At 35.9% G+C, this 72089-nt stretch overlaps 1 pseudogene; it reads right to left on the bottom strand.

Moving 5' to 3' along the window:
• Positions 1-53368: 53368 nt before the first annotated feature.
• LOC143651406 (calcineurin subunit B type 1-like) lies at positions 53369-58286 on the bottom strand (annotated as a pseudogene).
• Positions 58287-72089: the final 13803 nt, after the last annotated feature.

The raw sequence follows: 72089 nt of genomic DNA, 5'->3' as shown, positions 1-72089 counted from the left end.
TCAATGTTTGGTAGAATTCACCCATAAAGCCGTGTGAGCCTGGACTCATTTGCAGGAACTATGTTTGTAGCAAGCATTTTCTGCTTTTCTCTTGTGGTTGCCCAATTGTTTATTTTCAGCATTGTCCTGGTTTAAAAGGAAGTATGCCCCTAGAAAAGCCATGTTTTAATCAAAATCCCATTTTATAAAGGTAGAATAGTCCCTATTCAATACTGCATGTTTGAAACTGTAATCAGATCATCTCCCTGGATGATGTGATTTAGTCAAGAGTGGTTGTTAAGCTGGATTAAGTGACAACATGTCTCCGATCATATGGATGGCTGTTGATTGGTTTATTGGGGTTCTATAAAAGAGGAAACATTTTGGAAAATAAGAAATTCAGAGAGAGCAGAGAATGCTGCAGCACCTCGAAGCAGAGAGTCCACCAGCCAGAGACCTTTGGAGATGAAGAAGGAAAATGTCCCCAGGGAGTTTCATGAAACCAGAAGCCAAGAGAGAAAGCTAGCAGATGACACCATGTCCACCATGTGCCCTTCCAGCAGAGAGAGAAACCCTGACTGAGTTTGCCATGTGCCTTCTCACTTGAGAGAGAAGCCCTGAACTTCATCAGCCTCCTTTAACCAAAGTATCTTTCCCTAGATGGATGCCTCAGATTGGACATTTCTATAGACTTGCTTTGATTGATACATTTTCTTGGCCTTGGAACTGTAAACTAGCAACTCATTAAATTCCCCTTTTTAAAAGCCATCCCATTTCTGGTATATTGCATTCCGGCAACTAGCAAACTAGAACAAGCATAGTCAAGTGTAGTTAAGATTTACTTTCAGGCAATTACAATGACCTAGAGAAGAGCTACCATTTTTTTTAGATATTTTTATTGACAAAACAACATACAAACACAAACATTCTTAACATACGAATATTCCATACTTGATGTACAATCAATGGCTCACAACAGCAGAGAAGAATCATCTCTTGATGTTTTTATTTTCCATAAGTTGCATTATTTCTTAAAGGAGAAATTAAGATATTAAAATAACTATCTTATAGGGGTGGAAATTTAGTTTATTTATTTCCATAAAAGAGAAGACAGAAGGTAAAAAATTGAAATATTATACCTCAATTAATTTCTCTTTCAAATTTTATGTGGTTTGGGATCATTTGGTGAGAATCTATTAAAAAATTTGGAAGAAGAAAATAGCTTATACAACTAGTTGTTAGACATTTGACTACAGTTCTTCTAACCAAAGAGAGAGAGAGAGACAGAAAGAGATCCAGTACTAAAATATTTAGCAATATGTTAATAAGTTTGAATCAAGTTCTTATGTTATTGTAAATTGTTTCCTGAATTATTCAGCCATTCAATTTTATTCTCAAGTTTGCTCTCAGGAATTTTTATTCTATTTGCCATCCAAAGATTCTTTCAGTCTGTCCTAAAAACATAGCATTATATTGTGCTTAATATTCTGGTGATTTTCCTACTTATATCTTGTTCTTTATATATATGTATGGGCATGCGTTCATGTGTGTGTGTGTATTCATGCATACCAATATGTATTAAAATATAAGGGCATGTAATCATAGGCCAGTTAAAAGTTCTAATTTTAGAAGAAAATTTTGCACTGTTTTGTTATTTAATATTAAGTGCCTTTCTAGTTCAAGTTACAGTAATAAGGCCAGCCAAGTGAATTAGGGGAAGATTAGTAGGGTTTGAGATAAAAGCAGCAAATTGGTACCAAGCCATTTAGTGCTGTAAGTCATAATAAAGAATTTATTTTTACTCTGAGATCATAGGCTTTGGAGCAGATGAGTGATAGGATCATGCTGACAGGATCATTCGGTTGCTATGTGGAAATGGTTGGAAGATACAAAGGCGAAGGCTATGTCAATTGTCCAGGAGTTGAGATGATGCTCGTTTGACCAGAACGAAGATAGACGTGATCATGAGAAGTAGTCATATGTGGGATGCTTTCTAAAGATAGAACAATGGAACTTGCAAATGTGTCACGTGAGAGCTGGAAGTCTTTTGCCTTTTGTTGATTTTTTTTTAGTCTAAACACTTTTATCAATTTCTTATGAATCTTTTCAGTATCATCACACAACTATAAGTAGAAATACTTCATTTCTCCATTATTTTACAAAGCAATTCATACCATGTATTTTGTTGTGAATATTTATTTATTTGTTTCACTTAAGAAGATATTTGGAGTCCTTCTCTTGTCTACATATAGAAGGCAAAATATCAATTAGTTCCTAATACTCGAACTTTGGACTCTCTTCAGTCCTTTGCTAATAAACCCAAGGTTTCTGTGATTAATACACATGAATTTCTTCTGCATTTGTGCAGGTCTATTTCTTAGATAAATTCCCTGAAGTAGGGTTATAGGATCAAGTTGTAAAGACATTAGTAATTTTTTTTTAGTTCAATATTTGGGAAAGCTTTCTTTAAAGCAGCCTTTTGTTTGTTTTTGTTTGTTTTCATTTGTCCCAATAATATCTATGTAGCTGGTCATTTTTTGTTTGGTTGATTTGCAGATCTGTTTCATCTGAAGTGATTTGGAGCAAAATACTTAGGAATTCAACTTCAGAAATGTATTCATCTTTATAGGTAGATGGTTCTATATTGATCTTTTCCATGGTTTTATATTGATATTTTCCTTGTCTTTATTCTTACTTCCATAATATTTTTAATCTTGCTCTGATAAAAGTTTGTATACATTTTTCTGGTGAGAAATAAAAATGATACAGCTGCTATGGAAGACAGTTTGGCAGTTCCTCAGAAACTTAAGTATGGAATTTCCACATGACCTAGAAACCCCAATTCTAAGAATCCCAATAACAAAAGAATTGAAAATGGGCACCTGAATAAAGCATTTATCACAATTGCCAAAAGATGATAGCAACCCAAATGTTCATCATCCATGAATGGAAAAGAAAAATGTAGTATCTACACACGACGGAATATTATTCAGCATACAAAGGAGTGAAGTTCTGAATCATGCTACAACATGGATGCGTCTTGAAGACATCATGTTGAGTGAAATAAGCCAGACACAAAAGGACAAATACCATATGATCTCACTCATATAAAATAATTAGAATAAGCAAACTCACAGAGTCAGAATCTAGAATGGAGGTTACCAGGGGACAGGGTGGGGGCAAGGAATGGAGGTTTAAGGCTTAAAATGTATGCAGTTTTTAAATGCAATGATGGAAATGTTTTGTAATGGATGGTGGCAATGGTAGCACAACGCTGTGAACACAATTAACAACACTGAAATACATATGTCCCAATGTGGTTAAAATGAGAAATGTTAGAGTGTACATATAGCATTAAAATAAAAATTAAAAAATAAATCCATGAAAACAGACAACACAAAATGCAAACTCTAAGATAATCCATGGACTAAAGTAAACAGTACAATTATAAAAATATTCTTTCATTAATTGTAGCAAATATACCATAATAATGCAAGGTGTTAATAATAGGGTGGGATATGTGAATATTAAACATTTTGCATCATTTTTCTGTAAGCCAAAAACTTCTCTAATTAAAAAAAAATTAAAAGCTTGTATAACAAGATGGCCATGGAGATTCTAAGTGTCAGCCAGCCTGGGTGTGAATCTTAGCTCCATTTCTCAGTGAACTTGGACATTTTCTCAGCTTCTCTGTGACCTCAATTCCTCATTGATAAAATATGGTTAATTGCAGTCCTTTCTCATTGGGTTGTTATGAGGTTAAGTAGTTTAATATATGTCAAAGCACTAAGAAGAATATTTGACAGAAAATAAACACCATTCAAGTACTGGACAGTATTAGAAGTCATCTCATCAATTTTGTGAAGAGATGTAAACAGAATAATAATAATAATATTACTTTGCTTATATATATTCAGTTTTCATCCAGACTGGCCTACAGATTGAATACAAATAAAGTAATCTTTAATTAATTCAGTTTATTTTATTTTACTTACATGTAACTTCCTCATATGCATTCTAAAAAAAATCAAGTTAAGCGATAGAAGCGTTTTTGGAAGATATAGGAACTCTAAACAGCTAGGTAATAACTTCTTTGAGATATGTGGTTGCAGCCTAATGAAGGCTTGAAGAATTTAAAAGGATAAAATTGCATTGGGTGCACAATATAAAGTTTCAAATGTGGGATTTTCATGTTTGTAAATTAAATTTATCAAATGGGTTTGACTTTATTAAGGGCTGGATGATGTAAACATTTCTAAATATTATGAAAAACCCTAAGGTTACTGCTGGATATTTAAGAAAGTTGACAGAATCAGTTGAATCTTTAAAAAAAGAGAGAGAAAGGCATAGAAAGAGAACAACCCTTCCTCCAAAAATTATTTAACAAATCCACCTTATTTCAAAAATAAAAATCAAAGGGATCTGGACAGTCAGCAGTCAAGATGATGGAAACTGTATGTGGTGTTGAATGGGGCATAAAGAGCTTCTGGGCTGTTGCTGCGCCTTCCTGATTTGACTCCAGAGTCCATGGGCATCTTCAGTTTTTTAAAATCTTTGTATCCATATCCTCATGATATTTGATGTTAAAAATATCCTTTATGGACAGATTAAAAGAAGGAACTTAGCAGATAACCATCCATGTTCACCAGATAGATAAAAGTTCTTCAGAGGGGCTTCAAGCATCACAGTGTGTGGCGAACCAGGAAGATTTCAGGTGGTGATTTCTAGTCCCTATCTTTCACTAGGGCAATTCTCTATAATTGTGTAATAGTTAGGGGACGTGAAAACATTTTTTTTACACTAAAGGTATGTAAAGATAAACAGTGGCTTTGGTATAATTGAGTGCACCTGGCTCTGTGTTCTGTTCCCAGTGACAAACAAATCTGCCTTATAATGTGGTAGACTGAGGGGCATCAGCTGTCTCTTTCTGCCTTCCCCAGAACAAATGTTCAGCCACATTCAGGCTCCTCTAACTTGGGATGGTGTACTGAAACGCTTCCTGGAAAGTGATGATAGACTGATAGTTTGTCCTTTCTTCCTACCAACCCTTCTCTGTAGAATGATCATCTTAGAACCCCTGTTTAGGAACACAACTGGGCTTGATTTTCTAGACCCTGAACTCCACCCCTAAACTCTCAGAAATTGATGGTTTCCCCACAGCAAGATGAGCCAAATGTTTTGCTAGCTCGACTTGAGAAGAGCTGGTTGAGTGACACATATGATATTTATGTGTAAATCAACAGCTTTCTCCCCTTCGCTCCTCACCCCTTAGTGTGATTTAATATTTCAACCATGTACAAAGGATTGTGGATTTCATTTCATCTTGAACTACATAAGTCATTTTCATATATTAGATCACAAATGATTGGAAAACATTCTAATTGACAGGTAGCCATTTATGCTTAATCTAGAGGTTAGTGTTAAGCTCTGACACATTCCCCTTGAAGAAGCTTTTGAGATAAAATTAAAATTCATCATTTGGAGTTGAATGTTTTATGCTGCTGGGACCTAATTACCACATGCATCTCAGAAGTGTGTGCTTATCTGTTTTCCAAGCCACTTGTTTTAACCTGTAGGCCCTCAATTCTACAATTTGTACTAAATCCTTCAGTTGTCAAATGGGATAAGTGTTATTTGCATAAACTGTATTCCTGGGAGACTCTAGTTTGATCCAGGTGAGTGGAAAAGGCTGCACCTGCTCATTGTCAACCCTGACAGGATCCGTTTACACTGAGTGTCATTAGAGGCTGTCAATCCAGAGATCTGCCTGGAAGAAAAGTGCAACGTATTACCAAACTAAACATAAAAAAAAAAAAAGGCGAACTAGTGTGATCAAAAAATGATCATAATTGGTCATTGCTTGGCTGGAGTCAAATTTCCAGTCAAGCTAGTTGGGAAATATTAAGATGGACCTGGCAAAGCCCCACTCTCTCCCCAAATTCTCCCCCTCTGCTTAGTTTACCCTGGTATCTCTTAGCTTAGACATGTCATGGAGTTGTTGCTTTGGCTCTCGAGCCTGAGGTGGGCATACTGTCTTAGTTATCAAAGAACTTTCCTGTGAAAAAGTCACATGTCAGCTCCCTGAAATACTTGGCTCTGCTTCTTTGTTCCTAGAGAGAGCCTGTTTGCTGACTGATTGACTGCACTTCAACTATCCTCTTAGTACCAGTGTTCTGGGTTTCATCTTTCCATCAAGGATCTGGGCCATTTTTTTTTGCTTTGCTTTATGGTAACCCTTGATGTGGCCTTGCTCGTGGCTTTTATTTCTTGATCTGACTGGCCTTCATGCTGCTTTCATATCTATTCTAAACTATTTACATGCGTCCATTTTCCTACTGGTTTTGAAGCTATTCTCTTATTATTCTGATTTCTTAGTCCAAGAAAGCTGAATATTTGGGGCTTATGACACAACTCCTATACCTCATGCATCACAGACATAACTCATCTGTTACCACATCGTTCCTTTCTGACCTGACCTTGGCCATAGAATCTTTATTAATGCATTCCTTCAGGCAACACTGCCAATTTATCAGAGTTGGCACTTGAGATTGAGCAGTTTGCTGCCCCTGTCCTGTCTGGGCTTGTTGCCAGGTTCAAGTCCTCACCCTGGGTCCATAAACATTTGACCTTGAATGGGTAAATGTTCAATAAATATTGGTTAAATGAGTAAAAGAATGAACAAATGAAAAACTGCCAGAATTCCTCAAAAAGCCCAGTAAACTACACTGCAAGAATCCAAAGTGAAGTTCCACTCCTGACTGCTGTATGACCTGGAGAAATTTACTAATTCTTTTGGACTCTATCTACAAAAGAGGATAATGATAATAGTATTCATTATATAGTGTTATTGTAAGTTCAAAACTAAATGATTTCTGTAAAGCACACAGCCTGGCATATCATGATGTGCTTAATACATGTTAGTTCATTTTACTGTTACTTTCATCAATTAATGGCAACATTTACTAAATGCCCAATTTTATAGGATTTATTTACACTTTAAATCTGATTTATATATATAAATTTATATTATATAAATATAATATTTATTATATTATTATATTTATAATATTATATATTATTTATATATATATATAAATCAGATTTACAGTATAAATCTATATTTTGGCATGAGCAGGCTCTGGAAATCGAACCCGGGTCTCCAGCATGGCAGGTGAGAATTCTGCCACTGAGCCACCATTGCATCACTCTGTAAATCTAAATTATTTTTAACACTTAAATACCACCCCCTTAAATGCTTAGAAGTGATGAGCTTATCAAGCACACAGTTAGTCTCATAATACAGGGATAAGTTGGTGATATCTTTTAAACATCTAGCAGAGAAGAAAACCTCCCAGTTAAGAAATTTGGTTTGGTTTGGTTTTCCATTTCAAATGAACTTGGACTTGTCTAGGACAGTGTTCATCTATTGATATTTTCAAATGAAAACTTGTATCAATGCTACATATTCATTTGAAAGTACTTGATGTTGGGGATACTTAGATATATATATTCATGATACAAACGCATTTTGTGATCCATGGTTAGAAACAGGGCTTACTTTGCTCTTTGATATTAATTATCCAAGTGGTCCTTCATTTTTACAGTATAAGTACGAAGTGGATGGTTCATACTGTTACGCCTACTTTTTATTTCACTTATTTAATTGTCCCAAGGAGTCAGACCTATGCATAGAATCCTGAGTCGAGCCATACTTTGCTAAGACAATGGAGTTGTATTTGCTGACCAATCAATTGGCAGTTGTATGTGAAAATTAAATGGCTACATAAATAAAAAAAGTAGATGCTGTATCAGAGAGAAAGCATATACAGCCAAATTGAGGTCCTTTGCTTTCCAAATGTATTGGCTACCAACATGATGACTGATTCAATTATTTAGAAACTTCCTGGGAGATTCATGGTAACATGTCAAGAGAGTGTCATTTATGATTCTAAAGATGGGTTTTACCTAAATTGTTTGTCTTATGGATCATTTATACTTCTAAGTAAACAGACAAATAAAATCCTTGAATTTTATATATCTTTGGTAAGGAATATGTGGTGATTATTATTATTTTTATTATTATTATATCTACAATATTAATCTATATTTAATTCTATCCTGCTTTTCATAGGGTTTAAAAGCTTGGAAAAGGATAAGCCAATGGATGCTTTCTTATAAAGCAACTTTCTGTTAACACCAATTTTTATTCCAAATGTTCACCAGTTTTTTGGATTTGCTTAATGGGCCTTTCACTATTTTCCTTGGGTAGTTACAGATAATTTAAGTTTTTTATGCTAATTTTCCCCTCAAACTTTGGTCTATGGATGGACATTTGAAGAATAAGATCATTGTTCCTATTTATACTACCCCTTCCCTGCAACACATACAGTTCACCAGATTGAATATTTATTTTTCCTTTATGCAGATGCCACAAGACAAATATTGCATTTACACTTCTAAATCTGGGGACACATTCTTTTTGAAGGAAAATTGCTCTTAGGTACTAATTGCAAATAAATGAATTGACAAAAATCTATCTGGAGAAATAAAGGAATGATTTTAATGTCCTGAAAATTTGTGCTCAGTTAAAAGTTTCTATACAGTGAAAATAAAGAAAGAATTGTGTTCTGTAGGAAATATTTCAGCACTAAATACAGGAGTAAGTAGAATGATGATAAACATAACAAGATGCTGATAGAAACATACATCCTGCAAGGTCACCATTATGACATCACCATCATCAGTTCAATTACATGGTTTATAGCTACACTGTATTCCATATAAGCCAAACAGGACTGATTAAACATATTTGTGGGTGTATGAATATTAAGTAGAGCTAAAATTCAAAAAATAAGCTTTCTCTTGCGTGAAGTAAATATTTTTGCCTTTCACAAGGCAAATTTGAACAATTTTGCAGACGCCATATGAAAATAATCATATTTGAAAATTCTTGGAAAATTGGCTATTTTTCTAGTTGTTCTCCAAGGTTGACAAAACCTAAATACTTAGTTGGTAGTCTTAGATCAATGACTTTATTTAACCCAGCTGGGTTCTCTATCTCTAGTCAATGAGAATGTAACTGGTGAATGTGTTTCTATTTCCCTTGACCTGAATAGTTATGGATTTGTGCATTGAAACAAAATGTTCCACCTTGATGACAGACTAAAGACATTATTTTATTGGCTGATTAATTTCATAAAAATCTCACTTAATATAACTGTTCAGACAACATGGAAAAGCTTGGTATCCTCCTACAAGCCACATCCTAGATGAATTTGAATAAAAACAAAATGATTGGGCAGGCCACGGTGGCTCAGCAGGCAGAGTTCTCACCTGCCACTCTGGAGACCTGGGTTCAATTCCTGGTGCCTGACCAGGACAAAAGAAAAAGATGCTGAAATTATTTAATGGACATTTTAGCATTGGAATTGAGCAAATGTAATGTTAAGACTCTAAATTCAACAGAACTGCCGTAACTACCATCCCCCCCCCAAAAAAAACTTTACTGATTAGCCAGGTTAAATAGATCTTCCCACCTGAGCCTAAACATACTAACCAAAGCCCATTAAGGAGCAATATTCATAAATAATGAAATATTCTCTAGTACATCTAGGCATTTCTGTTCTTGCTATTAGGTTGTATACTTACCAAGTGGCATTTATTTATTTAGCTAATACTTATTGCACAAACTATGTGCCAGAAACTATTCTAGGTTCTGAAAATACAGCAGTTAATAAACAAAACAAGCAAGCAAACAAAGAAGAGTTCCCTGTGATGCATTCCATTTGAAGGAAAGAAGCATCAATTTATAGATAATAAACTTTATAGAAATTTGGATGATGATATCAATCTTTTTTTGCCTTACAGAAAATCATGCCAAGCTTAGTTACTTAAAAAAAAACGCCATATATTTACATAACATTCTGTAGATTAGCAGTTTGGATTAGCTCATCTGGGAGGTTCTTCTGTGGACCTTCCTGAAGTCAGTCACACAGCTTTAGCCATCTGGTGGTTATTCTGGCGTTGGGTAGTCTAAGATGGCCTTGCTTCTTAGATGTCATGCATCTGATACAGGCTATTAGCTTCTTGATCTAGCGGGCCTTAGCATGGAAAATCTGTCTGTTCTCCACAAGACCTCTCATCCACCAATAGGCTAAAGTGGGCTCCTTCACATGGTGACCCCTGGCAGTGTGCTAAGAGAGCAAAAGTAGACTTGTGTAGTTTCTTGAGGCCAAGGTTTGTCATTCCCACCATGTCACTTCGGTTACATTCCACTGTTCCAAGAAATCATAACATTAGCCCAGATTCAAGGGATAGAGAAATTGACAATTCCTTTTGATGATGAAAAATGCCAAAGCGTCACGGCAAAGGGAAATGCTTACAAAGATGGTACAGACCATTACGGCCATTTTTACAAGCAACTTACCATAGATGGTAAGAAATATTTTGGAGAAAAATAAAGCCGGGGAGAAGATGGGGAGTGCCAGCATTATGCAAGGATATCCCAGAAATGATTTAGAAATAACTGACATATGTTCAAACACTTGAAAGAAATAAAGGATCAATCCATATGGATAGTTGGAGAAAAATATTCCAAGAAAAGGAAATAGAAAGTTCAAAGGCCCCAAATGAAACACATCTTTAAACTGTTCACTGGCCAATGAGATGGCCAGTGTAGTTGAAGTAGAAAGCAGTTGAGGATGAGGTCAAAGTTGTCAAGGCTTTTGACTTTTACTGAGAGATGGGAAGATATTTCAGAGTTTTCAGGAGAGGAGTGAAACCAATTACTAAAATTTTAAAATGATCACCTTGTCTGCTGTATTGAAACAAGATTGCTAGGAGTAAAAAAAGAAACAGGGATATTAATTAAGGGGCTGTTGCATTAAACCAGACAGGAGATTATTGTTTGCAGACCAGGCTCGTAATATTGCATGGGGTGAAAGGTGATTATATTCTGAATATATTTTAAACATAGAGCCAAGAAGACAGAATGGCAGTGTGGATGTAAGCTAGAACAGAGAGAAAAGATAAAAAATGACTCCAAAGTTTTTTGTCCTAAACAATGGGAAGGCTGGAGTTGCTACTTGCTGAAATAGAGAAGACTTAGGAAGTGGGGGTTTGAATTGATATTTGGAATTACTTGAATATTAGTTGAGGCTCTCTAGAAGAAAAACTTTAGGTCAATGACTTAAATGCAAGTAATTTTTGAGATATGTTTCAACTCTTGAAACAGGGGGAGATAAGAGAAAGATCCAACACATTATTGGATTGGTTACCACTAAGGGGGCTTATTTTTTGATCTGAGATGTAACCTGAAACATATCTCAAGATTGGCTGGTCTTGGGAAGAAAAATTAAGCATGTAACTCTTGATTTCCATTATCTTCTGGCCTTGTTGTATTAAATTCCCTGGGTTTTTGAGCTTCTAAATGTGACTATTTGAATGCTGAATGTATTTCCACAGAAGTCTTGTTGTTGAATGGGGAAAGTGAATTACTCGCTGTGCCACTTAAGATTGTTTTGTGTCCTCCATAAATTCTAGTCTGCATCAGAGACCTCTTCAAGGTGGTGGCCAGCCACAATACCAGCAAAGATTTAATACAAGAGAGTTAGTGAAGAATGTCTTTCCCTTGATGTAGCTGATCCTGAAGCTAAAATTGATATTCATCATCCATACGCCTTGCCTTTGTAGGTTCTTTCACCCTAGATCAGTACTTCGTCTGATATGGTTTCTATCCTGAAAAACTGATTCACTTCTGCCTCAAGTGGGACTAATCCTCAGTTGCTTGGCCTCTGTTGGCCCATGGGCCATGTAACTGCCTATTCACATTTACTGGGAATAAAAATAAAAATGCCTGTGAATTATCTTGTTTTTGGACCTCGTTCTACTTGGCCCCATATGAACAGCCACACTATCTCCTCTGGTTATCAGAACTGATCACTCCTAGCACCATAAATATACCCTTTTGTGCAAGACAGTCCCCTGGAAAGAGAACACAAAATGGTCATATGTAGTTTTAGATTCAAGTTCACTGAAAAATTTACGATATCCTATGATGGAAACATTTCATCAGAATGCATTCATCCTGCCCACATGAGCCTCAGGTGGGAAGCAAAAGCACAAATTCTTTTATTTTTGCAGTCATTCCATTGGGATTGATGGTTTATAAGGTCAGTTTTACATCCTTCTCTTGCTTCCTGGACCTGAGGATTCTGGCAATGGGGTATAAGCATCATTTAGCAGCTACAGGTGCGGTGTCTATATGCATTGTGAAGGATAGTGCACAATCCCCATAGGATATTGGCCCTCAGCTAATGCCTTTCACAGACCATTTTACTCTTATGTTGATCTATATATTTCTGGATGATGGGACAGAAGGTAAAGCCAGTGCATACCATGGAAGAGATGGAAAGTTTTGTATTTTATCCATGGGGACTTTCTAAAATTACCTAAAATCTATTACTGGGACATATTCTGTGGTAAGCTGGAAGAGCTCTGCATAATCTTGAGCAAGCAACTGCATCTCTATTCTAAGAGTCTTCATGTATAAACTGAAGAGTTTGGGCATGAAGTCACTGAAGTTTCTTCCAACCATAGCATTTGATGATTCTATATTCAGCAAACACTGTCTAAACAAATATAATTGCACATGTACAATATCCCAGAGATTAAGATGAAGGCTTTGCATGCATTTTCTCATTTAACTCAAAAGTCTTTGAGGTAGATAGTATTATTAGTTTACAGATAAGAACAGCAAATGTTCAATAACATGTCCAGGCCACAGAACTAAAAAATTGTTGAACCAGGATTTGAGTGCAGAATTAGCTCCTGAACTTTTATTTTTAATTCCAGTAATAAACTAACAAGACTGTTGAGCAATTCTGTTGCTAAATCCCAAAATGATGTTCATTTGGACGTGAAAGGAACTGCTTAATAATGTACTAGACTATACACACATCTGAGGAAAAAAATCTCAAAAGTTTGTAGTTTAAAAAAAAACACAACAACTTGCCAATTGGAAATTAGGTTGCTATTTTTTTGTTCTTAGACTTCCAGAGAAGTTAATTTATATGTCTTAATGAGACCACCTATTTTTATGACCTTTTAAGGCCTCAATTTATCATAAATATGGTTATGGAAATACAGTTATGTCTCTGTGACACTTTCTTCTTCTAGCAGGCCATAATTTTCTCCTTGAGTACAAAAGATTGTTCTTAAAACTTGTGTTTTCACTTTATCTACCTGGCATGAATTTGTGCATGCATTATACAGAAGAAAAGATTCCAGAAGATAAATTTGATACTCCTCTCAATTGCTTTCAGTAGTTTCCAACACAAACAATAGGCCTACATGAACCCAGAAAATTATTTCATTTCTTATTAATACCCAAAAGGTCTCAATTCCCTCTTTGGGCCATATAGAAACAGCCCTGCTCGCATGTCCAATGAATACATTTTCTTATACTCAGGCTCCAAGGCAGTTCCAGTTATTCTTTCATTGATGCCCTCTACTTTGGTTATTTAACAAATCAATCATATGATATACTATTTTGAATTAGTGTCCCTAGATGCCATTTTGTCATTTCTTTCATGTTTCTAACTTTTTCATAGCCATTTCTGTAAGATATTTTTCTGATTTGACTTATGTTCAGCCTCTCCAAATTTAAAGTTATCAAAAAATTTCATTAACATGCTGTCTGCACCCTCTTACAGATCATTAGCACCAAACCTGAAGGAGTCCACTCGATATTTCCCCCAGAAGGCTCTGATGCCTATTAATCATTATCCTTCACTTATGAGCTTTAAGTTCATTTTTAATTCAAGTGAGTGCATTATTCCCTGGGCCAATCTGAACTGAATTTACAAGGAAGTCTGCAGGATCTTTGCCTCCCAAGGTTCTAAAAGATATTTTTAAAGTAATCATTACAAAGATCTTATACTGTGCATAAATATCACCTGGCAGTTCCATTATAAACTCCATGGCATGTCATTAAAAGTACCCTAGAACTGACTATTTTATTTACTTTCATTTTTGTGGTATTTATATTTTCACATAAGATTTATCAATGACCCAATATAGTCACTTTTCTTATCCAATAGCAGAATCTCTGACAATCCCCTCACATGATGTCTCACTCTGCAAATTGCTTTGGCTAATTTTTCTCACCTGGAAGGTGCTCTTCAGTACTCTCAGTCAGTTCTCTTTCTCCCACTTTTTTCATTTGTATGGTCTTATTAGTTATTTACCCTTTATCTTAGTTTTTTAGAGCTGCTGTAACAAACTACGGAAATCTGGATGACTTGAAAAAAAAACAACAACAACAAATTTATTATATCACAGTTATGGAGGCGAGTTGTCTAAAACCTGTAGAGGAAAATCCTTGGCCTTCAGCCTCTGCCTCTGTGGTCCTTTGGCCTTCTCCCTGTGTCTTTTTGGGTCTCTTCTTTATTTCTAATAAGGACACCAGTAATATTGGATCTGGGCATACACTAATCCAGTATGACCAACTTAAACTTGACTAGCTTCATCTGTAATGATCCTGTTTCCAACATTTCACATTCTAAGGTACTGGGGATTAGGATTTCAACATCTCTTTTTGGAATTCAACCCATGACACCCTTCCATTTTCAGATCTCTACAAAATGACTCATGGAATTATCATGAAGATCAATTGAGGTATCAATACAGAACCTGTTTGCTTTAACAGCATGGTCAATATCACCTAATATTTTCCTCTTTTCAAGCATAACCAACTCTGACATCACCATTCATTTTCTGGGCCTGCCTTGAACCATGGGCCACCCTTTATACTCCTAGATGTCTTTCATATCTTACCAGTATTTTAAACTTCAGGCAAACCTGGATTTTAATTCTTAGTATGCCATTTTCTATTTGTGTTTTGGGACAAATAGCTTTTCACACTACAGTTTCATCACCTAAAATAGGAAGAATACTAAGAACACTCCTCTCAAAGGGTGGCAGTTGGGCATAAAGGAAAAAGAAGCCACAAATGTGTTGCATTGTCTGGAACAGAACAGGAATTCAATAAATATCAGGACCCTTCACTGGGGTCATGGGATTGAGAAAGGAGATCTTTCATAGACCTTGGCTGCAATTCACTATTCAATTTCCTTCTCCTTCCCACTGAGTTTTGATTTTCCCTTACAGCAGGACAAAGCCCAACTGGATTGGCTGTTTTTGTTTTTCTACGACAATGTTGAGCCATGCATCACTTTAACCACCGGTAATTTTGAAGAAAAATGTAATTCACACTTGATGAGTGTGAGACTCTCCCCAAGAGTCAATCAACTTTAGTCCCTCCTCTTCACCACCCCCACTGCCCTCCCTCACCCCCATCCTGGTGCTTTATTTTCTCTTGGACAATTTAAACTGAGAGTAAATGCTGGTGGATATTCTTAAAACCACTCTGTCTACCATTTACCTTAACTTAATCGAAAAATGATTTATAATTTTCAGGTAAGTAAACTTACTAAAACCAAATTAAGACGGTTTTTCAAAAAAAATTTTTTTCCAACGAAGTGTTGGGATACTATGGAAAACCAGATTCATCCTTTCAAAAGTCATTATTTTAATTATTTAAACTTAGGTCATTTTCTCTTGTCTGCCATCCACTTGGTCTTTTTGCATTATTTTGTTCTTTATAAAGTGATTCATCTATCTGCTGTAATCCAGACAATATTAAAATAACAAATAAGTGGGGAATTCTCATTTTTATTTTGTGAGAGTCTAAGATTGGATTATTACAAATTGCAGATAATTCAAAACATGGGGCACATATTTGATAATGTTTAGAACAGCAGATTGTCATTCTGTTTAAATCCTTCTTAACATAAAGACTAAATAAATAGATAATCACAATAACTAAGGAACTCAGTGAAACCCCACAGTGTGCTGGCACATTAACAAATAATTTGATCTATAAACATTTGTAAATATGCAGAAATGTGTCTAGTAAGACAAGCAGGAAAGTTTCCCAAGTGTTAGTTCTGTTTTGATTCATAAGTTTTATAAAGTAACTTGTGTGAGTCCAGCAGTGTATTAGGATAATGGATGCACAGCTGTTCCCTGGCCATGAGCAAATTACAATTTTGTTTTCAGTTTACTTATTACTTTGTCAGTCAATCTCCCAATATTGAGAGTTTGACAGCTACAGTTGTAGATGAATCTGTGGCTTGCGCTGGTAAAAAACAGCATACGTGGTGATCCCTTAAATGTGAATGCTGAATATTTATGACACAATAGCATAGGGACTGCATGCAGGTAGGAAGCATTTGCTGTCTATATCCATGACTGCTTTGTAAGATAGAGGGCATCTTGAATCCTTGAAAATGAATGTCCTTTGTTTTTTTTTGAGCCTTTGGGAATTACATTCTGGGTTTAATTTCACAGGAACCATAATAGAAAGGGCAAATTCCTCCAAATAATAGACTGAGAAGAATGTCTTTCACTGAGACAGTCAGGGAGGAAGAAAATGAGCGTGCCAGAAATGGAAGGATGACATCAGGACTAAATGGCCGAGTACTACTTGACGTAAACTCTCTCTGTGATTCCATGAAATTCTTCAATGAATGCTATGAACGCCACAAACATATGGTGGGATTGAGTATGGTTGGAAAGAGACTTAAAGCTGAGTTTAGCATTTAAGATGATGCACAGCACAAATTAGACCACTGAGGTTCAAGACCAAAAGAAAGAGATCCATGGATGAGCATATATCTGAGGAAGAGATTATTGATTTCCAGAGGCCAAATTATTGGGATTTGAGTCAAGATTAATTTTATCTATCTGGCTAAAGATCAAGCTCCCCTTCTTGGAGATTATGTATATATGTATTGTGTATACAAATATATATAAATAGAGAGTATAATATGTTGTATCTATTATATTGTTTACATTCTATATGTATATTATATATGTACTCTAAAGCAGAATTTATTATATGATGAATGATGTATCAGGAAAGGCTTCCCTGAGGTGGCCTTAAAGAAAAGAATGAATAAGAGTTGGCCATGTGGGATTTCTAGAAAGGGTATTCTAAGATAGAATGAACAAAGGCTAGAGTTTTCGTTTCTCCCTGTGAGAAATCATTTTGAAATTTAACTAGAGTAAGCACATCTTGCTTCCATGAGTGTCTTGCCTTGGTTTCATATTACTATTTGCATATTAGGTCCATATATCCTATTTACCATACTCCATTCTCTTCAACAATTTCAAGATTAGAAGAATTTTAGGACTAGGATATGATTGAACAGCCATCTGTTTCAGCTGCTTGCATGGAAAGTATCTGGACTTAACTAAAGCTTAACTCAATGCTGGGTCATCTAAGTGACAATAATTTTATATCATTCAGAGAACACCCAAACTTCAGTATATTTCATCTCTAGCTCTTACATTTATTATCCCCCACCAATCAGGGATAGGATAAACAAAGTTGAGATGATGAGAACTTGATGACTAATAGGTAACCAAAACAACTGCATTCTTGTGAGGCCGTGTAACAAAATGATTTGACATTATCATCTTCATCATATTTTTCACTAGTTTCTATACAAAGTTAATGAACTCTCAAACTGTGGATAAAACCTTATACTAATGAGTGTGCTCACCACTTGCATTAATTGAAAATATAAACAGATTAATAAAGTATTAAAAATTCTTATTGATCAGAAATTGTTTATTAAGTGAAATTATTCTTCTTTGGAATATGTTTCCAACTTTTGAAAATAATAAAACAGACCAATACTGACTGAATAGTTAACATGTAAGTGATATTGTGCTAAGCATTTTATATTATCATAATGACTCAATTCTAAAATCTTAGCCCAATTTTAATTAAGGCCAGAAGGACAAAATATTAAAATAATACTATTCATATTAGTGGAAACAATTTTTACTATATATACAGTAAAACAGATGCTCTGCTAAGCACTTTGCAGGCATTTCATTATTTATTTTTTGCAGTAGCTCTAGGAGTTAGGTTTTATTATTATCTCTTTAAAGTTTAGTAAATAAAAATAAAAAGGCTAAGTAATTTGCTTTGGATTACCTATATAGTAGGTGGTGGAACAGAATTGGAAATTAGGCCAATTGATTTTGGAAGCCATATTTTGGCAAACTTTCTGTACAGTGTTAGGTAGTAAATATTTTCAGCTTTGCACTATATAAAGTGTGTATTTCAACAACTCACCTCTGCTGTTGTATTATGAAAGCAACTGTAGAGAAATAGTAAATGGATGGATGTGACTGAGTTCCAATAAAACTTTACTTACAAAAACAAGTGGTGGGCCAATTTTAGCCTGAGAGACATAGTTTGCCATTCCCAGTTTTCAGAGAGTACTAGTACTTACTGATGCACATATCCTTCTAATATAGACACTAATTTGTACTGCAGAACTCTAATGAAATAGTTATTATGATACAAGGCCAATGTGATCGCTTCTCAAATATTATACTCTGTTACACCTACCATGTTTGCTTATGAAACATATTTTAGATTCGTCACCTGTATGTTCAAAATATTCTATGTGTTTGCTGAATAGATGCTAATCGATTAATTCAAGACACATTAATTGAGGACATAATAACTACTGTGGTATCTATTGAGTATTGATGTTGAAAAATAAATGGCTTTACTTTTAAGGAGTTAAAGATTGATGGAGAAGAAAGCAACCTAAATTCAGCAGGATAACTTCAGTAATGAATGTAAGATCACGGAGATTTTAAAGATGGAGAAAATAGACTGAATGCATGGAGCTTCAGAGTTTATTTTCGTTTTGATTTTTTTTGCTTTTGATTAAATGAGGTACATTTAATTTGAATGCGTTGTAGACCATAACACAATAGACATGCGTTTCATTTTATAATTGAACATTTGTTTTCACAATCGCAGAACCCAAGAGACAAGTACAATTATGGTTGCTACTTGGTGGTTAACATTTGTGCATTATGAATATCTTCAAACTCATTATTAATCTTCCTAGTATATAGCATTATACTAAGATGATTCTGGGGTCAGCTTCTTTGCAAGTCATAGGCCACGGCATTGCTTTACTTTCAAAACCACTCTGGGCCTTCTCTGCTTTTCTAATCATCTGTAATCTGCAGGCTCTCAGTGATAATCATTTTACAGATTTAGGATGACATTTTCATATTATCCATTCTTAACAGATCACTCACTCTAGCAGAATAATCATTTCATATCTGTTAATAATCCCTTTTCGTGGTTTGTATAGACACGTCAGTGCATATCATGTCTGCGATGTGTAAATATCTATTGTTTTTAAGCGTAAGAAGCTTGTCCAAAAGAATCAAGGAAAGCACAAAAACACAATGTGTCATACAAATGGTACAAGTTAACATCAAGAAATATAATTGCCTTGCAATTTTGATCCATCATATATATATATATATATATAGATGATATGCTTCTCTAATGTGAGTACAGAGTTATTTTGGAAATCAGATGCTTCCTGCTACCATGTGGGATATGTCTGTATGTGTTCAAGTTTGGCTTCTTTGTGCCAGCCAAGATAAATAAAGCATATCCATCTCCTGAAAAGCACTGGCAGAATATCTGCAAACCATTAATCTTCATCCATCCTCATTTTGTGGGCAGTATAGGTGCCACCTTCGACACTGACTTAGGTACCTTCTTTCCAACATTTTTTCCTCTTCTTTTTCTAACCTGGCTCAAATTTGTCCTGCCTTAAATCATTCTGTTTGACAGACAAAATAATTCTCTCCACAACAGGTTCAAAGTTGTCAATATCAGTTAATATTTCACCTTATTGAACAGGTAACTATATATTATAAATGCAGTATGTGATAGGGCCCTCTTGACTAGTTATTAGTAGTCATCATTTTACTTACCTTTTTTTCTTTTTCTTGACTATTTGGCTCTCTTCCTTTCCAGGGCATTCTTCATTTGTACTTCTCTCTCATAGTTCTCAAATTTATTTATTTATCACTTATAGATTTAGTCTTATATGTCTATATCATTTTAATTCTCTCTCCTTAGTTTTACATATCATGTGCTTATACATACACAATTCTGAAAAAAATCAGAGCAATAGCATTTAGAGAAAATTGTTTTACTTGCATATGTGTGAAGAAGATAAATTATTCACTTTTGAGCGAGTTATTTTGAGCTATAGAAACACACTTGCTTTTCCCTCAGGGAAGGGAGCAAGGAAAATGACATGTCTCCCAAACTCCTGACTCTTTCACATAATCAGCTTTTGCTTCAAGTTTAAAATTTCTTCACTGTATCCTTTTCCTAAGTGGCCTCCTGATTCTAAGCTTAAGGTATGAGAGCTTACCTAAATTAGATGGCTCAGAACCCTAAATCTGACAGTAAAATATATTGCTGATTTTCAGAATCTGTTTAGAAGTTGCTAAGAGTGATTCAGATGTTCTGATAAATTGCAGAACAGCTTCTCCTATGTATATGATCCTTTGGAACTCATCCACTAGTGAAGTAATTGCTCTTAAAAACAGACCGTGTTAAAGCAATCAAAACTATAACATGTAGAATTAAGAGACATTTTAAGCCACCCAAAACCCCCAGACTTTATGTTATTTTTCTAACTGGTTCTTCAATGGGCAATAACAAGAAGTATGAAATTACTTTTGACATTGAACATGCAGAAGGAGAGGCATGTGAGTATTCTTTTTGTCTTTTACTTTTTTCTTTCTTGAACCATTTTATAGTTTAGAAATTCTACTATAGGGTTTAATTTTCCAGTGTGTTGTTGTTCCAGTAGTTTTGTTTTGGGGCAGTATTTAGACATTAAAAGGCTATCAAATACAGAATTGTAAAATGTCCACTTCACCTAAGCAATTAGGGACAGAGGTCTCAGTTATTTGACCAAACAGATCTTACTTTAGATGAATTCAAAAATAAAGAAAATACAACCCAGATTGTGTAGGGTTTAAGTTTTTGCTTTAGTGAGACAAAATGGTGAAACTGGCTCTACTAGAATGGCAAAATTTAAGTGGGCGACTATTGCATTGGAAAATTTATGTAGCTTTTTACTTAGAATCTTTACCTGATTGAAAATATACTCCCTTAAATATCCATAACAATCTAACACTAGGTCTTCATCCTCTTAAAATTGTCTTGTCTTTATCATACTTCTGCCCACCAATCCAACCTTATGAATGGAAAATATGAATCCATATTTTTATTTATCATCCATTTAAAATCTATTATTCACTAAGCATATGAATAATATTTACTGAAAAATGTTTTGGTCCCTTCATTTTCAGAAGTTATACCAATACTGCTGTAGCCTTCTCAGAGAGAAATTATGGTCATTTCCTCTCTCATTCATTTCTTCCATGGAATCTAGCCCCAAGTTTGTATTTCCCACCCACCCCCCCCAAAAAAACAATAAATTTCACCAGTTACGTCTCTCCATTCCTTAGTACTAACCTTCTTTAGGCTCTCATCTCAAGTATTTTGTGTACTACTATCTGCATTTTATAAATAGGAAACTGAGGCACAGAGACAATCAATAAAAGTATTCCCAGGAAGAGGAACTAATAAGCAGAGTCCCTCAGACATGTGCAGGGAATTATTTGCACTTATATTTGAAACCCAATAGCTAATGTGATGTTGAAAGTCATGTGATTGTGAAGGAGACAGAAAATTCTTTGTTACTTTATTATGGCTGCTCAGCTGACCCTAACCAAAACAAATGCTATGCCACAGTCTAGAGAAACAGTGGCTGGAATATTTTAAGAGCACAAAATATAATTGCCTCCATCATTATTTCCATAAAACTAAACTGCAACCATTTTTCAAGGATAGCGACATGTTTTTTCATTATTCAGTTATCTCTATGCCCCTATGAAAAAATAATATTCCTATTTCATAACTGTAATAATACTTTATCTGTTATTAAAAGTACTTTAATTTTAAATGTGTATTACATGTATTTTTGTCTATATTTATCACATTATTAGAACTTACATTTCCACACAGAAAGCGGTCATGTCTCATTGTTTCTCGTATCCTCCGTAATTCTTACGACAATGATGATTGCATATTGGTCACTTAATCAGAATTGAGAGAAACATATTGATAACTATGATTTAAGTCTTCATGGACAATGAAGAGATGCTTCTGCCATTTTGGTTTGTGCTTCCTAGGCTGTGGATCAGCAAACTGCAATTAAAGGGAATGCTATACTTTTTGTTTTATGGGAGTGGGAAGGCAAATTACCATTGAGAATGCGGGACTTTGGGGGAAATATACAATATACATGACTCATAGCTGTCCAGCAACTGCAAGAGCTATCATTTCAAATTTGTACCTCAAAATGGCCAAATCCTATAAATTATAGACTTTGGGGGGTACTTTATATAGCTGAAACACAGATATGAAGTCTGAAAATGCCACTGATCCATTGTGACTGTTATTACTTTTATCAGGACAAGTGTCCCCTCTGTATTTAGTGCAAAACCTGGTAACCAGAGAAGTTAGGTCTTAGACAAATGTACCTAACCACATTCTCTTCAGATTTACTTCATGCCTTGCCAAAACCCATCATTCTAACCCCCAGCTTATGCTTGGACTAGAGATCCAAATCAAATTCTTCAGAAACATCTGTTCAGCCAGCTGTTCACTATTCTTACATTCAATGTTCTTTCAAGGTGAAACTGAACTATCACCTTGCTCCTATGATTTCAAATGTGCTGCCTATGGCTTCATAATCCCCAGTGATTCCTCCCATTTAGCTACCTATTCATTCATTCATAAGTCACTTATGCATTCATTTGATTGTTAATTCAATCCATTATTATTAAGCCCCAAAGATCGGTATTGTGCTATGAACCAGATAAGACTGATGAACAAAATGGACTATTGTCCCTGCCCTCTTAAGAACTTTCTGAAGCCCTCTTCAGAGGGGAGTCTAGTTGAAGGAGACCCCTTTAGATGGGGTCACTTGTTACTTCGTAAAAGTGCAGATGTCTATTATAGATAGCAACTTTGGTAAGTGTTCCATTTCCCGCTAGCTCTGGCAACCTAGAATTAATGCATAGCACATATTACCTTGAGAGGTTAGCATGAAGTTATTCATAAACTTTCGTCATAAGGTATCCAGACTTGGATGGAGCTTTATTTTCTATGGGTACTAGCAAGTGTTCTCACACTGTTGGTGCTTTTGGTTCCTCAGTCATCTGGATTTCTATTTTACTTCTGAAGACTCACTGGCCATGGAAAATTCTCATGCCTACTTTCTGCATCTCTTTTTTGTATTTTTTCCCCTATTATTCATTCTTTTTGTTCTCAGCTGTGTCATTTTTTATTGGTGCTCCTTCATATCTATTGTGCAGCTTCAATAGAGCCTATAGTCTGTAGCCACTTCTACCACTCAGTCCACCTTTGACTGAAATTTCAAAGGTAAGAAATTTTACCTTTGAAGGTAAGAAATGATTAGCACGTAATCATTTGGCTTTTTCAAACAGGGTCATAGCTAACCGGAGAGTTAAAGTGGAGGATAAGCTGTGATTCAGCTAATGTAGATCTCCAAATATGTTTTTACATCTATTACTGTGCTGGTTTGAAAGGACGTATGTTCCCTAGAAAAGCCATGTTTTAATCTAAATCCCATTTCATAAAGGCAGAATAATCCTATTCAATACTGTATGTTTGAAATGGTAGTCAGATCATCTCCCTGGAGATATGATTTAATCAAAAGTGGTTGTTAAACTGGACTAGGTGATGACATGTCTCCACCCATTTGGATGGGTCTTGATTAGTTTCTGGAGTCCTATAAAAGAGGAAACATTTTGGAGAATCAAACAGATTCAGAGAGAGAAGAGAATGCTACAGCACCACGAAGCAGAGTCTATGAGCCAGCAACCTTTGGAGATAAAGAAGGAAAATGCCTCCTGGGGAGCTTCATGAAACCGGAAGCCAGGCGAGTAAAGCTAGCAGATGACACCATGTGCACCATGTGCCCTTCCAGCTGAGAGAGAAGCCCTGACTATGTTCATCCTGTGCCTTCTCATTTCAGAGAGAAACCCTGAACTTCACTGGCCTTCTTGAACTGAGGTATCTTTCTCTGAATGCCCATCATTGGACATTTCTATAAGACTTACTTTAACTGGGACATTTTCTCAGTCTTAGAAGTATAAACTAGCAACTCTTTAAATTTCCCTTTGTAAAAGCCATTCTGCTTCTGGTATACTGCATTCCAGCAGCTAGCAAACTAGAACAATTACCCAGATGCAGAAACAGCGCACCTTTTAGCATTTTGCAGAGCTGACTATTTAACTTGCTTTATATCTTAGTTCTGGTGAAGGAGATCTTTTATCTACTTTGCTCTCAATGTTAAACTCCCTAATGTTTTTCCCATTATAAACATAAAATATTCCCAAGTAAAATGGTGTGAATAAAATGAATGATTAAACTCTGAATGAGAGACAGAGAAAAATACCCCTGACCAAACTGTATGCAAAAATTCAGTCCAAATTTTTATCTTTTTTACTAAAAACAAATTATTAAATTGCTCTACATGAAGTTACCTAAAAATTCAATTTTCTTTTACTATTAAACTGTTACACAACTAGGACATGTACAACAGCAATTTTGATTTAATTTTGCCCAGTGATTTTAGCAATTTTATCTATTAGTTGGTGCTTTACCATAATTTATGGCTAAAATTTACATTCTATAACAAAAACAAAACAAAATGCTTCCTTATAACCTTTGTTTTATTATTCCATTTCCTTTGTTTTATTATTTGATTATTCAGCAAATGTCTATCCAAATTAGGTTTCTACTGTTCCTGTTTGAATCTGCTGTGTACCCCAGAAAATGCCATGTCCTTTAATCCTCATTCAATATTGCTGAGCTGTATCTTTTTTATTGTCTTTTATTGTTTCCATGGAGATCTCCCACCCAATTGTAACTTTTGATTAGGGAATTTCCATGGGGATGTGTCTCCACCCATTCAAGGCCGGGTTGCTTAATGGAGCCCTTTAAGAGGAAACCATTTTGGCAAAAGCTTTAGAGCCCACACAGCTCTTTGAAGATTAAGATTAACCTTTGGGGACTCAGAAGGAAAATGCCCCCAGGGAGCTTTATAAAATAAGATGCCAGGAGGCAAAGCTATCAGACTTTGCCAGGTGCCCTTCCAGCTGAGAGAGAAACCCCAAACTTCATCAGCCTTTCTTAAGTGAAGGTAATCTCTTGTTGATGCCTTAATTTAGACATTTTCATAGCCTTGCCTTAATTTGGACATTTTCATGGCCTTAGAATTGTAAACTAGCAACTTAATAAATTCCCCTTTTTAAAGCCTTTCTGTTTCTGGTATATCGTTTCCCAGCAGCTTACAAACTAAAACATGTACCAAGATGCAAGTTAGGGAGATCCCAATTTAAATGCAACATCTGGGTGCTTTTTATGCCCACTGGAGCAAGTACGTGGGGCATTCTCAGCTGCATCTTACATATTTCTTTGCATAATTTAAGAATTTTTACCTTCTTAATTTGGAAATTAGCATATCATCATTTACCTGGAAATCCTGTATTCTTGGATATTCACATCAACTAAAGGGAAGCAACCGTAATGGCACCTTTATTTCTCAGTAGATCATGAAGGACGCCTTCATATCACCTATAGACTGGAAGTTCTTAACTAGCTATCATCAAAATCACCTGTGAAACTTTCTAACCAACTAGATGCATTCATGATAAGAGCAGAAACTCCAGGGGTGTGGTCTTGGAATTTCTGCAAAACTCCTCTAGTGGAAATATACTGCTTTTATTTGCCCAAAGGAGTCTCCATTCCACAACTTATCACCTCCAAACCCACATCCTTCTTGAAAGAACACCACTTTCCTTCAGAACTATTCCCAAGCAAATCATGTCAAACCATTAGGAGCTAACTTCTTATTTGACCTCAGCTGTTTAGCCGCAGTTGTCTTTTCCAGAGATATTTAATTAGCACAAACTATTCCCCTGCCTCCCTCAACAAATTAGTCCAAGAATCATCAACTGACTCGCATTGGACAATTCAGAGCCTTTTCCAGGATATTTCAAAACAGGACATGAAATAGTCTGTTCTCCACTCAGAGCAAACCCTGTGGATGGATATGTGAACTTCAGTAGGTGTTGAGACTTTGTTTACCACTATAAGGTGGAAGATTAATCATATTGCAAAAGATGTAAGATGACTGCCGGGGAGACAGATAAAAGGTTGAGAAAGGATTAAAGTCTTGAAAATGTTAAAATCATTGGTTATTTTTCTTGTTGTGTACCAACTAGATTCATCATTTTCTGTAGTTACATTGTTTATCCTTTGTCTGCATTAATTGAGCCAATAATTTCCCATCTCTCCAAACTATTTTAAGTTCAGCATACAGATGGTTTGAATGTTCTTCCATATTTTAATATCACTGCTTTAACTTTCTTTATACTAATGAAACCTTAGCTCTAACTTCTGATCACTTCCTTCTCTTCCTCTTCCATGTGTTTCTCATAGAGCAGTCTTATATCTGAAAGTTGTAGTCTGGACATTACTTCTTAGAGCCAGTTCCAATCTATGATTGAAGATATTTAAATGACTTACTCCATTCCCCACCCGCTTATTACCCCTGGTGTGTAAGAAAATTATCCTTGCTCATTTTCTAACCCTTAGTTCAGTTCCATCTAAATATTCTATATCCAGTAATCCAACCATTAACATAATATGGATTCTGCTTTGATTCCTAGATCTGAGTCATTGTTCTATTGGATTACCTGATGTTCATTTTTATCCCTAGTTATAGCCCTGTCTTTTTTCTAACATTTGCCCTCCATAAAGATTGAGAAGTTTTTGCTGAGCTCTGGTCAATATCTGTGGTCTACCCTGCATCAACTGACAATATAGCTGACTACCTGCCTTTTTGACTTGTTGAGATCACCTATCTTGGACTTGCAATTCAGTTTTTAGAAGCCTCAAAGAGCATCTGCCATAAAATATTGGACCTTTCTCTTCTTTCCGTAACTTAACAAAAGTATTCTTGGTGTCAGATTTAAGACTTTTGTTAACCCTTTCCTAAGACTCTTTCTGTACCTCCCCTCCATGTATATGGATTATTTCCCAGGTATCAGCCCCAGACTAAGAGGCAAAGAAAATTTCATGTACTGTCCTTATTTTTAAGAATAATTGGCTATACCTTTTTAATTTGTAGATGTGCCGAAGTAATAAAGACAGGAGATGAAACTACCAAATGGAGAAATAGAAAGAAGTTGTCTGTCCTTGAATTCTGATGCAAGGATACAAGAAGGTCCTAAAAAATATAAATCATTCATACTGTGATTTTCTAAGATCCCATTGTTGCAGATGTCAAATATGCAGGACATTACACTGTTCTGGCAGTAGAAAGATAGGCTTAGAAATATATTGGCAACATTTTTAAGAAGCAAAAAAAAGGAAAACAACAGCATTTTATGGTCTGAAAAGGAATTGGTTTGTGGGTGGCCTGAAAATAAAGCTTTCAGCCCATTTTAAGAAGCAATGCTTTCCTAATTCCATGCTTTCAATGATCTCTGTTTCCATGGAGTACCTCAGTATTCTCATTGCAGAGAGCTTTGCATCTAAAATATTGTGCTGGTTTGAAAGAATGCATGTCCTCTAGAAAAGCCATGTTTCAATCTAAATCCCATTTCATAAAGGCAGAGCAATCCCTATTCAATACTGTATGTTTGGAACTGTAATCAGATCATATTCCTGGAGCTGTGATTTAATCAAGAGTGGTTGATAAGCTGGATTAGGTGACGACATGTCTCCACCCTTTTGGGTAGATCTTAATAAGTTTCTGGAGTCCTATAAAAGAGGAAACATTTTGGAGCATGAAAGAGATTCAGAGAGAGCAGAGCAGAATGACATAGCCATGAGAAGCAGAGTCCACCAGCCAGCAACCTTTGGTGATGAAGAAGGAAAATGCCTCCTGGGGAGCTCCATGAAACAGGAGGCCAGGAGAAGAAGCTAGCAGATGACTCTGTGTTCACCATGTGCCCTTCCAGATGAAAGAGAAACTCTGACTGTGTTCGCCATGTGCCCTTCCACTTGAGAGAGAAACCCTGAACTTCATCAGCTTTCTCAAATCAAGGTATCTTTCCCTGGATACCTTAGATTGGACATTTCTATAAGACTTGCTTTAACTGGGACATTTTCTCAGCCTGAGATCTGTAAATTGGCAATCTATTGAATTACCGTTTTTAAAAGCCATTCTGTTTCTGGTGTATTGCATTCCTGCAGCTTGCAAACTAGAACAGATATGTTGGTGTCTTGGAGAAACAACAGTAAATGTGTGTAGAAGGGAAAGTTCTTTGACCTGGGTCTCCTCTGATCCATTTGGAGGAAAGGTTAGACTTCTTACACATATTTCTGTTTTACTTGTGGGTCAGTTAAAATAGTTATAGGCAGGGCAGTGAAACAGTAACTCAGTGGCAGAATTCTCACCTGCCATGCCAGAGACCTGGATTCAATTCCCGGAGCCTGTCCATACCAAAAAAATAGGTACAGACAACCAACTGAACAGACATGCATGTTCCTATGCTAAAGATGTTTATTAATTTGTAAGGAAGACAATATATAAACATGAATACAAACACTTTTCTGAAGACTGAATGTGTATTTTTGTCTTGCAGGAGTAGAATAAGTTTTAAGGTCTGAAAGTATTCTAAAAGTCTTCTCAGAGCAATTGAAGCTGAACAGTGTGATATTTTAAGGACAAGGAGTATGTAGAGGAAGCATTCCAAGTAAAAGAAATTGCAAGGTAAAATGTCACTACTGATGTAGTATGGTTTGTTTTAGGAACTATGAGTAGGTCATTGCTCTGGTTTGCCAGCTGCTGGAATGTGATATACCATTTTAAAATGGCTTTTAAAAAGCAGAATTTATTAAACTGCAAGTTTACAGTTCTAAACCTGAGATAACATCCAAATTAAAGTATGGCTATAGAAATGTCCAAGCTATGGCATCCAGGGAAAGATAGTTTAAGAAGGCCAATGAAGTTCAGGATTTCTCTTTCAACAGGAAAGGCACACAGCAAGCATGGCGAAATCTGCTGGCTTTCTCTCTAGGCTTCTTGTTTCATGAAGCTTCCCCCCAGGGCATTTTCCTTCTTCATCTCCAATGGTCTCTGGCTGCAGGACTCTCATGGTTCTCACGGCTCTGTCTAAAATGTTTACTCCTTTAACGAATTCCAATAAACTAATCAAGATTCACCTGAAATGGGTGGAGTCACATCTCCCTCTAATCAAATGCTATTACCACAATTGGGTCTGTCACATCTCCGTGGAGAAAATCCAAACAAGTTTTCAACCTACAGTGCTGAATAAGAATTAAAAGAAATAGCAGCCTCCATAGGATGGATCAGGATTAAAACATGGCTTTTCTAGGGCATGTATAATCCTTTCAAACTAGCACAGTCAGTATAGGTAGGAAGTAAAATATGAGGATTGGTGGTGCGCTGAGATACGATGTGGGTAAATAATAGCACAAGATGCTGAAGATAAGAGTTGGAAAGCAGATAAAATCTGATAGAGGAGAATTTTATTGCATGCTATGTGAAGGGACTTAAAATCTACCTACATAACAATTGTGAGCTACTGAAGGAAATTAAGCAATGAAGTGACATCAGAATTCTTGAAGAAATCAGTGTGGTGAACTCAATAAGTATGGAAATTCTTCCTCACTTTATGAAAACTATTCTAAAGAAATTGCTATTTCAAATTAATTCACTTATAATGTAAAGTAAAATGTTGCTTAAAATGAAAGTTTTAATGTGGTTTTAGCTCAAAAAATGAAATGAAAAGAAGTTTATTTTAGTTTATATTAAATCATATTCTGGTCTAATTTTCAGCAATATGTTAATTCTTATAATAAATAAATAAATATGAGCATATTTGGTATACTTTCTCCTACAAAATTATGTGATAACATGTTTTGGGTCCGTCAATTTACATTCAAATTTTATGTCAATACTTTTAGGAGGGTCAAAATTTTAAGAACTTTGACAGCTTATTAATTTTTCCAAGCTGCTTTGTGCTGATTCATTGATATTCACACTAATTTTATCATTCTTATTAATCATATATTTGAAAGTTGCCCAATAGTTTAAGCCCACTCAATGTTCCTTTGAAATGGTTTTATGTATGATTTGCAGCCCCATCACTTGCCTACACAGGACCTCTTATTGAATTATAAGAAAAGAAAAGAAAAAAATGCACCTCTTCCTCAAGAAAAAATCTTTCATAATAAACGTACTACAGTCTAAGTGCCACCCCTAATTAATAATTGTGCAGTACATAACCTACCTTACTTGTTGTGATTGAAAGACACTAATTAAGCAGATAGTAGCACTAAGAAGGGATCGATTCTGTAAGTGATTGGTTGATCAATAAATATCTTCTTATTATGACATTTTGCTTCTCTACACAATCTTTTAAATATGGGGTGTTGGCTGAAGACAATTTTAAACAAGAGAACTAGAAAGAAACTTCTGGCATACTGAAAAAACAAAACAAACAAATATTTGGAATAACACAATTGATAGGAGTTGGTTATTGGGTGGACATTCCAAGAAGAGGAAAGAATGTCACACAGGAATCTAAGGCAATGTTAGAAACCCTAGCTTGGGAATGCATATGTGTATGATATGACTGTTCATGATATGAGGGGTATAACAGGAAGAGCAGACTTAGAGAGGGAAATGATTTGACTTCAGTTATGCTGAAGATTTCTAGGTACCTATGGCTTATCCTGATACAGGTATTTAATAAGGACTCATGTAGATGGTTATAGAATTTGTAGATGATGTCAAAGTTGAGGATAGAAACTTGGGAGTCATCAGCATATGGGTGTTATTTGCAAAGATGGGAGAGATAAAAACCTCATTAAAGAAGGAGCAGAATGATAAATGCTTAAGACAGCATCCTGGGAAACATCATTTCTAAGGAAGAAGAAAAGGAAAAATTATGGCCAAGAATAGAAAAGGAGCATTAAGAAAAGAAATATAGGAAGACAAAGAGAGAATGAGGCTGTGGAATTCAGAGAGTGGAGAAAACTTTGTCCTCAGGGAGCTCTCAACACTCAAAGGGTTAAACTTCACAGGAAAGTCAACTAAAGGAAGGACTGAAGAATGTATATTGTGCGATTTGGAAGTATTTGTGAGCATCCAACAAATAGCATTGCTTTCTCCTGGTCAGCTTTGAAAAAATTGTGAAATAAGGAAAAGGGGTAACTACAACAAAACAATAAATGGAATTACCAAGAAAGGTTAAGACGGAAGGTATAGTTATGTGTGAAAGCTAAGAAAACCCAAGATTTGGGCAAGCTGACCTATAAGCAAAATCTCCCTACACTGGGAAATTCCCCAGATACAATCTGAGGCATGGATTAACAGAAGAGAACAACTGCTCCCTGTGGCTTTTTTTGCTCTCATAAAACCCAAGGAGTTGATGATTCATTGAGAACCAGAGGGGGATGGGGAGTGTGAACGAAAGTGAGCGAGGGAGTAAGAGTGGCAGCATTCAGGCAGACAAAGGTCAAATCAAAATGTCACTTTTCTTCCTTATAAAGCTGCTAGGTGGGTGGAAACATGTACTTCCAAGTACTATTCTGCATAACTTATATTTCCTGAACTGTCAAAGCAAATCTATGAAGTCCCACTCTTACCTAGAGGGACAGAGTCTACCTTGCTAAATTTGGCCAAGAGAATGAGAATCTCTGAACAGGGCCTGCTTCCTGGAAATGCAACCTGTGCTGTCACATCAGAAGGGCTGGCATGTAATTAAATGATCTGTGGCTACCTCCTGAAATTCTTAATATTTTATCTTTAATCTTTCTTGGGCTCACCCACAGCCCACCTCTTGCTTTCTCTTACATACTTGGGGACAGGATTTTGACTCCATGGTCCCTAGCATCCCTGGCAGTCTGGCTTTTTCTTTCCACTATTTCCCAGCCATTACTGTCACCCTCTGCCCACAACCCCACACCATGAGGGCCTGGAAGTGAGCATAGAGAGGGTCTGGGTCACACACTCTCATCTGTGCCAGAGGTGGAACTGTTCAGCAAGTCCCTGGGCATAGGAGAGGACCCTTTTTCTTGCTCCTATCCAAACACTGTTCATGTCCCTATGTGGTGGTTGTACTCCTTTGCAGGTCACTCTCTGCTGTGGATTGCCTTCTCTACCCACAGCCTGTGCACCAGTCCTGAAGCTGGAGAGAAGGAAAACCCTGCAAGCAGTGCTCTATGTGCAGTCTTTGGATCACAGGACAAGGCCAGCTTCTGGGAGCTTATGAAGGTCTGCAACAACTGTGAGAACCCTATACCCAAATAAGCATGACATTAGCAAATAAAATTACCATGAGGAGAAGGAAGGACTATACAAGAAAAGAAAAAAAAATGTTTTGTATCTCAGTACCTTCAATGACACCTTTTTCTTTTTCTTTGAATAAGAAGCACTGCACGCTCATTTTGCACAGGCTCCTCAAATAATGAAGTCCTCCCTGCTCCTGTAATATCCAACATGGGTTGAGCCATACATTCTCGTCTCTTCCCCATAACTCACCTGTTTGGATAATCACTGAGTGCTAAGGGAGGGAGGGTGACACCCAGAGTATTATTCAAACAGAGGTTTCTACTCAGGCAGTTAGAGTGCTGAGGAAAATGTGGTCTTCTTTATAAATCATAATTAACCTGCATGCAGCTATTTCAGACTGAGAAAATAAGAGCTCAGTTTTGTGGTGAAAACTGTTATATAGGATCAAGGCAGAATTATGGTGCCTCATTGTATTCCTTTGTAAGATAGGAGAGTGTGGGAGAAGGTTTAAATATATCTTCTGTTTTTTCCCCCTGAAGGCATTTCAACTGCACTGTGCACTTCCTGTAATTGTTCTGTGTTTAGCCATGCTCTAGGGTATACCTATTGCAGGCTGCCTTATGGATGAGAGGCTGTGCTTGTGCGATAAAGCAACCATGAGGATGCCCCTAAGCCTTTGGGAATTGAAAAGATAGTATCTAGAAGTATTGGGGCATGTGATGAACTTTGGGCACAATCTTTCATCAAGTGAAGCTTAGTTAGGTTCAGGGGTGATATCTGTTTCCCACTTGGGGCAGAAAAGACAGTAGTGAATGAAGAGTCTCTTTTCTAACCAGATCAGCCCGGAGTGCCAGAATCAACAGGTTTCTCCAGTGGATGGGAAGGAGTCTGAGACCAGTGTCAGAGCATTTGGAGCCAATTCACTGAGGGAAAGAGGTAGGATGAAGATTTCAGAGTTTGGGCTCAATGGCTAGGTCAGAATTCCTGTTGCTGCCACAGTGAGCCATTACGAGGACTATATCAAGCATTGTGAGGGGCTTAGGAGCAAAGCCTTAGAGCAAGGGAGAGCTGATAGTAAAACATCTGGGTGCTTGGAGCCAGAGCAGTTTGGAGATTCCTATAAAGGTAACTCAAGAGCTACTTAAGCCTGCAACCCACCCGATACTCATTCTTTGGTGATAAACCTGGAATTCAACACACTGGTGCTTTGTGGTCTTCTTTTAATATTCGTAGTGATTGGCCATGCTTCCTCTTTCGATTTATCTAGCAGGTCATCCTTTGGGTAAATGGTGTTAAAGGGAGAAATCTGTAAAATGACATATCATTTGGTGTGATTTTATGTCTTTGAGAAGGTTTTGGAAATAGCAACTATCTGTCCCCTTGTGTTTAGCTCAATTCTCTGAGCAACATAGTTTCAGACAAGCTGCTAACACTCTGCAAATGGTGCAATCTCCAAAGAGCATAGGAATTTTATTCCCTTAGGCCAACTGAAGAGAAAAAGAATGCCACAATGCTCAGCAGGGTAATTCAACTTTTCACCAGCTGAGACAGAGTTAAGCCTTTAGAATTGTTGCCCCCTAAAGGAAAATAAAACACAAGGAGAGGGAATTAAGATGATCTTGCATCATTAAGCAGGCATATGCATTACTGAAAGATGTTGCTTTCTTATTTGGGCTATTAAGTATCACTTTGAATAATGGCTCCAAAGAGCTAAATGCCAGAAGGAAGGCAAAAAGAAACATGAAAATATCAGGATTTTTTAAAAAATCAGAACTGGAAAGAACAGAGGTTTCCTGCAATAAACTTTAAAAACCATATTCCTATACATATACGTGCACATAAAAGACATTTAAAGCAGAGGAAAGAATCATTTCTCTTATAAAATAACTTATAATCTAATGATGCTTTCCAGCTTTTATGAACCTGTCTTGTATTCTGCAATTATTTATATCAAGGTGTTCAACTTTTATTTTAATCAAATGTAGATGTTTGTACTCACTCATAATAAAATTTGCTGAAGGATTGGTCTCGGAAAATTTTGCACTTAGCTGGGAGTAGATGTTTCCTTTTCTCATCGAAGGGGGGATGACTGATATATTAGTTTCACAAATCCATCTAGAATTTTGTGGCATAGGAAAAATGAGAATGGGGCTGACAAAGTAATATAGCTTGTCAAATATCTCATGTTTATATTAGATGAGAACTGGCTCACGTGCTTACCCGAAATTGTCGGGATGGATGGGAGTTTTACATTTTGTTTATGGCTAAAAACATATTATGGTGTGCCTTGAATTAAAACTAGTTCCTGTCTATTTACTTCAGGGCATGTGCTAATTAGCTAAAAAGTTTTAATTGAGAGGAATCTGGCATGCAAAAATATCACTCGGCTCTTCCTGAGGGACTGGGGGCACCAGAGGACAAGGGCATAGAAGTGAATGGAAAGATGAAAGTGTGGGGGTGGGGGTTGGGGGGTGGCAACAGTGGTGTCCAATGCCACTCTATGCAGTACCAAATTTCACTCAAATTATAAGTTAATGACAGTATGGTAACAAGTTTAGAAGTTTTGAGAAAAAAAAAATTAGTTCAGTGTAATAACCTGAAATACTTTAGTGCCATCAATCAGTCAGTCCCTTGGTCACCTAACTACTAAGGTCTAAAGAAGGAAAATCATATGACGTGAGGAGTCTAACAGCTGTGCTGAAAACAGGCTGCTTTCTGAAGAGTTTACAAAGGGAAAAAGGTTTAGAAGTCACTTTGAAAAAGGTTATTATGTTAATCGCAGTCATCAAAGGTCAGTAAATGCAGTGGGCTACCTAGGATCACAGGTTAGGACTAAGAAATCTTGTATCTGGGGTACCATCAGGTTAACCTGGAGTTGATAACTTACTGACCTGTCATTTTCCCAGCACTGTGGAAATTTTCATCTTTCTGCCATGATTTACTTGGCTGTATGTTTGAGGAAAAAAACACTTTTTTTTTCTCTAGGTCAGGATTTTTCAGCTTTTAAGCAGATCTGGAGTCAAATTTACATTCATTCAATAGATTTTAAACCTGGTGAACTTTAAACAGTATTTATTCCATCTCATAAAAGTACTCCCACTAGAAATAATGATAATAGTAGTAGTAAAAGAAAGAAAAATGAACAGAATAAATAGAGGAAAAGAGGAGGGGAGGAAGGAAGGAAGGAAAGGGAATAGAGAGGAGGGAAGGAAGGAAAGAAGGAAGGAAAGAAGGAAGGAAAGAAGGAAGGAAGGAAGGAAGGAAGGAAGCATTTTGTTAGGAGAATCAGAAAGATAACGATATTCTGAAAAATATCAATTGTTCTAGGAAGTAATGTTTGATAAGAGCAAATAGGGAGAAATATTTACCTTCCCAAAATACTCTGAAAAAAAACTGGGGAATTAAATAGGTTTCTCCTCATAGGGTTATTTAGCTGAAGTCATGAAGATAATTAACCATTGTTAGAAAGAAAGCCATACCTGAAAGAGAATAAGGGCTCACCTGATTGCAGAGAAGAAAATAATTTATTAATGATCTTGCAAGAATGGGAGCCCAACCAAAACGTGGTGGCTGGCGTGCCAAGGGACAGGAAGCAGTAGTATTTATTCCCTAAACCTAACACATAGGTCCCTCCCCTGTCTCTCCGCTGATTAGACACTCCAGAGGTTACACGCTGTCGGAGTATCTACCTAATTCAAATCTCGCTCTCGAAAGTACCTGCTTTTGTTATGTTTTACATTCCAGTGACCCTGGTTGTACTTGTTTACTCTTGTTTTTACCTATAGGAGGATCTGGCTCCTGTTCTAGGCTTATGTAAGAAGTCTTCTCTTTCCCCTGCTCGCGAGACCAGTCTGAGCTGGTTCTGCAGTCTTTTGCTTAGTTTTGTTTCTCTCATCCCTGGTCATTTTGCGTGAAAGCTAAACTTAATTTTATTCTTACAACATTAAAATAAAAAGCTTCACAAAAGACAAAATGTGTTGACACTGTGGAAGTCGTATCATCAGGCAAAGCATTTTTAATTATTAGAATATAAGATTGCTAAAAATCCTGAATTGAGAGATCAGGGGATTTCTACAAGTCTGAGAGACTTTGGAGACACAATTTTAAACATTCTACTCAGAGGAAAGAGCATCAACCCATTTTATGTCCTAATTTTTTTTCTTCTTCTTCTTCTTTTTTTTTTTTTTTTTTGCATGGGCATGCACCAGGAATTGAACCCAGGCTTCGGCATGGCAGGTGAGAACTTTGCCTCCAGAGCCATCGTGGTCTGCCCATTATCAACCCACTTTAAATGAGAAATTATCTAATACTTCATATTTTCAGTCAATTTCATAAGTGCTTTATGTGAATAAGAGATTGAAAGGGCACTTTTGGTACTTTAGGAGTTCACAATTTATTATTATACAGATTTTCATGTTTTTCTTTTTCCTTTAACTATAAAATATTAATTATATAACTGTGATTGAACTGGATCAGAAATATTTAGTCCCTTTAGTTCAATATAGGCAAACTTAGCATCATTGAAGAAATTAAAACAGAACTCCTGCCTCATTGCACGCATCAAAATATCGACTATTCAGTCTTAGAGTCAAATTCAGTCTTCCTAGCATTTACTTTGAATTTGTAGATTACACACCTTGTTAACTTTGGCGAAGTTATTTGGCACAGAATTATTTCTCCACACTCAGGTAAAGTTTAAACAGATCTGGTGACCCGAGACAGTTGTCTAATTGTATCAAGTACCTGGCTTTATCTTGCCTGTTACAAGAGTCTTGTTGACAGCTTTGCATTTTATTTGTTCGTTTTTCCATAATAGCTAACAATGCTGAGGACAAGAAGGGCAATGCGGAGACACTTAGTTGTGAGCAGAAACAAGTATGCCTTGCAAAACATTCACTTTCAGTTATGGGGAAAGTTGAGCATATTTTGAGCCATCCACAGACTCAGGTCAGGTGTCCAACTCCTGTCTGTGGCCTGTTTTCAATACCCCAGGGACGGATCAAGTCCCCATGCACCTGGCGATCCATGCAGCATTAGAGCTAGCAGGGTGCAAAAAAGGTAACTTTTTTCCTTTTGAACCCAGCTGGCAATCAACATCCTCTTTGAAATGGGAGGCTTGATAACCCACGTAATTTTAATCCAGGTTAATATGCATTTTTAATAAAACTGCAGATGCTGTTCTTCATACATGCCCAACTCTACATTGTCATTCACTACTCAAATTTGGTTCTTGTATTTGTACTGAGAATAGCCTTGTCATACAATATGCAGTCCCTTAGTGATAGGTGGTTCTGAAACTTTTTCTTCCTCCCTATGCATGATTTGAATCCTAAAAATATTAGTCACTACTGCAGACTACATTTCCCAATTTCCTATAAGGGTCTGAAAGTCTTCCTTATTTGAAATATAGCTAAACTAAAGGGACTAAATATTTCTTATGGGGAAAGCAGAGAGTGCTTGATTAGTTGCTTAGTAGTTACAGCCATGTGGCCTGTTTGGGCAAAGCCGGTAGAGATGCATCTTAGCTTTGTTATAGCAGAAACGGTATCTGTAGCAGAAAAAAAATGAATGAAGCTTTCCATTGAGGCAGACTTGCACTCGACTTATAGGTCCTCTGATCCTCATGTGTGATGGCTGTTGTTGTACTTCAAAGCTTTGACCATTTGCCTGGTTTCTGTGTCCCCTGGGAGCGGATGACTGCCAGCTGCTGCAACTTTCCTCATTCTGGTTGGCTTTATCTGTGTCTCATTATCATCATGATCTCTGGCTTCTGAGGACACCTTCCTCCTGCTCACCCTCTCTACGTGCATTGACTGTAATTCCCAGCTTTGACCTTGCTCTTTCAGTGTTCAACTAAATTCCGATCATCCCCAACTCCACATTTCCAGGGAAAGAATCAGATATTGGCAGTGGTGCTCAGTAAATACCCTCAGAATTATCTGTGATTTAGAGGAGTCTTTGCTCACTTCAAACTGTGCTCTCTCAATATTAATATTTATAATATACTGAAATTCACTCATGTTCTAATGAGTTTAAATATTACACCTTAAGGAATAGCATACAATTCCAAAAAAAAAAAAAAGAAGCTAACCCAGAGGTTCCAGAGCTAGAAAAGTGACAATTGAGATTTTCTACTTCCAAGTGTATCATCAGGACTGAAAACTGAGAATATCTATGGCAATATAACTAGTATTTTTCCAGAAAGTTCTTTCCTAGCAAGACTGTAAGGCAATACATGACTTTATTGTTTCCTTTAGGAAATTTCAGAAAACCAGTTTATAAGAAGAAGAAATGATTCCTTTGGGCAAACAGCCCTCAGCTCAGGATCATCGTTTTCTCAAGTAGGCAAAAAATAGGTCATTTGCCAAATAGCTGTTTACTTGATGAGACCCTCTGCAAGATCCTCACCTTTCTGCGTTCATTAATTTTAAAATATGTTGCAAAACATGTCCACTTCTAATAATTTCTCTGCCTTGCAAGACCCATATTAAACCACTTGAGTGCAAATTCCCCAATCCTATAAATAACCCCTGGCTTTCCATTTCTGAGACACAAGTATGACCCTCTAAAGAGAGTGCTCTCCTTTTCTGAAGTATGCTAAGGGTCTTGATTTGTTTGATCAACTGGTTATTCTTGCGGTCTTTGGTGGAGTTAGCAATCAATAGAAGGAATACGGCATTTAAAAAAAAAATCTGCTGTAAGAGTTTCAAAATTGGTAAAAGAAAGTATCCTAAGGAAGAACGGGCACCTGACATAGGCTTGGGGAAGGAAGAGAAAGAGATCAGGGTAAACTTTCTCAATGAGGAGGTGCTTAAATTTCTGTAAAAGTTAGTGGGGCAGAAAAAGAGAATAGAAGTGGAATAAAAAAGAGAATTGAAAGTAGGGATGGTTATTTCAGGAACAAAGAACACATATGCAGTGATTCAGGATCAAGAAGGAGCAAGGCCACTTTCTGGAACTGAAAGTGTCTGTTCCTTCTGCTCCAGCTTGGGGTGGTTGGAGCGAACTGGGAGATAGCAAGTGACAATGACAAAGCTGAGGATTAAGAAGGCCTCCCCATAGGTTGGTGGTTGTGCTGACTTGAAATTGTCTTGTACCTCCAAAATGACAAGGTTTTAAATTCTCATTCAATATTGCTCGTGGGATCTTTTTTATTGTTTCCATGGAGATGTGACCCACCCAATTGTAGGTGGTAATTTTTGATTAGATGGTTTCCATGGAGATTTGTCTTCACCCATTCCAAGTGAGGTTGCTTACAGGAGCCCTTTAAAGGAACCGTTTTGGAAAAAGCTTTAAAGCCCACAAAGCCCACACAGCCAGAGTCCATTGGAGATGCAGAAGGAAAATGCCCTGGGGAAGTCTTATGAATTGAGAAGAGAAAGCTAGGAGACAACACCACATGCCTTCCTAGCTGAGAGAGAAACTCTGAACTTCATCGGCCCTTTCTTTGAAGTTAAGGTATCTGTCTCTGGATTCCTTAGTTTATACATTTCTATGGTCTTTGAACTGTAACTTGTAACTTAATACATTCTTTTAAAAGTTGTTCCATTTCTGGTATATTACATTCTGGCAGCTTCAGCAAACTCAAACAGTGGGTTAGTGGTCAGAAAACTTAGAAAGGATGATGTTGAGATGGGACTTGTCCAATCAGTTTTGGTTGTAACAGATAAAGCCCCAAATTCAGTGTGGTATGTTAATATCTTGAAGAAAACAAAGGAGGCTGCAGGAGTATTGGAAATGTTCTTGTTCTATATCTTCTTACTCATTATATGGGTTGGTTCCATTTGTGGAAATTTATCTAGTGGTGCCATTAAGCCATGCATATTACACTTCAACAAAAGTAAAAGTTAAAAAAAAGAGAGAGAGCGAGAGAGAAAAATCACACAAACATACATAGAGAGAAGAGCGGTAGATAGAGAGAGAAAAGAGAGAGAGAGAGAGAGAGAGAGAATTATTTCTGTCCACAAAAAGTTCACTAGTGATATGCAGATCTAATGTGATGTTTTAAATTTCAGGGAAAAAAAAAACATCCAAGTACTATAAATGAGTTCAAAATGCTATCGTAATGTCTGAGAGCACAGGTTTGACTATACTTACATTTTTTGACATGGGTGTTTTGATGCATCATTGCAACCTTTGATGTTCAAGTGCCTTCACCATAAGCAAAACATGATTTCTTTAAACCCTGAAATATATTCAGAAAGAAATCTCAAAAACTGTTTGACATTCACTAGCTTCCGGTGGTGGGGGTGATATGTATTTCAGTGAGGGTAAACGTACAAGAAACAAGAAAAGCTATGTACACTGCCATGGAAATGAGAAATGATGTCCAAAACTACCGACTAGTGAAAAAAATGCAAGTTAGAGAAAAATAGGGAGCTCATTTAGATTAAAATAAGTGTACAAGAACACTGATACATCTACGCAAAAGCGAGGAAAGGACTAGAAAGATGCACACTAACCCTATAATGTAGCTCTCCTCTAGAGTGGGGTGAAAGGCGGCTTCCATATTTTTGTTTAACTATGTACAAATTGTTTGAATATTGTACATGATAACAATGATAATTTATTACCATTGTAATTTATCCATTAGTTCAATATGTATTGATTGAGTGCCAACTATGTAACTGGCTCAGAAGCTAAATCTTTTCCAATAAAATATGTGTAAAGCATATAACTAATTTCTGTTATCTTTGCTTTGGAGTCTACAACATAAAATAGCATCCTTGATGGGAATATCTCAGCCCGTCTTTCTCCCTTTGTTCATCAGTTTGGAGGTTTATGGTTATAATTGTCAAAAACTAGGAGCCTGACTGGGCTTAACTTCTTTGTATATACCATGTAGCCATTCTTCTCTGACACTTTGGAAGCTCCCTGTGGCCAGGGGTCTTGTAACCTTGGAATGTGTCTTCCTAATTTCAAACAACCAAACTTCTTTTTTTTCACCCACCTCAGGAGGAAATCTCTCATTCTTCACTATTTTTGAAAGGGTCTTTTTTTAATCTGCTCTATGAGATAGTGGTTTGCTCTCTCCAATGAGTTAAGGTATTTACAAGAGTAAAAAAAAAAAAAAAAAAACCCAAAATTATCTATAAGAAGTTTTTGCTGTTTACCTTGTGGAAAGTTTTGAGGCAAGAAAGTACTTAAAGGTTGACTTGCTGGTTGTAATTGATGAGGAGGAAAAATGCAATTTAATACAACTAAACAACTCAAATAGAATCCTGCCACTGCATTATTCAGGAATGTTTATAGTAAGTTCAACATTTGCCAACAAAGCATTTATAAACACTGAAAAGAGTAAACAATTCCTACTTTAGAAATATCTGTTTTTGTGGTAGGGACTGGTTCTCATTCCAATCCTGAGATGTAGGTGGAATAAAATATATCTGTTTTAAGTCTATACTTTTTTAACCAAACTGTTAAAGAAGGAATTGAAATAAACTTCAGCAGTAATTTCCCTATAATTAATTCAAGTCTATTTTTATTTCACTGAATAGAATTTGAGACCTGATAAAATTTATTCATAAGCTTTACACCCATTTATTTTAGAGCTGAAGTAGACTTTAGTTAAATTCTGTATTACTTAATTTATATGAGCAAAGAAATGTGGCAAAAAGGTATGTAAAACTTTTTTGGGTTAATATATAACTTTAAGACTAATAAGGAAAATATGTATTGAAATGCTTTCAAGATTTCGTTTAAACAGGAAAAGTTTCCATTAAAAGAACAGAAAGTAGAATGATTCCTTTCCCTTTTGCGTCAAAATAAAGGACTTTGTTTGAAGGTAGCCTCCCTCATATTGGTGAACCTGAGATAACCTGACTGACAAAACATTTAAAAATACATTGTCTAGTGCCTATCCCTTTAGAATTCCATATTCCATTATGTTTTGTTGACATGCATGACCACATCATCACTATGGTTTTCTCAGTAAATAAATAAATGAATAAATATTAGCCATTGTCAGGTTGATGTCTGTTTTTTGTTTGTTAGTCAAAATCATGGTGAGTAACTTTGCTGTATTTGTTTTAATGTTTTCTGTCCCCTTGGAGAAGTGATCATAATTTCTTATCTGTCACAAAAGAGGGTATAATACAGATGGAATTCATATATGCAAATGTCCTGTAGTTATGGGAAGAAATAATTAGTAATGTAACATTTCCAAAACTGCTGTATATAAAGTGAGTTTATAATTAATTTTCCATTAAACATTGCTTTTTTTCCAAATACTTTCAAGCATGTAAGATCATGATGCTTATTTATTTACTTTTTCATCAGCTCATTCATGACCATTTTTTGAGTGTTTTTTGCAGGCCGGAATGTTGCAAACACTGAGGATACCATGATAAATAAAATACAGGTAGTCTAAGGATGTCATCAAATTACCCATGTTGTATGTATTGACAGGAGGAAGCACACAAAGGGATTTGCATGTGATGACAGATCTCAAATGATTACATACATGAAAGATATAATTCTAAGCTGTGATATAATGTTAGAAGGAAACATACATGATATGGTGGGAGATAAAAGTGATAGCTTGACTTGATTTGTATGATTAGGGACACCTGGAGGATAAGAGTTCAATAGATGAAGTGTTAGGGAAGGAATGTTCTAGACAAACTGAGCCTATATGAAGATCCTGAGGCAGAAAAGAGTTTGAAACATTCCAAGATCTGAGAGAGCATGTTGAGTTAGAGCTTGTATTCCAAAGGAGAAAAGGAATGGAGTCAATGACGAGGTGCCTAAAATGCAAAGTGCAATACCTAAAATGACTTTGAATGCTTTTCTATGTACCTTGGGAAGCCATTTCAATACATTCAGCAAGGGAGAGTGACATAATTAGAGTTTCAGTTTGAAAAGGGTCTCTCTGACTTTGAAAGATGGGGATGGAGGCAAGGAAACCAGTTTTGTCCTTAGTCGTTGCTTAGGAGAGACATGATGATGTGGAGAGACCTAGTGACAAATGAAAACGTGGAGAGATTTGCTTTCCAGTTGGAGGTGGTTTTAATACTATTTGGTGGATTAGATATAGGAGCTTAAGGACAGTGAAAGGCTCATGATAATGCCCTGCTTTTTTGGTCTGAGAACCTGGGATGATGGAATCGCAGTTAAGAACACTGGAGGTAAGGGAGGATTGAGGGGAAACCCAGAGTTCAATTTTATACCTGCTCCATCCAGATGGTTAGCACACTTACAAAAGAGACATTAGGATGAACTTGATTTCGGACACTGTTGTACTCAACTTCAATATTTACAAGTCTGCCAGAGGAGGAAGAGAAAACCAAAATCATAGAATAAGTTAAGTTGTGTGTGTGTGTGTGTGTTTGTGTGTTTAAGTGACAACAAAACAACCACCACAGAAATCATATTTAAGCCAGCAGTCACAAATTTCAGATTTATGTCAGGGCCGGACAGATGCAGCAGCACTTTGCAAAACAATAGTTCTTTTACTGCCAGATGGTATTATCTGCCCAGTTGCAGAACATTCTAAAAGACGGTTTTATACAACAAGAACTAAAAAATTTATATGTTTTCATTCAAGTCCTAAAGTGAGCAGGTCATGAGTTTGTGACCTCTGATTTAAGCCAATTCCAAAGATTTTCTGTTTTTCTACATTGTATCTTACCTTCTATATACTGTGTTACAACGTGATAAAAGATAAGGGTGAGATTGGGCCACTTTTAAAGTTTTGTTTTCATTTGTGTTTATGTTTACCATGTGTGCATTTGAAAGCCAACTATATGAGATTTTTATTTAACCATATTTTGACTTCTGCCAGTCAATACGACTTCAAAAAATTTCTCTTTTTCCCCTTGTATCAGGTAAGGATTTTTTCTTTTTCTTCTCTAACTGTTCCTTTTGGTGACTTGCACATTGATATGCAAATGTGAACTTTCTTCCCAATTTCTATAGCACATCATGCAAGCAAGGGTATTTATATCCTAATCATGTATGGTATAATAACCCTGAATACATTTTTGATCTTTGGATTTTAATTACATCAATGGTATTTACTTTGATGTGAATGTGTTTTTCTGAAAAAGATCAAGGTTTAGCATAAGTGGTCAATTTAATAAAACAGCCTTTTCATCATTTTTTATTATTTATTGAACTCCTACAGTGTTCGGAGGACTTCAATTTATGCTTAAGACTCAGGCAGTATGCAGTGCTCACACGATACGGTAGAAGCAGCGTTTATGTATTTGCTCTTGCTCAGATCTTTCTGCTTAGCCACATGATGCTACTGAATCAACCACAACACATGCATGTGTGATGTGCCTGTTTGTCTTTATGATCATCCATTCAATAAAAGTGAGGTGATTTGCTGTGTGGTGCATGCTGGCAGCATGGGCTCTGGAACCACAAAGACTTTCAGCAAATGATCATTTCATTTCTTACATAAAACAAAGAGAGTAAAAGATCAGAAAAGGAATCCCATCATGGCCAATCCCATCATGGCCAGGGAGGCCAACTGCTCAGGTCAGTGTTGGTAGATGGCATTGCCGCACACCTCACTTCACTTAGGAGAGGAAAGAAGAAGGTCTGCTACCAAAGAGAGGGGTACTTGTATACTCCAGGGGGAGGGGGACCTGCTACTGAGCATAAAGGATGTGTCATATTATCTTTGTGCAGAGTTCTTGCCCTGATAAGCAGCTGGGGCTTCCTGTTCCTAGTTTTGGGTTCAAGATATTTTGGGTTCAAGGTACTGTCTAGCCATTCCATGCATGAAATATCTCTCATGGGATGTGAAATGGAAACGTATTCAAACATCTGCACACAAAGAAAAGGCAGGGGGTAGTGGGGGCTACTCTGACTCCCCAACATTAGAACCAATTTATTGAAGATCTAGAATGTGCAGAGTAAAATGCTAAATTCTGAGGATTGCAAATGAAGTCCCCCATGGCCTTTTTCAAGGAAAAAAGTCTCATTTTGAGATAACAAGTATAAGTCAATGGGCTATATACATATATCGTGCATTAAAGCCGTTAGGAGCAGATTTGAGAGTGTCTAATATATTTTGGGGTGGGAGATGGCAATGGCCCAAGAAAATTTGCTTGAGAGGGAGTAAACTGAACCTTCTCAAATATAAGTAAAATAGACTCAGAAAAAAATAGACTTGGAAGGGAATTTAGACTTGCAAATATTCTGTGATGATTAACTGAACTAGAGAACACTAAGGCAAAAGAGCAAGAGAGGAACATCATGCAATTTTTATGTTATATACAAATTATAGAATGCATTCCAATTTATATATCATCAAGAGCAACATCATCAAACATTTATTGGTGGTAATTTTTGTGGGTCACCGAAATAGTTTGTTGAGATATAACATTCTATGGCACGGCGGCTCAGTGGCAGAGTTCTTGCCTGCCATGCCAGAGACCCAGGTTCAATTTCCGGTGCTTGCCCATGCAAAAAAAAAAAAAAAGAAATTCTATGGCATGGGATATACTCTTGTGGGGCTTATAGGATGACTGACGCTAAGACATTACACTAGAAAAACACTTACCTATTTCAGTATATTAAAATTGTAGACGTAATACAATAGTCTGATTGTCCTTTTTGTCTGCAGATTCCAAAGAGCTACACATCTTTTCCTTTGAAATAATATGTTTTACATTAATGTAGATGAGTTTGGAAATAGAAAAGAGAAACTTTTGATTTAAAGCGTTAAAAAAAATAGTATAATCTTTGCAAGCAATGATATTTTTGACACATTTCTAATTTATTATAACTCAAACCTGTTTAATATATTTAAAATATTACTAAGCAAGGCTTATTAAATGGCCAACTAAGCATTAGGCACTGAGAATGCAGAAATACATGAAGTACATTCTCCACATTTAGAAGCCTACAATCTAATCAAGGAAGTAAAAAAATCTTGACTTTTAGAGGTTACAAGAGCCACCGTAGAGATAATATGAGACATGATTGATGGTGGGCAACAACTAATACTCATGGAATTCTTGATGTGCTTCATGAAGTGGGGTCACTTGAACAGAAGTTGAAGTATGAGCAGGAATTTGTCCAGGGAATCACAAGCACAGTAGGTATGCAGGATACATGCATGATGGTAGCTCAGTGCTTAGATTATGTAAGCTTTAAAAAACCATAAATATTTTTATTAATTCAGTGACATCCACAAAATTTGACTGTAGTGAAGGTATCAGAAGCTTTTATTTTTATTTTCACTATTTTTGTTGGGTGCGTGGTCCAGAAATCGAAGCCAGGTCTCCTGCATGAAAGGCAGGAATTCTAACCACCATGAAAGGTGGGCATTCCAACCACCATAAGCTTTTAATTTGGTGCTTATTTGGTTTTATTTTTGACTATTTTTAATTACTCAAATTTCCAAGATATTTTTCTTAAGAATTGTTCTTTTTAAAGACCAATGCTAACATGAAGTGTTGTTTATTTCTTTGCATTTTAAGGCCTTTTCCACATGTAATTATATTGTAATTTTTTATCTTCTCCCCTTATGTTATACCCCTTGAGACTTATGTGGTAAGGGGGCTGCATGGAATGTCACCATGGATTCATACTGTCCTTCAAATTTTATTCTTAGATATGCACAAATGTAATACAAACAGATGCCACTTGAGATTCCACTGCACTTACTTACTTTGCACTGGTTGGTGAAGCAGTGAACTGGGGAATTAAATACAGGAAGAGAATCTTTTCACAACAGCCCACATGCAGTAAAATGTAATCATTAATGTTATGGTCATATTTGGCAAAGGTCAATAAAATATACGTAATAATGTTTCGCATTTGAACAAAATATGTCTTGGTGTACTTTCTTATACATCTGCCTTTCATTGAATTCTAACATATAGTGAGAGTTTCTCTGAGAGGACCAATATAAAAATTATTTGATATATATATTTATTTATTTATACACACATATTTATGCATGTTCTATATAATATATATTTATCCTACATATATGTGCACATATTATCCCTACAAATGGGTAAGCATGTATTTTCGTGACCTGTCATTAATAAATTACACTTTTTATTCAAGGAGCAATTATTGATTCCATAATACATTTTTGTCAATAGTGATTTCATAATACATTTTTAACATCTATTTTCTTATTCAAGCTATATTAATGTTATGACTTTTAGTGTGCTAGATGACCATGGCATATTTTTGACATTAAAAGGACTATTTATTCTTACAACTTTGCAAAATGATAATTTTAAATTATTCTATCTTTAATTTTTGAAAGGACTAGTGATATCCATTTAAATTCTCTCTCTTGTTTGAAAATACCATTTTAGTGTTTCAGGACAAGAACAAATTTGACTTTTCCAAAAGGCGTGGTATATGAGATGAAGGCACAAAATATATGTGCTCATGTGAATTTACTGAAATAATGTTAAGAACTTAGTGAAACTCATTTATGTGAAGGACAATATGGCAATTTTTCTCTCCCTATCTTTTCTCCCATTTGAAACTCTTTCCAAAGCAAAATAGAAGTGTAACCTGTGACTTTTGTTTTTTATCTTTCCACTACCATATATTGGGGTCAAAATGAAAAATCCCCTTCTCTTTTGTGGTTGTATCTCCTTGAGGACCATAACTAGACAAATTTTCAAAAATCTAGAAAAAAATTTGTTCCAACTCCAATATTATGCACGTATGCATCCACAATAAATAAGGGATACTTATGACTTAGAAATTAAAGTTCTTAATTAAAACCAATTTTGAAAATCTAGATCTTAAAAAGTAATCCTGATAAACATCTCAAGTTGAAAGTAAGGAGGCTGAGCCCATTTTACCCACTAAAACAACACAGACTTTCTGGTCAATCAATTATCCTCCATCTTTAAGATCCACTATACATACAGGAGGTGAACGATATTCAAAAAGATCTTTCTTTTCATGAAATGTCATCTTCTTCTATACTAATACAATGTTAGCTTTGAAATAAACTGCATCCAGTCTTAGAGATATCAGAGGGATCAATGAAGTGTTAAGTGAGAATCTACTAAGACTAGAGATAGATACCCAGCTGTATAAGACACAATCCTTGACTTACAAAAGTCAGACTTCTGTGAGTAAATATGTAGTGACATCATGTTGCAATCTAGCAGGAGATAGATCAAGTTAGGTCAAAATGAACAAAGTGGGAGTTGCACTCCCATAGCCGTTCTTAGAATAAAATAAAGAGCTTTTCAAGGGCCCAAATGAAAAGATGAAATCCTGTACGGGTTCCTAGCTTGTCAAAAGAATCCCTCATTGCAGCTCCATTTAGTTAGAAAGCAAAGAAATCCTAGTCTCTGTTACCTTCTGACTTCTGACTCTAATGGGCCATATGGTTCCCGAATCTTCTGTAAGTAACTTAATGCTTTATGTAATTAAGAAGGCATATGCTTCCTGTACAAAATCACTGTTAGATCTTTGCAATGCAGAAACCAACATGAACACAGTTGTGATATCGACTTTGATCTACTGCCAACCAACTTTAAAATTGCTTAATACAATTCAGAGAAAATGATGACACATCTTACAGTTTTCAAGATATTCACATGCATTTTTCTATCTTATTCTTCGACACTCTGTCTAGGAGTACGTCATACCTTGTCACATATCCTATGCCCTTCTTTCCACCAATAAGATTTGTTTTTTTGTTTCTTGTTTTTTTTTTGTGTGTGTGTGTGTGTGTGCATGGGCAGGCCCCCAGAACCAAACCTGGGTCTCCGGCATAGAAGAGAAAAATTCTGCCACTGAGCCACTGTCTCACGGCCTTCCACCAATATGATCTTATAATATCAAATTGATCAGAAAGCAGGCAAAGCTAAAATAATCTTTAGAATCTTTTTACTATTTCTATAATTTACGTACTCTATATAACAGCATTCCATTTCACTAATTTTTAAGCATGTCACCAGAAACTAATATTTTTTTCCTATAAATCTAGACTCTGCTAGGCAAGAAATACAGATATGTGGGCGAAGGAATATGCTTTATCTGTATACTTTTACACATAAAGGAACAGTAACGTATATGGCTTTTTTGTTTCATTTTTTGAGAATTCGCTTTCTTTGATCTTCAGTCAATATAGTTATAGAATCAAGTCCTTCACCTTGAATCTCATTCTGCTTTGGGGAGCTGAAAGCAAGGTCTTACTCCTTTCCTTTGTTCTGCCCAATACATCTTTTGAATTGTTATTAAAAAATACTGATTTTTATTAATATAGTAATTGTCATAGACCATCACAGGGGGTCAGGTGATGGCGCTGTACACATTTTAGGATGCAGAGAATGAGGAAGTTTGAAATTTAATACACTAGTTAGTGTGAAACGGAATGTGATAGATGCATGAGTGTTTGAATTCACTTTTATCTATCCTTAGGTACACGCATTACCTTTCACCTATGGTGTATCTTTTCTTACATCCATGCATTTACTCTGCAACTTTGCAGTGACCTCACTCCATGACTGAGGAGAACTGCCCCACCATCTGACTCTGGGCTTAGCCATGTGACTTGTTTTGGCCAAAACAAAGAAGCCGAAGTAACACTGTGACGATTTTGAACTTAGGCCTCTAGAGACCTTGCATGTTTTCATGGAATTCTTGTGCTTTTGCCATAGCCAGAGAAGTATGTTCCTGGAATCCTGTTAATCAGACATGCAAGGTAGAAACAACCCACAGATGAATAAGAGAACACAGTTCAGTTCAGCTGACCTCCATAGATGCATCAGAAATATGAGATTTTCGTTTTATGCAACAGAATTTGGGGGTGATATATTCTATAGCAAAGGACAGATAGTTTGCATTTGAGATGCCCTAAACCAAAATCCATTGCCAAAGGTGGCTGTTCAAACTGTTCAAAGATCTTTATTGAAACCTACGACAAATGTTTTGTTAATTAGCATATGGGTTGCCACAAATAACTTTTTATTGATGAAATGAGCAGTGTTTAAGATATGTGGCTGGTTCCACCACCATAATTATTTGGGAATATCACTCTTCCAGAAACAAAGACTGGAAATCCAGTAAATTGACCCAAATGACAACAGTAGATCAGGGCTAGGGATACCTTGTTTCTGTGTTCTCCCTACTTCATGCAGAACTGTGTCTCCCGATCTGCCTCTATCACTGAATGGTTCTAGCACAAAAATATCCTTCCTTAGTATGAACTTTCTGTGAAAGGTGCTGGACGAAGAGCCTGAGGACAAAAATAGGACCTTCCTGAACATATAAAAAAATAAAAATTTACAACTAATTTAGTGTCTGCTTGTTAATAAATATTTGCTTGCTTGGGAAATTGTTCAAAGACTTGCTTTCACTGTGGGGAGTTATTACTGTTTTCTACAGAATATATCTATCTCTTCATATTCCATGGCACATAGTAGGAGTGAACCTTTAAATCCTTGGTGTGAACACTGTTAGTGAGTTGAAAAAATCACTTCTTTATTGAGCATTTAATTGCTGCCACAAAACCTGCCTAGACGTTTTTTGCCTTTGCCCTCTGCTGTGGCTACAAGCCATGTTCTAGCTAATTGCTATTCTCTTAGCCTTGGTCCCAGAATAAGGAGGATTAAGAAATATTAGAACCCTTAAGAGATTCCAAGGGACATAGACCTCTGTTATTTTAGCCCCTGAGGTTTGTGTGTTGTTTCTCACTGCAGCATAATCTTGACTCATACATTGGTTGGTAAAAACCATCAGAAAGAGGTGATAAAGTGCTCACCTCCCTCTAATAACCACCAGTAAATAAGAACAACTGAACTAGACAGTTTTTGAATGGCCAATTTGGCAAAAATTCGATTGAAATGTTTTTTTATTAATGTCTCTAACACAGTTGCCTCAACTGGGTTGAAAGTAACCATTGATCATTTCTTTAGTGAGAACAGGGTAACTAGGGCTCTAATTCTTTCTGTGTCACTAATAAATTGCCTTCAATATGATGGCTGATACCTGGTGACCAGTTCCTGCACTGAAAAGTGGGGAGAATATCTGCCTCAGATGACTCACAGTGACTTAGGAATCAAAAAAGTACATGATGTCAAAAAATATATATTTTTGGAATGTTAGATACATTTAGTATATTTTCACTTTAATTTTGTCTCAGCAAATACTCTGGGCCAATCCTGGTGAGAGTCTTTACACCCCAGCTGGAAAACTTCACCAGCTCACAGGAAATGGTAAGTCCCAGAAGCTTTGCACCTCGGGGCTATCGAGACAGGAGATTGGAGGATTTACTGAACATATGCATAATGCATTTCAATATGTTTTTCATGGGGGTGATCTCATTTAGCCTTCCCACAGTACATTACCTTAAATATGAGTGTTTCTATGGAAGATTCTTCATGAGCAATGGAAAATTAGGTTAGGTAAGTTGACCAAGACCAGACAACAAGAAAAAATTAATAGAACTTTTATTTCAACCCAATCTTTTTCTTCCAAATGTTTAATCACTCTTCTGTTACTAGCTGACTAGTTATTCCTACCAGGATTCTCCCTTAAGGCAGATGGGATGACATCCTCCTTCTTAGTTCACCAGAGGCACCCACAGACCTTTCCTCAGGACAACCACGTACAGGTATGCTGGTTATGCACGATGTGTGGTGGTCCTGCAATTGTGTTCACCTGAAAGCATCTCAAGGCCTGTTCTAGAGCATTGGTCTTCTCCCATTGGTCTACTTTGCTTCTTCATTCTTTCCTTTTTTTTAACCCCCTTTTCCTTTTTATCTGTTCTCTCTCTCCATTTAGCACTCTTTCTTTAGGGATTTGGTGAAAAGCAAATGAATTAGAGTTAGACCATTGGGGGAGTTAGTGAGGGAAGAAAGCTGGAGCATTTTAATTTTTATTCTTTTCCCACCAATAAAAAATGAATTAAATATGATTGATGGTAGCTTTGCTTTATTTCTGAAGGCTAAACAGTTAAAAGTCTGATAAGTGTACTTTTTTAAAATGGAATTTAAATGGATTAAAGCTTATCTCTTATTTCTTTATACAAATCTCCTGAATATGGAAGAAAGGAGAAAAAAGACGTGTTAGCCTAGTTTCACAAAAGAGAGAAATCTAGAGCAGAATCATTCAATGTTTCATTCCCCAAATATTCATGAAATGTAGACATTTTAAGCTTTTGATGTTTGGCAGAAGTACAACACTACATCTCCAAGAGAATTATACTCCAATCCTAATCAAACATGGCCAGAAGATATGCAGACATGTTCATTTTCCTTAGTATAACTTTTTCAGAAAAGAAAAATCACAATCCAGTTCATGCTGTTTAAATAGATGTTAACTTATTGATAAATATACGTTAAAAGTTGGAAATAAGGAATTAAGAAGAGGTTGAATCAGGGATGCAACAGTATCCACAGATTAAAATGATTTTTTTCTTTTTCCTTTTCCTTCTTACTGTTTTAATATCTGTTCTCAAGCTTTCAAGATGACTGTCAGAGTTCCAGGCATGACAGTGGGTTTCGCAAAGGAGACTGCCCTTTCCTGCGACTTATTTTTTTTTTTTTCTGCAAACAGAAATGTATTTGTCCCTGGAAATATGCCAATCGACGTAAATACACTTACAGACTACTGTGTATAAGGCAAACAACAGGAAGTAAACAATACTTTACTGATCTGTTGAGAGACATCTCAAAACCACAACCCCACACACAATTCAAATTGCACAATTTTCTCCCATATATAAAACTGTGAGAAATAAAAACATATATGTATAGTTTCATATTTTTGAAACTTTATAAAATTCTTCATTCTTTTCATTTTGGCCTCTGAATCAAAACAAAGAAAAAGACATCTATGAAAGTCATTTCCTTTTGTTTTCCCACCATACTCCTTCCATCATGCCCTCCCAACGCCCCCCCCACACACACACACACCACTGAAGTATGGTCTTAGTTGCTGAATGACAAAGGATCCATTTACACTGAATTGGACACAAAGAAAAATACATCCAAGTAAACCAGAGAGGAGGTAGTTGCTGGAAATCTTGAGCAGATCTTGAAAGAGAGAGAAGAAAGCAAAAGAGGTCATCAGGTGGTTCTATTAGAAAGAAAAGATCACACCATTACTGTCAACTTCTCGTGGCTCTCCAGGTTTCCCATTAAAGCATAAAATTCCATGAAGGATATTTTCCCATTCCCACCAGTATCCAGAATAACCCATCCTTGAAGTTGCTTCCCACCATCATCTTCAGCACCTGGAAGAGCTCCCTGTTGGAAATGTAGCTGTCTTCACTGATGCTATAGATCCTGTAGGCAAACCTCAGTTTCTGGTGTTCATCTCCCTTGACACTGAACTGGGAGGCACCCATGTTGAACTCCTTGAAGTCCACTTCACAATTCTTGACAGTGTCAGATATGTCCACCACTCTCTGCATCAGTAGATTCTGCTGCAGCTCTGGCAAGGGCATGACTCCTCCATGCTCAGCAAGCCCGAGTGGTCCAAGTTCAGTTTCTTGAAGCTGTTTCCCAGCCTTTTGATTTCTTCTTGGTCAAAGTGGGAGCATATCTCCATGGGGAAACTCACCTCATTTCCAATTGTAGACACAGACTTACTTTTTAGGGATAAGGCAATCTTTTCCAGAAGCACTATCTACAGACACCCAGAGGACTTATTGGTCTGTATCACATCCCACACTCATACCCAAACCAAATAGATTGAATCACTATTTATGCTTAAGATTGGGAAAGGGTCATCATCCCTGAGAAGACTGTATCTAAGCTAAACTGTGCTCTGTAAACAAGGAAAAAAGGCTAATATTCATAGTATAAGCAAGCAACAATGACTGCTATAGCATTTAAATTTGTTTCCATATTATAGTTGCTCTTTATTGGCATCATTCCTTGAGAAGCTCATGAGAGCATATGGATGAAGTGTGTTTGAAAGAGGAGAGAAAGGAGAATTTGTTTTTTATTGTTAGGTTCCTCAAACTCATGGAAAGTGCCTTCTTTCAATTTAGGAATGCAATTGAGAAATCACATTTTGTTACAGGTAGCAAAGAAAATAATGAATTACTGTATTTCATTCCTACCCAACTTACTTGATTACTGCATTTCTTATTTGTTCTTTCTCTTTTTCATTATCTACAGTTTTCACATATTTAATTTAGAGATGACACCTTGTTTCATTTTGCAGCCCACACATAGCAATAGCATAATCATAAGTTTAATTCATTCTTTGATTAACCATGGGTATGTATTATCAAATATAGTACGTTAGTTAGAGAAAAATCACTTTGGGCAAAGTATATGTATATGTGTGTGTTGTAGAGGAGGATGGTTGTTGGTGAAGGACCCAATCTCCTTAAAGAGAAGAGCAACGTTCAGAAGACGTTCACATTGCTGCAGGAAACAATGAAAAGAAGGAAACATTAGTCAAGGGTGAAAGGCACCATATGTCCTCCACCACCTAGGCACAACAGGGAGTCAACTTAATGGCTGTCTTAATGCACCCTGCTGTGAGCAGGTATCGGAGGACATATGGTATATTTCACCCTGAACTGTGAATTTCCTGAGACAGCTGTAATGTTCTTTTAATGTAGTCTGTGTGGGCTATTATATATAAGCAAAGATGTTTAAGCCATCCTCCTTTCTCCCACTCACAGTAATCAAAGGACATTTATACATTGTTAATAAAGGCTTCTAAGTATTGAAATTTTTCCCATTTTGAAATCGTTACCTGCCCAACATCCTCCCTTTTCCTTTCCCCCTCTCTCTGCAAATCTTTTTTTCTCTCTCTCTCCATTTCTTGATCCTACTTTCTCTCCCTCTGCTCCTATTTTTCCTAGTTAGCAAAGGGACTATTGACAATTTGGGTGGGAGCAAGTCATTCATGTTGCTTTTAAAGTGGCAACCTACATATAAAAAACAGATATTACAAAAATATGTAATGAAATATGGAGCTCAATCCCAAATTTGGGATTTCCAATATATTAGTAAAAGCATGTAGCTGTGTTCATTTTCTCATGGAGAGTAATTTTTCTCCTTAGGGACATTTTACAAGAGTTCTGAATTCAATACAGCCAGTTCCGATTTGTAACCTGTGTCTTAGAAAGGGTTTAATGGCATCCTTTGATTCAGGCAATAAAAAAACCCCAATTTTGAGATAGAAAAAAATTATCTGGCCATCCACTGTCAGCTCAGAGGTTGCTGATAATAAATTAAACTGAATAGGTACAGATTAGGCTAAAATTTCTTCCATTTTTATATATAGCATATATGGTACATATATATATATTTGTGTGTGTGTGTGTGTGTGTGTGTGTTTGTAAAGAGGTTCTTAGACCACAACTTATGCTGTAAGTACATAAAAATATCTTAACATTGGCCAAATGGTTTCCTATAAAAGTTAAATCATTAAACCTAACTCTACAATTGTAATTTATGCTACTTAATGGCTAAGAAAAGTTTATTTTTGCTTAATTTTTGATAATCGGATTAAACAAGTAAAATGAAGCAAATGAAATATGAAATGGGAGTACTTAAAAAAACACATTTCTTGGTTGGCATAAGAATTTTTAAAGATTTGTACAAATTCTTTATGATAAGCAATTTTTTATGTATTCTTTAGAATAGGACCAAGTTATCAGTATTCATCACTCAGGATCTTTTTGCTTTATGAGATATCCTTTTAAAAGTATTCTATAATTTTTATTTAACAGGACTGGATTTTCTCTTTTCGTTAATTAGCCCAAGCAGGTTTTTTGTTTTTTTTTTTTTTTTTTTGCTCTTGATTTGCATCACGTTACTTCAAAATTGACAATCCCTCATGATAAACAACATATGGGGAATACTGAAGCATCTCAATTGGTAAGTCAAAACCTTGGCTTCTCAACTTGGCTCTGCACTTACCATGGGCAAAAAATTTAACTTCCCTAGTTTCTAATTCCATAATCCACAAATTAAGAGTGTATATAGAGACCAGCACATCTCAAATTTTAATGAACACACATATCATCTGGGATCTTGTTAAAAACATATATTCTGAGTTTATGTCTGGGGTGGGGAGATGCTGGGGGTTATGTAGGAGGTGCTCACCCAACTTTGATTTCTGGCTTCACAACAGAGGCCCCCTTGGAGATCTATAAAAATACCAGTGCCAGGCTCCAATTTAGACAACTGAATGAAACTCTTGATGTGGGGTCAAGGCATCAATGTTATTAAAGCTGCTCTGGTGATTCAAATATGGAGCCAGTATTAAAAACAACTGCATGAGGTGTTCCCTGTATTCCCTTCAAGCCCTACATTGACCTTAGAAGATAGGATATATTTTCTGAAAAACATGCATTCTACTGCAAAAAAAAGGGACAACTGGTCATCTATAGGAGATTGGATAATGAAATGGATAATTTCTCAGATCGTGAATTTACATTATTTCTAAGTGTCTCACTGAAAGTTCAGTGCAAAACAAGAAAACTGAAAAAATAGAATTGACTATTACCAAGAGTAGCAAAAGGAGACCAGGAATCCACTTACAAAATGTTTTGGCTTTGTAGAAAATTTGCAACATGAAGCAAAGAAGAGATAAAAGTCAAGACCTCATTAATTAATTCTGAGAAAAGTCACATGTAATTGCCAGCTGTGTGGGATAAATATCCATATCTGTGTGGCTTGTGAAGGTGAAAATGGGTCTGATCTAGTATAAGCCCCTGGCCACAAAAGTATGTCCAGTTAATCTTAGTTGCTCTAGTAACCCTTTGGCCCCTTAGGACAGAGTGTGTCTTTAAACTCACATAACTACAATAACAAACAACTCCCATTCCCTAATTCACTGCTCACCCCTCCCCGTTAGTTTTCTTCTTGATACACTTTACCTTCTGGTATGTCAAGGTACATATTTCCTTTATTTGCATCAAAATGTAGGAACAGAAACTTTTGACTTATTTTCCTTATTTTACTTCATGGTGCCTGGAGCAGTGTTTAGCACCTTATATCTGTGTTGGATAAATATTTGATGAACGAATAAATAAGCGAAAGAAGCTACTTAGAATAATTAACAAAATATGATCAAGCACAGTAAGAAGGAAGGATACAGACTGTAACTGTAGAAAATCTAAAGGTAAATTCTGACTCTTCCTACTGAGTCTGGGAATCTTTATATTGTTTATATGTGAAAGCCTGGCCTTATACTCTATTGTACCTTAATTAATTTTAAAATGTTTTTAACATAATGCTATTAGTAAGAGGAAAAATCTAATTTTAAAAATTCTTCAAACCCTTAAAGTTTTATAAATAAAATATTTCAAATGCCATACCAAGTAGTTAATAAACGCTTGAAGTCTTTAACTGACTTCAACTGCAGAAATTTACTTTGCATATTTGTAAAGTGAACTAGAAGATCTTCAAACTGTGGGGGAGTTTTGCCTTCTCACAGAACGCACGGTTTTCTGATTAGTTATTACACTACTCTCAGACGGCACAGTTGATTCAAATATGAAATGACAGGCTCTTATTCTAAGAACCTAGAAGAATTTAAGGCGGCACTATGAGAATTCAACAATGAGCGAAAACAGAGCTAGCATTTTTTGTGTGTGCCTTTACTTTTGAGTCCATATAGTGGGACTGTTTATTTGAAGGGTACTGTGGGTGTGAAGGAAAACAAACTCGTTCCATTAACATGCCCAAGAAGGGTGCAGTCCAGTAAAAGTTGTGGTTCTTTAATGGTCTATAGAACTAAAACAAAATGAGGCAAAGGGAGACACTGGCAACTCAGACAAGGTTCATACAAATGTTTTGGTTCAGTAGGAACTTTGCTAGCCAAAAAGCCGGTTAAACAATTATAAGTGTTGGTTTAAATGATTATTTTTTAATACTTTTTATTGATATACTACTTCATTGGTTTCATTTCTCTTTAATTTCTTGTTCCTTTAAAGAAAATGCAGAAGGGAAAAGGGCTGACCACAGCAGCCGAATTCAGACTCTGAAAAATCATGTTTAATGGTGTTTCGAATGGTGTTTTGGTAACTGATGTTGCCATAGTGCATTTAGATAATTAGAACTTGCTTTTCCCTTGGCTTTACTTTCATTCTGACTTTATCCACCCTATTCCAAATTCACGTCTTTTAGTTTTGGAAAAATACATCAGCAGCAATTATCTTTGTTTCTTGAAATACTGCTGAAAGTGGACATTTGAGTTAATTTGTGTTAACTTGAGTCAATAGACATTGGAATTAAATTGTGAATTTTAGGGAAAGTGTAGTCTTATTTGTGTTTAATAATGTGGTTGAATCAGTGAAAAAAGGAGGTAACCATTTATAAAGTATGGCCTATTTCCCCTCCATTAAGTTTAATTGCAAACATTTCAGGCACAATGAATCACTCTGCCAACCTTATACTACTTCATCTTCATTCTGTGGTCATTGTGGTTACTGGTGGGTACAAGTTTTGTGCCTTCAATTAGTTGTGGGAAGAAAATTATAATCATATTTGCAAATATTGCAGGGAGCCTTTGAAAATTGCTCATAAAACTGAGTGAGGGAAAAAATAAAGAACTTTCAAGAACCCTTCTACCTACTACAACTTTGTTTCATGGATGTTGAAAGTGATTTCTTACATTTTGATTCTCCATATTAGCTGGGTGACACAATCATAACACTCTGAAAAGCCATTTGTGAGAAACTTTAAAATGTATTTTGAGGAAACTGCCATAACTATATTTTTAAATTGTTTTGAAAAGCCCTGGGCAGTTCAAAGAGCCAAGCTGACAAAAGATGTAAAATTACTTTAGTTGTCTTCAAGGCTATAAACTGCCAGACAAACAAAGCTAGTTATTTGTGGTTGATTACAGAAATAATGGAGCAAGAGACACCAAAATAAGGCTGATGTTCCTTGTTATTAGAAAAGAAAAAATAAGTTAAGGAAGTAGCTTCTAGGATCATACTACCTGAGTATTTTGAGCATAAAAACTGTTTTCTGAAAGAAAATATTTTAATGAGATGCTTGGCAGTAAGTAGAATCAGAAAGCAACGATGAACAAAGATGCCCATAAGCAATGGTCTTTGTTTGTATACATAATTAGAGAATACAGTTTTAATACCTAATTATTACCTATTTTAACTTTAATTCAGTGCCCAAACCAAGAGGATAGAAATAACAGGGATTGAAGAGTGGGACTTACTTTCTTTATCTGACTATGAAGAGAAATGATTGATAATTCGAGGGCGCACATAGCTTTAGGTTGCTGAAATAGGCATTCGAATTAAACAACAACAAGCAAACAAAAACAAGGGCAGATTACTCAAAAATATCATAAACTAAAACACACATAGGTGTGCAAGGGTATTTCAGTGGTGGATTTTTTGCCTGCCATGCAGGAGACCTGAGTTCGTTTCCTGGCTTATGCAGTCATCTTATGCCCCACCCCCCACCCTCCAAAAAAGCCCCAAAACAAACAAACAAAAATTCAACAAATGATGTTGGATGTCTTAGATTGGACATTTCTATAGACTTGCTTTAATTGGAACATTTTCTCAGTCTTAAAACTGTAAATTAGGAACCTATTAAATTTCCCTTTATTAAAAGCCTTTCTGTTTCTGGTATATTGCATTCAGGAAGCTAGCAAACTAGAACAGGCTGACCTATTGTTTGGGGTGGAACTTTTGATTAGATTACTTCCATGGAGATGTGATACACCCAACTGAGTGTGTGAACTTTTAATTAGATGGAGATGTGATTCTCCCCCTTCAAGGTGGATCCTGATTGGTTTACTGGAGTCCTTTAAAAGGAGAGACATTTATTGAGCATACTTACTTCAGATTGACACACATGCAGATGTCTGGAGAAGCAGAAGAAGCTGAGAGCCATGTGAACCCAGAAGCTGGGAGAGAAGAAATCTCTGGCTCCTGGAGATGTTATGCTAAGAGAAAAAACCTAGAATGTTGCCCTGGAGCAGCTAAAAGTGGAGGCCCACAGATGCTTAGAGAGGAAGCCTCTGGAATTAGAAGCTGGAAGCAATGGATCCAGGAATAAAGACCAGCAGATGCCAGCCATGTGACAGAGAAACGCTGGAAGGGAATCAGTCTTTCTTGAGTCAAGGTATTTTTTTCTGGATGCCTTAGTTTGGAAATTTTTATGTCCAAAGACCTGTAAACTTGTAACTTAAAAAATCCCCTTAATAAAAGCCAATACATTTCTGATATATTGTATTCCAAAAGCTTAGCAAATCAACACAACAAGCTTCAAGTAAGATAGAGCAACCAGAGAAAGCAAATGGAAAAGTACAAGTTTTGAACTTCACAAGCACAGTTCTTCATTGTCCTTTGCAGCTGTGTTTCATTTCATCGTTTTCCACGTAGTCATACAGATAAAGGCTTTCCCACAGATGTTCACAGGGCAGGCTCCTCCACTTCATCCCAGTTCCTGATAAAATGTAGCCTCCTTGGATGGTCCTGACTTCACATTCTAATATATTGCCTGTCACTATCCCTCCATCCCACCACCCTGATTTAGTTTCCTTCATAGCACTCATCACAATCTGATAGAGATTCATTCATTAGCTTATTGTGTGTCTCCAGCACAAGAATGGTCCATGAGGGCAGAGACTTTGGCTTTTTTCTTAGTCTTTCTCAGTACCTAGAACAGTGATGAGCACATAGTATTGGTCAACATATATTTGTTGAAGGAGAGAAGGAGTCTACAGCCTGAGAGCTGTTGGTAGAAGCAAAAGACAAATAAGATGGAAACTGAAATAGGATGCCAGTATAATATAAGCAGCTTTTTCAAACATTAACTTGTTCCACTTAGAAATGTTAATCTTTGAATTACATATTGCATTTAACATCTCTTAGTTATTTGTATTTAACTTTTGGTAGCATACAGAGAATTTTTAACTGGAAATCAGTAAAGGAGGAATTACTGTTTTATACTAATCCTGGCCTTTCTCTTCCTGATGAATGTTATTTTGTCTTGAACTATGGTCCTTCCCTAATTTCTCATTGTTTCTACATATGTTTGCCATGGAGATTCAGAGGGAAAAGAAATGTCTGGGAACATTCTCTAGGCTTAAAAAGCCATCTATTACGGGAATATCATACGTTGAGAACATTTCCGCATCACAAAGGTGAACTTAGCTTTTTCTCTCTCTTATTTTCCATTTAATTAATTATTTTCTGAGCATTCTTTAGGCAAATAATATTCAAAGTATGGCATATGAGATTTAAAAAATCTTCATAAATATAGTGTCTAAAAAATTACTATATCTTGCAGCAGGGATATCTTCTCTGACTTTTAGGTGTGATTATGCATGTCAAATTAAAAACTGATATAGATTTCTGTCCAACATTGTGAAAATTCTAGGCTTTACATACCCCATTTTGTTTTATTCCAGTTTGGTAGTGCAGCATTTGTGCCACTGAAAAGAGAAAATAACATCTGTCTTGAATATGATAAACAGTGAGAATAGAATTATTGAGAATTTCAATTAAAATGGAAATATTGAGAAGGATAATTTATTATTTTATTATTATTATTTATTATTTTATGAAGGAAACTTGTGATATGCTGATGTTTTATAGATCTCTCCTTGCAGATATTATCAAAACTCTGGAAATTATTCTGTTAGTGGTTAATTGAGTGACTAGCTTTATCTATAAAAGTCATATAACCTCAGTAAAAATTTATATATATGTAGATGCAGCTAGTGAAATTAAATTAAAAAATCATGAGACGCTATTATTATTCATCATTATCATACATTTAGACCCTAAAAGTAGATAAAGATAACTAAAAATGATAAGATCATGTTATGTTTAATATAAGTGTCTGACCATTGACAATTATCCAGAAAAACATTTTCTCTTTCATTTAAATAGCTAACATTGTTTCTAATTAGATAGAGGGAGCTGTGTCCATCACCATAGGGAATATAGTATAATTTTTATGCAACCATTTAAAATCTTAGAATCACTCAAGGCATTTTGTGGCCCCTTAGTCATCACAATATTAGAGTATGTATAAACATCTGAGTTTATTTGTAAAACTGTAGGTCCCAGTATCATGGAGCTTGAAATTCTGGATTTCAAAAGCATTTCTCAAATATTTCAAACTATGGAGATAATATAACATTTCTACAGTGTTGAGGTTGCTGATGATGATAATGATGACAACAGTAATATTAATACTAATAGCTAACATTTCAGGTACACTTATCATTTACCACTGTTCTAATTATTTTGCATGTATTAAATCTTTATTAACTACTTTTCTACTCACAATGAATCTAAGTAATAGATAGTTAATACTATCAAATATGTCACTTTGCTATTGGAGACAGTATGGCACAGAGAGATGAGGTAACATGAATTGTCAAGGCTGGAGCCAGCATGTAATTGTGAATTGTGGAACCTGGAACCAGCAGGAGAACAAAAGGAGTCTAATTTCAGTAATTGCAATATTAGCCCTTTCAGATTTCCCTTGAGCCTTATCTGTGCCAAAATCTGTGGGTAACAGGTGAACAAAACACAACCTGGTTCCAGAGTCTTAGAGTCCAAAAGAGGAGACAGACAAGCACAGAGGAGAAAACTATAAAGTTGATTGAGACATAAGGTGATCAGGTAGGCAAGGAGGAATTATCAGTCTCTGCCAGGGAAATCTTTGCAAATGTGGTGATTCCACCTTAAAAGTTGGCCAAGATGGCACACAACATGGTAGGGTCATTATGTGTAGTATCAGCTAAATCTAAAGAGTCAAAGAATACTAGAACCTGGCAGCTTTGAGAAAACATAGGTCTATTTTTAAAAAAAGAAAACAAGCACAGGCAGAGCATGCCACACCCAAAAGATCAGAGATTTTGAGGAAGCTGGGTCAAATGTGATTGAATCCAATTGTAGAAGGACATTTCAAAAAAACATTTTAAGGATGAAATATAGAAAGACCTTGAAAACAGCACTCGGACATGAAGTCCAAGCTTCACCTAGACTCTTTAGTCAGGATTCCTTAAAATGTTAATGACCTTATAAAGCTGTCACTACCAGGCAAGAGAACAGCTAAGAAATGACTCACAGTTACAAAAGAAGTAGCAAAGCAATATTGGCATTGTTATTTTAGGGAAGCATGATCACTTACTACATTGCTTGGAACTTGTTGTACGTTGTACATGTCACTCCATCACAGGAGGAACTGATGTGGGAGAGACCAGAGTCAGCGAACAAAATTCTAACAATCTCAGGGCAAAAATACCCTTAGCCACTTGGCTTGGCAGGCAGGATGCTTATCTCTGGGCATCACTACAAGTGAGAGACCAGCAATATCAACTGCTTGCTGGAACAGACATCAAGAAGCAATCATCAAAGCAGGATTCAAATGACACAGCAAAGCAGAAGGAGCAGAGAGCATGCTTCTTAAAGAGCTAGAAAGTCTTCATGAAAAAGGGAAGAAATTAATGTTACAAACAAACTGAGAAAGCACTATTTAAACCTGTCAGGGAAACAAACTTTAGACCCACTGAGAGGATGGGTGTCTGATATTATTAGAGAAAGAGACCAGAGGGAAGCACATGTAAGTAGGCTATGTAAAAAATCTGTGAAGACGAGAGAAATAAGCTACTAAAAAAGAGGAAATACAAATGATTGGGTGTGTTCTGACTTTTTAATAAATTCTAATGAGTGTTGCTTCAGGATAAAATCTCATGCTGTTTGAACCCATAGTCCACTTTTCACCTATAACATTTGAGCCATTTTCTCCTATCCTACTATAATTAGGAGTCATTAACCAATTACACAGAAGTCCAAATAGTTCCTCAAGGGAAGGTACAACCTACGTCACACTGGGGGTAAATATTAATATACATATAAATATGTAAAATTAATATATAACTCTCTATATATCTTTTACATTACAGTGTGATAAGGCTGGAGAACCTCTAAGTTTATGGTTGACTTTAACACTTCTCAGAAGTGCAGAATCATTCTTATAAGGATAGATTAAAGAACATCCTAGGTACCCGGGTGAGTACCCGGGTGAGTGAGCAATAAATTACCCAATGAATTTTACTGTCAGCAAATACAATGTAAAATGATTATATATAAAACAGTTAAACTGCATGTGGGGAAAAAAGAAAAGGCCTCTGAAGTATCTGCTTCTATCTTTGGCCTATCATTCTCTCTCATAACGTTGCCTTGCCGTTTGTTTTTCTTCCTCCTATACTGTCCTTATCTAGATTTGAATACTCTTGGCCTAGCCCAGTGGCTAAGGTCTATCAATAAATACCTTTTAAACCAAGTGAAATTGTTCCCAAGTCATTTCAGCTCTATATCTGATTATGTAAATAGGCAACAAAATTTAGACTGTTATCAGAAAGGGAATTAGAAAAGAAGTGGGGAATTATTCTGCCAATGAGGAATAGGTTATGCATAAATACCTGCAATAATGAACACAGTTGTGGTTGCTGCATTTCAAGTATACAAGGAAAGGAAAAGACATACAAAACAATTATGTAATAGATGACATATGAGCATAGGATGTTGTGCTATAAAATTAGACTGAAAAGACTCTGCAAAGGTGATTGTCCCAGTTTGAAATTTTTTTGTACTCCAAAAAAGTCATGTTTTGCTCCTGATCCAATCTTTCGGGGTCAGACCTATTGCCTAGAATGGACACCTTTGCTTTCATTGTTTACATGGAGATTGACCCACGTTGTTTCCATGAAGATGGGACACACCCAATTGTGGTTGTACCCTTTTGATTAGATGGAGATGTGACTCCACCTATTCAAGGTGGATTTTGATTAGTTTACTGAGGTCTTTTAAAAGGGGAGACATTTTGGAGTTGTTTCAGAGCCAACAGAGACACAGACATTTGGAAATGTGTAGCATGCTGACAGAGCAGATGCCTGGACATTTGGAGATTCAGAGCCCAGATGTCACTATGTGCCTTCCCAAGAGAAGCTAAGCAAGCCAGAACTCAGAGTTGTTTCCCAGAGTTGCTAATTGAAGACCCACAGATACTTACAGAGGAAACCACTAGCATCAGAAGCTGGAAGAAATGAAACTAGGAACAAGGTTCAGTAGATGCCAGCCACATGCCTTCCCATATGACACAGTATCAGACTTTTTTGAGTCAAGGGATGTTTATCTGAATGCCTCAGTTTAGACATTTTTATGGCCTTAGAACTATAAATGCATAACAATAAATTTTCTTTTTAAAAGCTGTTCTATTTTTGCTATATTGCATTCTGGCAGTAATCAAAGCAGTGACTGTTAAGAAGGATATAATACAATCCTAAGGGTTTTTTTGACAATAATAATTATAAAGCTATTTTATATGATCATTTAAATAAGATACATGCATTCTTATTTACATCTCCTAAACAGAAGAAATTGGGCCTCAGAGACATGGAAATAACCTAGTCATGATCAGGGGTAGAGTAACTCTTTTGAGTTCACAGAACTTTTAAATTAAAAATCTGAAGAAAGATTTGAGGCTTTTATTTGAAATTGGACTGTATGATATTAAGTACAAACACTAGGAAACATGCCACAGGGTAGATAATATATAATATGAAGTGGAATAAAAAAGGCTTCGAAAGTATTTGAAAATTTAATTTAATATCCCAAATATAATATGGTGCTGGCTTCACCTTTAAAGTTGAACTAAGAAAATGCCACCATATTTTTTTTCTTGTGACATTGCTCTGAAGTTTGTCTTAGGGAACACTGCAATGCTGATGCTTCCTAAATAATTTGCAAAGCCTTGGTAATTGAAGACTGAGCATTTTAAGCAGTAATTAGAGTTCTATTTGTGATACGATTTATCACATGGGGAAAGATGGTTGAAATGGAAATATAGGCCAGAAATTCCATTAGCCCGCTACCACAACTTTGCTAGAAATTTAAGAAAATAATTGCAAGGAAAGTATTTCCAAAATAGATCATATTCCAAATCAAACTGTTCTGATAGTACAATTATTCTTATACAGTCCCTATCTGTCCTAATACTGATTGGAATGCAATAGAATTCTAAAAACAAAAACAAACTAAAAAAAAAAAAAAAAAAACACTGAAGACCTTAAACTGATGTCAGAGATGTTCATCTTTAAATTACTTTTCAAATTTTCAATCTGTGTTCCCATATTATAGAATGTATTGTTACATAAATCCAAAGAGTTTTCTATTTGCAAGGCTATGGAAAATAATATTTTAGTAAAGTTGTTTTTTTTAGTTTTTAGTTTTTAGTTTTTGGTGGGAGTTGGCTGGTTTGCAATATATTTACTTCCTTTAAACTATAAAGAATGAACACACTGGAAGAACGCATCATGTAAAGTATTATATATTTTTAACACATGCATTTTAAAATTATATTTGCAAAGTAAATATCTTGACTACAACTAAAAAATGATGATATCCACCTCAGCCTACAAATTTCATGTGAACTCCAGAAGCTCAATCATGCTTTTCAATGTCACAGCAAATAGAAGTTTGGAAGGTAATGCATTTAGATGCATATTAAGTCAAAGCACTCAGGTCACGCATTTCTGAAGCAATAATTGTAGTTTACATTTGATAAACCATTGCTATGTGAAAAGCATTGTTTTTAGTGCTTTATATGCACTTTATTATTCAATCCTAATAGTGAATCCATAAGATGATACTACCATTATTTGAAATTTTAGAAGGCAAATACATTATTAATTAGAAAATTAATAAATAATATCATAATCAAGTTAGGCCAAACGAGGACATAAACCTTTCAGTTGACTAAGCACAAAACTATGCTCTGGCCACTAGGCTATAACTCAGGGATATCACAGATTATTTGAAAGAAGGAATCTGACTTGTGAAATGAATATAATCTAAATCATATTCAATCATCAAACTAATCAGTTAAGTGTATTTGTGCGGAGGGACAGACAGGGATGAGAAGGGTTGGTGAAACATATACATTAAGGTATTTTACTTTACATAACAGGTAATATTTTTTATAAATAAATGAGAAAGGAATGGAGAGTTTCCACTATAAAGACATTAGAAGAGTAAAAGTGCACACATAGAGCCTTGTGACACTTCAGGATACCAAATGTCTACTGACTAGCTCTCTGGTTCCCAGATGATGATACCCAAATACCTAAGAGTTTAAGATGGAAATCATTGACCTGAGAGAGTTATGGGCAAATTTTCTGAAAGGCAAAATCAAACAAACAAATATACCACAAAATTCCATGGATCAAAATTGCATTTGATAATTTCTTAGAAATTACCATAAACATATAATTTTATATGGTAATACTGTTTTTCTTGGGGGGTTGTGTTTGATATTTTAAGCATTCTTGGGTTTAGTAGAATAATAATGAAATATACTGCTTGGTGTTGAAAAACCAACTATGTCACATATATGCATACTTACGTATCTGTATTTAGATAAATATATATGGCAAACCTTTCTATATTCATCTATTTTTACATCTATATGAGAGAAGTGTTCTTTTTGAAACCTGAAAAAGATTTTGCTCCTGACAGTTACCCTATAAACAAAGACTATGACTCTTCTTGATAGAATTACACAGATACGATAATTACATTTGTGAATACTTTCCATGATACACAAACAAAAATTAGTATTTTAGAAAAGACAATTCATTCTTGATCTTATTAATATAACACTTAGTAATTTTATGTTTATTGCTAAAACATGTAAAAATGGAATGCTCTGATATGTCCAGGAAAGACTTATTAGTAACAAAAAAAAATTTTTGTAACCACTGATACTTCAAAACTTGGAGATAAAGCTGTAGCATGTAGACTAACGTGGCGAGAGATAGACAAGGTAGAAATAATTCAGAAACAATTGTTTATTCTTGGGGATAGGTGCTGCTGACCCCACAAGTGCTGTCTAATTGCCACAGATCTGTTTTTTAGCATTCCTTTAAGCCAGTGTTTACGTGTCTTGACCTAGACACAGGTTGCCATAGATCCAAGTGATCCAGACATTCTCAGCTGGTTTCTAAATCAGTGTTCAAATTGCTAATCATAATGTAGCAGTATGTGGCTATGCCATCAATTTAGGAGCTCTTGTCTAGAAACTTCTTTTTTAAAATCATATATATATATATATATATATATATGGTGAAATATTATAGATATGAAAATTACATTCATTGTTCAATGCATTGTGCAAATGCATTTCATGAAGTAAGGGTAATTATAGTTTTATGGAAACTTATGTTTGAGCCATACCTGTGCATGGAGGTGCTGGGTGACTGGGGAATGTGTACTTATTTAGACTTGCATACTGTTTTACAGAATTAAATGTAGTTCTAACTTTAAATAGAGACCACAGTAAAATTGAATAATCCTAGTCCTTGACCATCAAATAGCATAGCAAAAGTTGATAAAAACTCCCTGTACAGCCCTTCTGTAAGTTGGAGATCTCTCTAGTTCCACATTTGGAACTCCAGTTTTGGAATATGATTTTTTCCTAAATTGCCACACCTATGGAGTCCATCTTTATTTTCTGCCCTTTTATGATCCTAACTTTATTCAAACCCATGGGCAGGGTAAGCTTTTATTTTAGCTTTCTAAATTATCTCTTTTTCTACCTCTCTATCTTCTACACTGCTTGCAAATGATTTTTCTTCCAAAATAGAAACCTTGCTTAGAAACTCTTCTCTGGTTTCCAATTAGGGTCAAATATATTTGGAACTACTTATCTGGGCATTAAAAACAAACCCTGTAGGAATTGGCCCTTGCCAGAGTCTCCAGCCTTCTTCCCTATCATATAAAAACTACTGTACAAAACAACCCAAATATTTGCTGAACTCCATGCTTACACCCAGTTGCTGGTATTATCTACTCTTTTTACCTCTATTTATAAGCTGTTAAGTCTCAAGTTTGTTTTTGAAGTCTCTATTCAAATATTGTGGGATCTTCAGTGACACTCCCCAACCCACCAGCAGGCAGAGGGGTTTCCTTTTCTGCCTCCATGATTCCTCACAAGGCTGTCTTTTTCCCATCCTCCCAATGTATCATACATAATCTTTGTTCAAGTGTGCAATTCAGTACTTCAAATGAAGTAAGAGATTAATACAATGCATATTTGTTGAACGAATGTTTGCCAATAATTGTGGCTATATATAAATATACATATAAATGAAGAGTATCATTAATATTTGCTGGACACAGGCATTTATTTTATTGTTGTTCTCCATTTCCACAAAACTGAATATGTATTAATTAATACACCAATACTATGAAATTGAAAATGAAATTCTAAACAGTAAGATGAAATCATCATCATCATTTAGAACAAATGATGCTCTAAGCCTTGCAAATAACTGCCAGCCTAAGCTGTTTCTGATGACTTATTATTTTGTTCTGCAGAACAGTAAAGAGAAATGATTTGTTGTGCATTTATAAATAGCTTATGGATTATGTGTTTGTGTGTGTGTGTGTGTGTGTGTCTATGTTCAGGGAGGGAGAAAGAATGGCATGGAAAAGACAAAGGAGAGAATTGGAGAGAAGAAGATTTTTAAAAGAAGACAAAAGCATTCTTAATGTCTTTTTACCAGTAATTTTGTCTCAAAGAGGATATGGCATCTATAAAGCAGTTTAGGATAAGATTCAAGTCTTAAAATTCCATGAATTCAGTCATTGTTATTAAGCAATAGAAATGCAAACTCAAATTGTTGTTTTGAAATTGAAAACAGTAAAGCTTAATTAAAATGAATAATATGCTTGATTATTTTTTATTAAATATATAATAGTTACTCATGTTAAAATTTTGATCTTAGTGATTTTAGGAGACTTGTGTTCATCTTTTTTGTGGAATGATAAACAGTTTTCCTTTACCATTTGTCATGTTTTGGAGCGGTACATTACCCAGAAAAAACATGTTCTGAAACTTAGTCTGTTCCTACGGGTGTGACCTCATTGTAAGTAGACCTTTGGATGAGGTTATTTCAGTTGAGGTATTGGTCTTTATCTTATTACTGGAATCCTTTAAAAGTGGAATGAAATTCAGACATGGAGAAAAAACCACAGAAGGAATAGCCAGAAGCTGAAATCAACAGAACCCAGAGAATGGAGAGGCCAGCAGAGGCTGCAGTGTGCCTTACCTTATGACAAGCTAAGGACCAAGGATGGCTGGCAGCCATCCCCAGACTGCCAGTTTTGGGAAGAAAGCATTACCTTGATGATGCCTTGATTTAGAACTTCTCCTAGCCTCAAAACCATAAGCAAATAAATTCCCATTGCTTAAGCTGACCCACTGTATGGTATTTGCTTGAGTAACTCAGGAAACTAGAAATCTTTGAACATACAGCAGAAATAATTTTTCTCGGCATGTAGTTTTTCAATCACACTACTGCTATAATAGATAATCAAGGGGGACTGAATCCATATCTTAAAAATGTAATCGTAAATAGATATTTCACACTAATGTTGGCAAGTATGAGCTGAAATATTGGACATATGTGTAACATAAAGCAATTAAGTTGACATCTGTGATTCTGATAGGGAGGTGTGGATTCCAGAGCCACATAGAGTTAGGGAATGATGATGTTGAAAGTGAAAGTGCATTGTTCAAAAAGAGGTTTGGTGAAATAAGGCAAAGGGTAGATTTTATAAAACCTCCTTTTGTAGCTCTCATTGGGTAGACAGTGCACTGTGTGTAACTTTAATTTTTTTTTCAGGAAGTAATATAATATAAATTAGATCTTACTATGAGCTGAAGATTTCTTTTAAAAAATCTGAAGTAGATACTCCTATAATCTTTTATAGTCCACATAATATTGTTTTATGGGTCAAGTAATATAATAATACTCCTCATAATGTATTTCCCACCTTGTTTAAAATATTGTTTCCTAAACAGAATGTGAAATCTTTATAGTCAGGGTATTGATGTTTTCTCACCTTCGTTTCTCCAGTAATAAGAATACTCCTTTGGCTCTTGACTTACTATTATCTACAGTCCCCCAAAAAAACAGAATTACGTTTTTAAAAACAAATATCTTATTCATTCTACAACAAAAACCGTACGATAATTGAAGGCTTAACATGTGTCACTCACTATTCAAGGAGATGGTGAATCACAATGAATTAGGTAAAGCCCACATGCAAATCCCACCCTTAGACTGGGCAAGAGGGTCCCCTCTCTTAGGCTCTGTGCTTTAGAGGGTCCCACACTGGCCCTGCTGTAGCTATGCTTTTTCCCATGGAATATAAAGTCAATGGGGATAAGCGAGCATGTACTTGGTACCAATATATCACTCTTCTCCTTTCTACCTTGTGACTAAAATTGAACATAAACTAATCCTATCTTCAAGGCCTGTTCTGTCCTAGCTCCTGCTTCTCTCCCTGGTATGCTTTACCTTGCTCAGCAAGACACAGCCAAGCACTTGCCTCGTTGTATTCTTCAAAAATGTCAAGCTCATCCCTTCCTCAGGACTTGCACTGGATATCTCCCTTGCCTCCTACATCAGGTTTCCAAATCCTTAGAACCCAAAATGACACCTTGAACATGAAAGCTGCTCAATAAAAATTTGATGAATAAATGATTGATGAATTGTCTGAGACAATCCATGTGCTCAATAAATATATAATGTTTGAATGCATGAATCGATGACTCAAGGAAGGTTCACCTCATTCTTCTGACTCCAAAGCCAGTGATTTTATTTATCATAAAATACTCATGCCTGTTCTATGAATTCTAATGAGCACTTATACTCTTAATAGTTAGAAACAAGAAGTAAGATGTACACTGTAAAAATTGTCATAAATTCTTTTCTTTCCAACATCTATACTACTACAATGTGCTATGAAAGATCTCCCCATCAATAAGTAGAGTCCATCTC

Source organism: Tamandua tetradactyla, chromosome 12, assembly GCF_023851605.1.
Source record: "Tamandua tetradactyla isolate mTamTet1 chromosome 12, mTamTet1.pri, whole genome shotgun sequence".
Classification (NCBI taxonomy): domain Eukaryota; kingdom Metazoa; phylum Chordata; class Mammalia; order Pilosa; family Myrmecophagidae; genus Tamandua; species Tamandua tetradactyla.
The sequence above is the reverse complement of the archived record's forward strand: the minus strand, read 5'-3'. Positions and strand labels throughout refer to the sequence as shown.